This window comes from Mus musculus, chromosome 3 (genome assembly GCF_000001635.26).
Source record: "Mus musculus strain C57BL/6J chromosome 3, GRCm38.p6 C57BL/6J".
NCBI classification, from domain to species: Eukaryota; Metazoa; Chordata; class Mammalia; order Rodentia; family Muridae; genus Mus; species Mus musculus.
In genome coordinates, this window is record NC_000069.6 from 78,892,272 (window position 1) to 78,964,360 (window position 72,089).

Consider the following 72,089-nt stretch of genomic DNA (forward strand, 5'->3'; position numbering starts at 1 on the left):
GACATCCTTCAGATACTTGGTGGCTTTGCAGATATGCATATCCTTGATGGCATGGGCAGTTTTCCGGGTGTTCTTAAAGTGAGCACGAAGGTTTGTACTTCTTGATTTGCATGATTTTGTGGAGTTTTCTGGGTCAAGAGAATAGCGAACCATCTCGGCAGGTGACCTCTCACTGCTTACAGGAAGAGCGAGATGGTCATTCTTTAAACTCTTAATCTTTGCATGCCTGCCAACACAGACCAGTGAGGGGCAGAAGTTAGATAAAGGGGCCTCTACTTGCTCAGAGTTACTCAGCTGCAAATCAACTGGAGAAGCCATGTTTCCTAGCATCCAGGCAGCTCATGACTCTCCCTTAAAATAACAGCTGAGAAACTCACCACAGCCACCACTAAGTCCAGCCTTCACAGTCACCTTTACTCACACTTGCATCTTGCATCAGGCAACAATTTTGCCCCACCAGGAAAAAAAAAATCCAGATTTTGAACTGGGGAAAACTTACAAAAGAACAAAGTTGGTTTTGGGAGAACATCTTAGGTCAACTTGAGACCTAAGCACTCTAAACAGCTTATTTCTCAAGGCAAACTAGACCCTCATCCTCTAGGCACCTCAACACCAGCACAAGCCCCCTTCCAGTCGGGGGTCACTGCATTTGTGCAACTGTCATTACACAATTAACATTGAGCAGCCAAGTGTCAAATGATGCCTCAGGCATGCTCTGCACAGGTATGTTATTCTTCACCTGTTGCAATGTGGGAGCCAGGCAGCCTCGTCTTACTGACCAATGATTCCTGTCCATACATTGACTCTCTTATCTACTGGTCTCTTAAACTATGAAGTCCACAGTGACCAGGTGATAGCTAGAGTGGAAAATGTGAGTTTTTCTGTGTCTTCTGATGAAAAGGATCAGTATGGAAAATTACAGAAGCTGGGAGAACAAAGAACCTTTGTTTGCAGCTGGACATGGTGCATGCCTACAATGCAAGCAGTTGGGAAGGAGGCAGGAGGACAGAGTGCTCAAAGGCAGTCTAGGCTACATGGTTAGATCCTTTAGTTAGACTAAACACTGTAACTACAAAACCACAACCTGTCTGAGGTCCTGGGTATAAAAGAATGGGCTTAGAGAGGAATTTAGGGGAGAGTTCTTCAGGAACTTTTAGCACAATAGAGAAGAATCTGGCCTCTCAGAGTCCACTGGAGAGAAAAGGGTGGAACACGGGACAAAAAAGGAGTAACAGTGGAGGGGGATTAAGTATATGGGCAATGGGCCAAAGAATTTTGTAAAATGTTGTGGCCATTGAGAAATCCCAAGGTGGTGAGATAGCTCAAATAAGTCTGTAGAACATTTCTGAAATTTGTTTTAAGACTGTTGGCTGTGTGACATAATCTCTCCCCTGTGGTCCACCCAACTTTCATTAAATGTTCTGTGAAAAGGGAGAGGAAAAGATAGAGAGAGCTATGGTTTAATAGAATCAGTAGGCTACAGTTACCATGTGGTATTTGACACAACCCAACACAATAGGCTCACGTCTTGCTAAGACCAAAGCCAAGTCAGCACAGGTGAGATATAAAAGGGTGGGAAAGACGGATGACCTGCAGCAGGTAAGTCCCTTTGAAAGCAACACTCTCCTCTAACAAAAGAGGGTTTTATTCAAGGGGCCCAGGTGAGTTCATATAGGGGTTGGCCATTTCTAAGTGTGTTGACCTAAGGGTCCATTCCTGAGCATGTTCAATCTAAGGTCGTGGAGCCCACATTTGAAAGATGAAAGTAAAAACCAGGAATGCACACTCAATTTGCAACATGAAGTTTGAGCTGAAACAAAAGGAAAAGCCACCATGATGAGTTGTTCTTAACAAGTCTTCCTCTGAAGATGCTGCTCTACTTCGTGGCTAATCGTGACCAAACCTTATGCTATGAGGACTTCATCCTCAAGCTGGCACCTGAGCTGAGTGTTTAAAGATCCGTTCCATATCATATATCTTTGACAAGGATATTATGTATGGTGTGGGATGTTAAAGAACAATTCAGTCCCATGGTCATGAGCCTATTTGTCTCCTTCATTGTAAAACGGATCCTTCAGTCTGAGGTGATATAATACAAGCTACATGTTGGCGGATCACTGTATAAGTTCTCAGATGGCGAGGTCCTACAAACAAGAGAAATCAAGTCCACGTTTTGAAGCTTACACAGCTCCAGCATCATCTTGGCACTGTAATGGTTTGGTTTCAACGTGAAACCTTTAAATGACCAGCTAAAATTTTCTCCACTTTTCTGTTTTTCAAGAACCAAATGGTTCTTACAGAAACTTTTACAACATGGCTTGTAGGAGTGTAAACTAGTCCAGTCACTATGAAAATCAGTATGGTGATTCCTCAAAATATTAAAACTACTGTATGATCCAGGTATAACATAAGTGTGATCAAAGTCAACGTATAATAGAGAAACTTACACATTGCAGCTTATGGGGTACTATTCACAGTGCCCACGTCAGGAAAAGCCTAGCTGTCCATCAAAGAATAAAGAAAAGGTGGCATGTAATAAGGAATTATTCAGCAATAAATAAAAATGGTGTTGTGCCATTTGGAGGAACTGAAACTCATTGTGTTACGTGAAATAAACCAGACTTAACAAATAGTCACGGTTTTCTCTCATCTGTGGAATTGGGCATTGGAGGGGTAAATAGATGTAAAAGCATGTGGGACTATGAGGAGTATAGACAAGGAAAGAGGAGAGAAGGGATAAAAAAGGGTAATAGAGCAGGTGAATGTGAGCAAAGACATTGTGAGCATGGACAAACATGCTGTGATACTCATCACTTTGGACGATTAATCTATACAAGTCTGAAAGAAAAAAGAGTTCCTCGTTCTTTGGTCTTCTCTTCCTAAATTCATCTCGAATGTGCCTGCCTTTGGGGATTCAAATGTTTTAGTCTACCTACCTCATCCCCCTAGCCTAGAAGAAAACAGGCTGCCTTCAGCCAATGTTTTGGGATTCCTCAGAAAGGGAGAGAAGAGTGGTTACTTGGGGCTCCGTTTTTCTACTTCCTCCCTCACGGTGTCCAGGCGCTGCTGCACACCGAACAGAGAAGGATGAAGTGGTGTGGAGCAAGCAGAACCATGCCACCAGACAGAAGAACTGGTGAGGTCGAAGCAGATTCAAAAGCCCCAGTCAATCTTGCAATTGAAAACAGTAGGCATTAGAATCAGCTCCTGGCCAGACTACCTGTCCTGAAACGGTAACCATGGCACCCCACTAAAAGGACCATGACAACCGGTCATAGTATAAACACCTAGAGTTCTCTGTGCTAATGAGGTATTTAGATAGGCCCCGAGTGTTCAGCCAATGAGCTTCCTTTCCTGGGCATGCCTGCAAAAAGTATCTAATCGCTATTTCACCCTGAGTAGTATGTGTGCATTCTCATCTGCCATGAATAAAACACTTTGGATAAGCAAGGACCGACTCATCTCAGTCTCCTCATGTTGAGGGTCGGGGGAGGCCTTCGTTGTAAAGAGCTGTGTCTAGATCTCCCAGAGAAGGCCTCTCTCCCAGCCCCTCTGTACTTTGGCACTCACTCAGAGGCAAACAGTATTCTACCTCTTCCTTGGTTCAGCACTGGCCTGTGGACCCTCATTCCCAACTTCTCACAGTCCCCAGTGGCAACGGGGTACACAGAAGGATAGGAACCACCGTTCTCAACTCTTTGTGTTTCCCAGCCAGTGTCTAGGAGATTGAGAACCACACTACCCATCCCAGATCTGTTTCTCATCCGAAAGAACACGGACTGGGACCCTTATAGTAGATTACATTCTGCCTTCCCTAAGTGAACTTCCGGCAGTGTCCTAGTCCCCAGTGGTGAGGCAGACACACAGCCTAATATCCCTGCATTTTGCCTTCCCTGGGGGACATGTGGGCATCCCAATATCCCAGTGGTGAGGCAGAAACTGAGGCCAACACAGCGGAACCGAGTTCCAAGGTTCATGTCTTCCCTTGGTGTGTCTGGACTCCGGTACACACCAGGTGAGGAAGCACAGAGTCCCTCTGGAGATTTTTGTGTTACAGTTCTTCATTGCTAAAACTCTTTTAGACAATGTTCAATGAAATGGCTCTCTCAGGGGGGCTCTTCCAGTGCCTAACAAATATAGAGGTGGATGCTCTCAGCCAACCATTGGACTGAGCACAGGGTCCCCAATGAAAGAGCTAGAGAAAGGACCCAAAGAGCTGAAGGGGTATGCAGCCCCATAGGAGGAACAACAATATAAACCACCATCCAAAGAGTACACATGGAGGGACCCATGGCTCCAGCTGCATATATAGCAGAGGATGCCCTTGTCAGTCATCAATAGGAGGAGAGGCCCTTGGTTCTGTGAAGGCTCTATGCCTCAATGTAGGGTAGTGGATGGGTTAGTGAGCAGGGGGAGGGGGAAGAGATAGGGGGTTTTCAGAGGGGAAACCAGGAAAGGGGATAGATAACATTTGAAATATAAATAAAGAAAATATCTAATGAAAAAAAAAAAAGACAAGACTCTCTCGGATGGTATTTAACAAAACAGCTTCTGTACATACACTTTATTCAGGGTGAACCGAGGGTTGGGTAGTTTGGGGAAGGGGGTAGGAATATCCAGGGTAGGAAAAGGTCATTGGCTGAAGGCTTAGGCACTGAGATGCCTTACTAAGAAGGGGATGGCATTCCAGGAATCTCGGGTGCTTGCTGAACAGTTTTCTTATTGGGAGAAAAGAAGCTGAAAAGACGTTAGTTCTACTAATTGCCCCTGGCACCAAGTCCCTTATGAGCCCCATCAATTGGGCTGAAAGGTTCTGTCTTAGTCAGGGTTTCTATTCCTGCATAAAACATCATGACCAAGAAGCAAGTTGGGGAGAAAAGGATTTATTCAGCTTACACCTCCAAACTGCTGTTCATAACTACAGGAAGTCAGGACTGGAACTCAAGCAGGTCAGGAAGCAAGAGCTGATGCAGAAGCCATGGAGGGATGTTCTTAACTGGCTTGCCTCCCCTGGCTTGCTCAGCCTGCTCTCTTATAGAACCCAGGACTACCAGCCCAGGGATGGCACCACCCACAAGGGGCCCTTCCCACTTGATTACTAATTGAGAAAATGCCCCACAGCTGGATCTCATGGAGGCACTTCTCCAAATGAAGCTCCTTTGTTGATGCTAATTCCAGCCTATGTCAAGTTGACATACAAAACCAGCCAGTACAATTGACCCCTTGTCAACTTGACACACAAACACATCACTATTAAGCCTCAACCCTTACTTTCTTATTCATCCCCAAGATCTAAATAACTTTAAAAGTCCCACAGTCTGCAAACCCTTATATACTAAAATTTCAATCCCTTTAAAATATCCAGATCTCTTTTAAAATCCAAAATCTTTTTACAATTACAAGTCTCTTAACTGTGGGTTCCACTAAAATACTCTTTTTCCTTAAAGAGGGGGAAATATCAGGGCATAGTCACAATCAAAAGCAAAATCAGGTTCCAACAGTCCAATGTCTGGGATCCAACTCAAGATCTTCCGGGCTCATCTAAGGGCTTGGGGTCACTTCTTCAGCCCTGCCCTTTGTGGCACACACCTTGTATTCTAGGCTCTAGCTGCCTGTACTCCACTGCTGCTGCTGTTCTTGGTGGTCATCTCATGGTACTGGCATCTCCAAAACACGGCTGGCATCCGCTGTAACTAGGCTTCACCAATAGCCTCTCATGGGCTCTCTTCATGGTGCCAAGCCTCAACTTCTTTGCATGACCCCTTCAGTCCTGGGCCATCAATTGCAACTGAGGCTGCACCTTCACCAATGGCCTTCCATGGCCTCTCACAGTGCAGAGCCTCAGCTGCTCTCCATGACCCCTTAGTGCCCTCAAAACCAGTACCTCCTGGGTGACTCTTATACATTACCAAGTCCCACTGCAACACAAGGTACAACCTTGGCTATCTCTGGAATACAGCCTCTTTGTGCTTTCAGGAAACACTTTCCAGAAGATTTCACCTCAATGATGCTGGTCTTTTCTTAATCACTGCTAATTTCTTAGCTCCAGCTAACTAGCATCAATAGTCCCAGTAATGCAAAAGTTTCACTCTAGTAGTTCTGGTATCTTGTTAATCACAGCTCATTCTTCACTCCCAGCTAACCAGAACTACAGAATCTTCACAATCAAAATAGCAATGGCCCTGATAACAGTCTTTCATCTTCCCTCTGAAATTACATAAGCCAGGTCTCCATCTTCTGCACCGTTCTCAAAATTATCTTCCAAGCTCCTACACAACATCCGACAGAGCTCTTAACACCGAATGGATCTTCTACCCCAAAGTTCCAAAGTCCTTCCACAGTCCTCCCCAAAACACGGTCAGTTTATCACAGGAAGGCCCCACTATGCTGGTACCAATTTCTGTATTAATCAGGGTTCTCTAGAGTCACAGAACCTACGGGTAGTCTCTATATAGTAAAGGAATTTATTGATGACTTAGAGTCTGCAGTCCAACTCCCAACAATGGTCAGTAGCAACTGTGAATGGAAGTCCAAGGGTCTAGCAGTTGTTCAGTCCCACATGGCAAGCAGGCGAAGAAGAGAAAGCGTTCCTTCTTCCAATGTCTTTATGTAGTCTCCAGCAGAAGGTATAGCCCAGATTAAAGGTGTATGCCATCACATCTTTAATCCCATATGACCTTGAACTTGGAGATCTCCCTGTCTTAATCTTCTGGAATCCATGGCCACTATGCCTCAAGATCTCCATACCAAAATCCAGGTCAGAAACTTCTATCTCCCAGCCTCCAGATTAGGGTTACTGGTGAGCCTTCCAATTCTGGATTGTAATTCATTCCAGATATAGGCAAGTTGACAACCAGGAATAGCCACTACAGGTTCTTTAACTTATACCCTTTATTACTGCAACTATGGTTACAGTCGGATCTGGGGTGTCCACACCCCGACCATGACAACACACTGATGCTATTGGAAAGTAGAACTTCTCTTAAGAAGTAAAGCCTAGAGTGAAGTCTTTAAGTTATGTGAGGACATGTTCTCAAAGGAGCTAACTGGGACCCAACTCCTACTGTCCTTTTGCCGAAACCTTTAGGTGAGTGATTTTGTCATGTGTTTCCTGCTGTGCAGGCCCAAAACAATATGGGACAGTCTTGTCTGGGCTGAAACCCCTGAAGCAAAGGAAAGTGTCTTCTTTGTAAGTTGATTGGCTCATGTATTTGTTATAGTGCAGAGAGCTGACTAACACAAGCATCAACTCCTCTGCTTGAAATAGCAACAAGCTGAGAGAGATCAGATGTCTGCGAAGCTTTGGGGAGGGATGGAAGTGTTATGGTCAGCACCGCACCATCCAGCAAAATAAAATAAAAACCATAGCAACACTCTCATGAATTCTTGACTTCCTCTTTAGAGCTAGGATTTCCCCCAAGCCAGTCCCCAGCCACCTCCTAATTACTGTTTTAGTCACAAAGGTATTTTGGTCCTTTTTCTCATTCTTAGGCTTCCCAAGCCTTCTTCTAAAGCCTGTTTCTTATAGCCAAATGTCTCATCTATTCCAAAGGGGGGAGAGGGGGAGAATCCGCCACATTCTCAGGATTCAGTAGAGTCTAGTGTCCGCTGGGATTTAAATTACAAATTGCTTCCATTATATATACAGAGCAGTCGGGTACAATAGACTCTTAAGGGGCTTTCTGTCTCTAAAGGTTTCCACTCTCTGTTAAGACTTTCCATACCCGTGGGAAGGTTGAACAATAGCCATATCTAAACCATGTGACTTCCCTCAACCTCCCTCACAGTTGACAGGTCCTCAAGGGAATCCCTGATCCAAGTTGGAACAATCTGATTTCCTGTCCCAGGAACATGAATCAGGAGCTTGACACTAGAGTCTGCAATTAGAATCACGTTATGGCTTGCATCTGAACTCCTGCCACATGGGTCCCTGGCGGTGTGTCTTCCAACCTCCCCAGCACTAGAATGTCCGACTCTTCTCCGTACTCAGACAATACTCAACTCCTTTCACTGCTGAAGCTAGGAAGCTCCAGTACATTTTACTTAAAACGTCCATAGTGAAGAGAGACTTTGGGAGACGTCACAAAGAAAGCCATGCAGATTCTCAGGGCAGGACACTTAACAACTTCTTCATAATGCCCAGGTTAGTGTGTGTCCTCTGACCAAGGAGCTAGCCAGCCATGGTTGCCAGAAAATGAAACAACTGTTAATTCTCTTATATCTGGATGGATTCATTTTATATGGCAATCCAGGGAACACTGAATAGGAAAATCACAGACACGAAGGCTTGAAGTTACTTTAAGGGCACCAGCAATGAATTCCAGGACTAGGTCATCATTGCAGAACAGCTGTGGATGGATCCTAGATCCTAGAACTCCTACACAACCATAATCTGGATTAAGAAGTTGGGGTAGCTGTCTCTTGTGAGACTATGCCGGGGCCTAGCAAACACAGAAGTGGATGCTCACAGTCAGCTATTGGATGGATCACAGGGCTCCCAATGGAGGAGCTAGAGAAAGTACCCAAGGAGCTAAAGAGATCTGCAACCCTATAGGTGGAACAACAATATGAACTACCCAGTACCCCCCAGAGCTCGTGTCTCTAGCTGCATATGTATCAGAAGATGGCCTAGTCGGCCATCAGTGGTAAGAGAGGCCCATTGGTCCTGTAAACTTTATCTGCCTCAGTACAAGGCCAAGAAGTGGGAGTGGGTGGGTGGGGGGAGCGTGGGGGGTACTTTTGGGTTAGCATTGGAAATGTAAATGAAATAAATACCTAATTAAAAAAAAAAAGAAGTTGGGGTAGAAGGTTGCCTAAAAGTTGTTTTCCATATATATATATATCCCATTTCCCAGATGCTGCCATTTCCAGGAATAACAATGGCGTGCTGCTGCCTGACAGATGTGACCTATTGCAGAGGAAGCCAGCTGTGTGAAGAGGCTGCTTCCTCTGCCATTCCCCCCTCCCGCGCTCTTGAACTCCAAAGTGAAACGCATAAATAATGTGGTCTTAACATTTAAAGACACACTCTTCTTCTGACTCCAGAAGGTGATGAGCAGTCTACCCGCTTGGCTTTCCTTTTATTATTTGCACTAAAAATTAAATCTAAAGTGGAAAGCCCCCTGCCTCTATTCTGCAGCTTGGTGAAAACAGGATAAAATACAGCTGCAGATTCTCTCAGCCCAGCCATGGCGTCTTCCTCCCTCCTTATCAGCACTTCTACACTCCGCTCCGAAGAGTCCACTTCTCTTCTTTATCTCTATAGGAATCAGAAGGCAATAGTTCAAATTGCAGAGAGGCTCCAGGATTAAAGATCGTCTTCCATTTTGTAGCCAAGAAGCCTTTGTTTTGTTTTATTTCTTTAATGAGAGACTGGACAAAGCAAAGCGGTTGGGGGGAGCTGGAATCACAGCACTACTTAAGCTGTGATATCTAATTTCAAACTTTGCCCTTAACAGCTCATTACGTCAGCTGTCATCTCTTTTTTTTCTACTGAAAATTGATCCCATTGTTCTTGTCCCAGTGAAAAGGCCCAATCTCAGGCATTTCAATTGGCCTCAGCTCAAGAAGAAAAGATCCTTTTTTTAAAGTGAAAATCATGACTTTTTGCCAATTCAAATCACATTACTCATTTTTCCCTTCCAGGCCAGGTAAGACCGCCAGGCTCTGCCCTCTTCGGGGCTCATGAACACTGCTGAGAAGCCTGGCAGCCTGCCAGTTCACTGACAATGTGCCAGCCAGTGTGACCTGTGAGTTGATGGGGAGACCTCAGAAACCTACTCAGACAGGTCTGCAGTCATCCACAGCATTCAGAGCCCTCCTTCCCAGTTCCATGCAGTGTCCCAAAGGGGTGCGTTGGCAATTGACTGGATCTTTGGCATCATTACCAGCCATTAAAGAGAAACTCTGCTATTTTATCAGCAGCCTGCAAGCAGAAGCAGATGCAATCTTATTTGTAAAATGAGGCATTCAGAAGGGTTCAAAGGAGACCAGTGTAGCTGGAGCACTGTTCCTAGAGGTCTGTGGAAGTAGAGTTGCATAGCTGGCACACAGGGGCTGCAGAGATTCCTTCTTTTCCTCCAATAATGACCCCTGCCCCTAGTCAAGCCCCATGTCTCATTAGTGTCCAGGCAAACCCTTGGGTTCCAGTACGAACTTCTATATTCTTAGCAGGTAAAGGAGCAAGGACTCAAAGAAGGAAAAAAAAGGTCATTTCAGTTAGTATCAATGCAGACATGCAGTAGGAAGGCTAATGATGGGGAAAATACAGTGGGGTTTGCTGTTGTATTCTTTCATACCCTTGTAATTGTGAAACTAATTCCAAATAAAATGTTATCTACAACAGCATCATAGTCAAAGCATGTCATAAACGGAACTAGTTGTGCATGCCTTACAATTCCAGCATTCAGAAACTTAAGGAAGGAAGACTAGTCTTGAATGGGAAGCCAGCCTGAGTTACACACACACATACACAGAGAGAGAGAGAGAGACAGAGAGAGACAGAGACAGAGACAGAGACAGAGACAGAGACAGAGACAGAGAGACACAGAAAGGTAATGAACTTTGAAGTCACCAAAATCTAACAATGTTGATATTTGTAGAGGTCAGGAGATCACTGCAGAAAAAATAGAATATGAAATATTCAAAGGCTGAACTAATGGGAAAAATCCCCCTAGCATTAATGCATATAAGTAGATTAGAGGTTTTACTATACAAATGTATTCCCTTCCTTGGTTTATGAGTCAAGCTTGAACACAACAGTCACAGAGAAATTGTCACTGTGTTCTGTCTGCAAGTCTTGAGGCTTATCCATATATTTCCAAACACTTTCTGTGTCAGTCAGAAAGAGCCTTCAGAGAGTCCTCAATCTTTGCATTAGCATCGGGCAAACACAACCTAGGGATGAGTTCAAACACAGTAAGGATAAAACATGGCCTTGAGACAGATTAAAACGAGCCAAGTCTTTGCAACATCAGACTGAGGTGGCAAAGTTTAATCAATAATGATAATGAGTTCCTTATCAAGAAAATTATTCACAAAGATGAAGGAGGAGGGGGAGCTGTCACTAAGTGAAGGGGAAAAGAGCTCTGTGTCTAGCTGGTGGTACATAACAGATTACCCAGATGGAATCTATAGCGCTTCCTTGGGAGACACAAAGAGACGAAGATTAGCATCACAATTGTTAAATTAAATAGGAAAGAAAGCCCTTGCCTTTCTTTCTCCCCATACAATATGACTCTGGCATGGGTGAAATATTTTTCTCAATATTCAAAGTTCTTTCAGTTCTTCAAAACTCACTTTTATATCACTAATCCTTTCTGAAGATTTTTGCCAACTAAATAAATCTAGGCAACGCAGCACAGGTGCACAAGAGAGAGGCTGGCCATTTTTCAAACTGCAAACGACCCCTTTGGGACATGATAGGATTTGTTGCTTCCCATAGCAGAACTCAGGGTAGAGTCTTTTGGGAAAATGTTTTCAAATAGGAAATATTTGAGACAATTTGGGAGTTCATTTTTAGTCTGCCCCTGGGATAAATATGTCCTAAAATTCAAAAGCTCCGGCCCCCAAGTAGCGTGCATGTAGAAGAAATCTACACACTTTTGTAATTCTTCTCTTAGCCGTACCAGAGATACAATGGATAAAATAATAATTTTATTGTCATATTAAATTCATTAACTAGATTAAGTAACTGCCATCCAAAAGGAAACAAAGTGCCCAGTCAGACGGAATGGGCCATCCAGAAACCCATGGCTTCTACAGGAGCTCAGCATAAACAGCACACTTTTAGAGGCTGGGTTTGAATTGGACTCCACTGCCTCCTGGTTGTACGAGCTTGGGCGAGCTACCAAGCACCTCTGCCTTGGCTTTCTTAAGTGTCAAAAGCAGCAGCAAATGCCTGGCTTGGATCCTGAAGGGTCCAGTGCTCATGTGTTGAAGGCTCAGCCTACCAAGTAAACAGAAAAGCAAACTTGAGGTTTATTCTGGACCCACAGTTTAAGGGTTCAGCCCATCATGGTTGGGAAGTCATGGCCAAGGTAGTTGGCCACATTGTACCCACAAGCAGGAAGCAGAGTGTTATAAATATTTGTACTCAGCTCTCATTATCTTTGTTGTATTCACTCCAGAACACTAGCAATGTATAGATCTCCCTACATGAGTTAAATTAATCTAGATGACCCTTTACAGGCATATCCCGAGGTTAACCTAGTCTACATCGTTCCTCACAGGCTTGTCCAGAGGCTGCTCTACTGTCTGATTTTAGATCCCATTAGTCAACAATCTTAGTCAACACAGACCTGAGCCCTCTACTCTCCCCGTTTTGCCCCTTGACTATGAAGTTAACAAATCTGCTGCTCTCCACAATCCCAATATGATACCTCTCCACAGGCCAAACAATGGAGCCATCTGATCATGGCCTGAACATCCAAAACCATAAACCAGAACAAAACCTTTCTCTGTTGATCATCCTGGGTGTTTCTTTGTAGTGATGGAAAACTAATGATAGCTCAATGAATTATAAGATTCATTAATCTAAATTATGTAAGGCTCCTAGAATCAGGTTCAGCATATGGCAGTACATAATTATTAGCCATGATTAGAAGAGTCTTAAATTAAACCCTTTCTAATTTGAATAATTAGATGAGGTTATTAAAGACACTCCCAATTTAGCTGTTTTTAGCGCCACGAAGAACTGGTTTCAAGTTCTTCCTCCATCTTTAATCCTTTCCAATCTGAAACAACATCAGTCAATAAGAAGCTTCCTCTCAGAGGCCTGACTGGGGCCGAGATATCGTAATGTGAAGTCACCGGCACACAGTTCACATGAGAGGAAAGCCTGATTTGGATCATTCTGGTAGCAGTTTAAATGATGTGAAGTACTGACTCTTTTCTACAGGGGGGGGGGGCAAAGAACATGAAGGTAAAACAGAAGTTGGAATAACCCTAAGTATTTGTCAAGAACAGCCAGTTGGGAGGTGTTGTCAGGAAGAATGGCAGAAGAGCCTGGAAAGAAGCAAGCTTAAGCAGAGAATTCAAAGGTGCAGTCTGAGATGTGTCTGCTTGAAAATTCTGATTCACTATCTGAGTACAGAATTTGGTCGACAGTTGGATATGTCAGTCCAAAACATCAAGGCAGGGGCTGGGGTCAAAATATAAATTGAAGAGATCAATATTTAACATTCTTCCAATATTCCATGAGAGACAGCTCAAAAAGAAAAGAGAGTAAAGGACTAGGCACTGACACAATCCATCCAAATTTTAGAGATCCAGCAGAAAGTTGCACAAAGAAACTGAAAGATACAAGCAAGGAAGTAGACAATACACCAAGAGTGTGGTGTCATGGAAACCAGACCAAGACTGCTTCCAGAAGCAGCTATATTCTGGCTTTGGGGATTAGGCCAGGGGTCTGTCTTCAATACAAAAATAACATTGTTCTTCATCCTAATTTGAAACTTCCTATCTTCTACGTAATTCAAACTCTATTTCAGAAGTGAATGAGACCTGTAATCACAGGAGGAGAAAGAGGAAGGGAGAGAAGGAAGGAAAACCATGTGGCTGTATGTAACCAGTCTCCCTTTTGTATGCCAAGGATAGACTATCATCCCACTAAGGAAGGTTTTGTAATTAGTACCAATGCAAAAAACATTTATGGAAGCCAGCCTAGCAGCCCAAAGCCACTGTGGGATAGGACTAATGTAAAGAAGAAGTAATAACATGAACCCCAAATCTCCCTGCTGCTGCTGCAGCAGCAGCTTTCAGATCCATTTCGGAGTTGAGGGCAGCCAGTAGCTTCGAAGATTTGTTTGAATCAGGCTGAGCTAAAACAACCTGTCTAGTTTGCATTTCCAGTGTGATATTTCCTTGGGAAATCAAATTTGCTTAGAAATATAAAGGCTGGATGGCATTTGGCATCTGAGGAAGTGGCTTGCAGGGGCAGGACATTGAGGCACATGTAATCTACTGCAGATGTCAGAGCCCCAAAGACTGGGTTAGTGATGGCTGTTCATTCCTGGCTCCCCGAGTTTGTCTACCGTCCCTGAAGTGTGACCCCTGATATGATCTGCTTTGTCGTATAACTGTGTTTTCACCTGAAAACCTATCCCAAGTCCCTGGTTCTGTCGAACTGAAAGAGAGTTAGCAGACTGTGTAGGTACACCACTGTCCATGGCATTAATGTCACTGTCCATCAAGGCATTGACCACATTTACTTAGCATGGGTATTGCACCTACATTCATGTTTATTGGCCATTCCTCCCAAGATCCTCAGGGGTAGGGGCTCCCTGCCGTCTGCAAGGTTCAGTAAGGTGGAACAACTTGCTGGGAGCTTTACAATGCGAAGAGAGGCTGTGCCAGAGCTCCCTGGTGCTGTCTAGCCCGAGAGACATAGAGTTCCATTTTGAACAATCCATCAACAGAAGGCCGTGGAGCTGAACATGAGCCAGGAAGTTCATACTGCAACTAAAGGAACAAATTCAGCCACCACCACCACCCATTTCCAATATATTTCCCAAGCTGATCTCTCCCTATACATAAGGCTATGGATACAGTGCAAAGAATACATGGGGCAGTGCCCAGTAACCGAGGGAGAATGAGAACCCCCTGCCCCACCCTGACATTCTCAACACCACCCTGCACCTCAGAGAGCAAAGCCATGTGAGCGTGTTTCTTCCTCTTGTCAAACAAGAGCTCAGTCTATTTAAATGTCCCTCATCACCCCACCCCCACAATCACACACTCTGTAGCCAATACCACATCATGTCTCTAATTTAGATTGTTTATATCCCTGTATCTTTGAAAACCCTCATCAATTTGGTTTTCTTCTCACTTAATTTCTCCTGCTCCGCACATATGGCAAGCTGTGCTTCTTGAAGTATTGTTTTCCCCAGGACACATTTTATTCCCTTAGCTCTTGAATAGTACCAATAGGATTTATTATCAAGCAAGTGCATCTTGGACTCATTCAAGTAGGATTAGAACCAATCCAGCTTAATAGCAAGTCTGTCTCGCAAGGCAGCCCTAGTTTAATAGCAGGAGCTGGGAGACAAAGAGTTCCAGTCCTCGTTTCAGTGCTCCCTGGCTATGTGATCCTGAATCACCGAACATCTCTGAGCCACAGCTGGCTGGCTCAGCAACAGATCAGGATAACAGTAACATATCTCATGGTATAGCCATGGTATACAGAGAACATGTCACAGGTGACGTACTCAACAAGGGGAAGGAAATACTGTTTTAACAGATTCCTTATATGTCATGAATTTCAGTTTCCTGTAAAAGCCAAATTAAAATGTGACCTAAGAGGATCAGCCAGAGTGACAAATGTAAACTGCCTCTTGTTTTGATGACCGCTCTTCAATGGCGATGACTGCGGCAGACTGTTTTATAAGCATTTGTCTCTTCTGACAGGAGCATTCCAGGGACCCTCCACAGCATCACATGAGAAAACTAAGGCCCCTTCTCAATTATCTAAGATGACACATTGTCATAATCTATTCTCAAGACTGTCTCCTTTCTCACCTCACTAGAACGCCATGGTTTTTTGAGTTCCTTAAAGAAATGCCTTTGAAGTGAGAGCTCAGGAAAGTGAGCAGCCAATGTGCTGAATGGATAATAGAGTAACAATGGACAGTTAATTGATATGTACCACGCACCAAGCACTGTTCTCTAGATTTACATATATTAAGTTCTTTAATTAAAAGATCATAGCATCTGCAGTGCTGGTCATAGCTCTGTCCCTGCTGGCAACCACAGTCCGTAGACAGGTGACTACGGAGCATGTGACCTGTGGTTCTCATTCAAGATGAAGATTTGGACCAGAGCCCTAGAACATAAGCATCGATGCCCCTCGCTCTGCGTGGTCTGCCTCCAGCATCTTATCCTGAGGGAAGAGTTCTCTCCCAGGAGATACGTTGTATTTGCAAAGCCACAGGAAAAGGAGTTTACATCTTGGAGAAAGTGAGAGGGAGCAGGTCTGCCTGAGGCCAAATCACCAAAGCAAAAGGCTCAGATTGGTTGTGATACTTCCCAGTGTACCTCCATCTTGGCCCTGCAGACCCATTCCCATCCCTTCAACTGCACCCACATACACACACACACACACACACACACACACACACACACACACACACCAAAGAAATCAATCATGCACACTCTCACATGCACACAGGGAGAGAAGTATGGTTCTGACTCCTTGTGGCATAAATTTTGGATCAGCTTCATTAGGCTAACCATCTGGGTCATTTCAATTCTGTTTCTAGCCCTGACATAATTACAGCCTCAAAATCAGCCATTCTCCACCTCCATCCCTTCCCACCCCAGCTGCACCAGCAGGAAAGTCTGCAGAGAATACAATTCATGCTTAGGGAACATCACATGGTCTCTGTTGCTGAGAGCATAAGAAAGCCTATCCTGCTGAGGACTATGAATCCCTTCAAACTGCATCTCCTTCCTGCCTCCATCTCTGCTGTCTCTGAACTCTCTGTGGTGACTAAGCTCATAATTGGGACAGAATCCAACAGATAAAATATGACTCTGTAATTCCATCTGCATCCATCCAAATTGTACTGGAACGGCTGCTGGGCCTTTGGCCTCCTGCTAACAGCTTACTTTTATTTATGCTGAAGGAAACGATGATGGCTTGGGTTAATATAGTCAATTGCAGGCCCTAATAATTCCCAAGCTTACAAAGGGTAAGTGGCTAATGTATATAGAAATACAGTTATTGGAAGAGACTGTCTATTAAAGTCCTTGAATTGCTGAGTTTTTTTTAACTGTGGGATCTAAATGGTTGCAGGAAATAGAGGGAAAGCCTATGGATTCATCAGCCAATCGATTTACCCCATGTAAAAGTTGTCTTTAAAGACTAAAAAAGAAAAGGCACTAACATTATAAATAAAAAGTCTGTTTTATTGATTTTGTTTGCTGAGCTGATCTCTTAAATATCTCTGCCTCCTCCTTATGTCTAATTTATTTATTCATCGGGCAACATTTATAATGTTTACCACCATCCACTAAAATATGAAACTGTCAGCAAACTAACCACAATCCCTGCCCTCATGGAGCTCATGGCCAACTAGAGGCATGGTGCAGAAAGGTTCTCTATAGCAACCATGCAAAAAGAGAAGTGCAAGGTACCAAGACAGTGCATAGAGCAATGGGGTCATCCCAGTGACTCCTAAAGTGAGTCATCAGAAACACATAAAGAAACACTTACCAAGTTAAAAGTCAGCCCAAGAGTCATGGGTAGGAGGAAGCCTATATTCCAGGCAGGGAAAGTATGAATGAGCAATACCCATGAGGCTGCAGAGATCAAGTCTCCTTCTAAGCAGTAGAGGCACTATTCTACAGCTGAGTTTTGCAGTATAAAGGAGCCAAAAGTGGGAACGTGGCTAGATCAGTAAGGAGCCGACCACAGTCTTTACCCCAAAATTTAAGTCCACTTTCCTAAAGCAAAGAAGGCCCATATATAGGCTTCACTGGTAGAAAAATTATTCTTTGAGCTATGTGAAAGAAGAAAATTGGCTAGCCGGGCGTGGTGGCACACGCCTTTAATCCCAGCACTTGGGAGGCAGAGGCAGGCTGTTTTCTGAGTTCAAGGCCAGCCTGGTCTACAAAGTGAGTTCCAGGACAGCCAGGGCTATACAGAGAAACCCTGTCTCGAAAAACCAAAAAAAAAGAAGAAGAAGAAGGAGGAGGAGGAGGAGGAGGAGGAGGAGGAGGAGAAAGGAGGAGGAGGAGGAAGAGGAAGAAAATTGGATGGACACACATTGAAAGTACCTAGTAAAATCCAAGACAAAGTCTGAGAATTCTTGAAAAATGAAGACTTGGCACATGCAGGTTACTTTTTGCCCTAATGTGCTCAAACAACTCAGTTTCAACAGAATAGTGCTGGAAAATTCTAGGCTGAGTAGTTTTAGTGAGTCTCCCTGTTGGCGACTATGGTGGCCATCTATCTGTCCCTAAGATGCACAGCTACACTAAGGACAAACCACTACCAAGTCATTTGGGAAGTCAGCACAACCTGGAACTTGAACACAATAACTTTTCATGCTTACAAAAACCACTAGCAGCCAACATCGTTAACTGAACCAAGCTCGAGCTTCCAAGGAACATTCCTGAAGAATCCTAACAGACATCGGACAAATTATCTAATGGTCCTACATCCCACAATACAGGGTATTAAGTCTATTCAATGCACACACACACACACACACACACACACACACACAATCTCTTCCACTTCACTAAAATGGACATCTTTCTCAGCTGCCAGCACTTCCTCCTTAAAGGAGAATTCATAGATGGCAATCCAGTTCTTCGTAGGCATCAGCATCTGTGGCTGCAGAGTCTAAGGTGGAGGATAGAAAGAAGGGGCCTTTGTGCAGGCTTTGAACCATGACAAACCTATGGGTGACTTCTCTGCTTCACCTGCTGTCCACATCTGTATGGAATGCCACACAGGGGGTAATTTACAAAGAGTTCTACCTCTTATCATTCTCAAGTCTGGATTGTCCAGGATCGGTAGACTGCTTGTCTGGTCAGGGCCTAGTTACTGAACCAAAGCATGGTGGAGGGCATGACATGGCAAAAGTAGTCACTTTATACAACACATCACTCCTGTGAGAGTCAATACAATCCCATAATAATAGCATTAAGCCACTCCTGAGAGCAAGTGTGCATATCTCAAAAGTGTCATTCAGATTTCAACATGAACTTTGGAGAGGACATTCAAACCATAGCACACTGATCACACTAGCTCACTGATCACATAAAGATATGCTCAGAGGCTAACAAAATGAGAGCAACCTCAACACAGGCAATGATGGGGAAGATGTTGTCCATCCAATAAGTTACATAGGCCGTGGCTAAGGACCAGGAGAAGAAGACTCTATGAAGAATATTTTAATGTGGTATGTGCACAAAGGAGTATCACTTTGGCATCAAAAAGGATGAAATCTTTTCTGTTATTTACAGCAATGTGGATAAACTATATGGCATTACATAGCACAGAAAGAGGGCAGAAAAACAAGCTAAGTGCTAGGTATCACACCAGCGATCTCAGCACTTAGGTATAAGGCTCAAGATGGATTTCAAGTCCATGGACAGCCTGGGGTACATAGTGAATTCTAGGACAATTGACAAACATAGTGAGACCCTGTTTAACAAAACAATGCAAAAGAGAGTATTGTGTGTTCTTGCCTATTGTGGAAATTAGAAATTCTATAAATAGAAAGTAGAATAAATTTTGCTAGAGACTCCAGACTCAATGGGAAGAAAAAGATGAGGAAACGTAGAAAATGAATACCAACCTATAGGTAGATGGGGAGCTGGCTCTCATGTAGTTAGAGTGGACTACACACAGCAGGGAACAACTTATTATGTACTCCGAAGTAGCGAGAAAAGTTTGAAGTTTTCTTTCTTTCTTTCTTTCTTTCTTTCTTTCTTTCTTTCTTCCTTTCTTTCTTTCTCTTTTTTTGTTTGTTTTTTTGTTTGTTTGTTTTTCAAGACAGGGTTTCTCTGTGTAGCCCTGGCTGTCTTGGAACTCACTCTGTAGACCAGGCTGGCCTCGAACTCAGAAATCCTCCTGCCTCTGCCTCCTAAGTGCTGGGATTAAAGGCGCCATCACTGCCCAGCAAAGTTTTCTAATACATAGAAATGATAACAGATGCGGTGGCTCACCTGCAATCCCAGCACTTGGGAAGCTGAGGCCAGAGGAAGCAGCAGGCCAGCTTAGACTGCACAGTGAAACTCCTGACTTCAAAAACTGGGGGAGAAAGACTAGAAAGCTAGCTCAGTTGTTAAACACACACACAAGTTAGCTCAGCTGTTATACACACACACACACACACACACACACACACACACACATATACACACACACTGCTCTTGCAAAGGACCTGAGTTCAATTCCCAGAACCCCCTTTGAACAGCTCACAAACAGCCATAATTCCAGCTCCAGGGGTTCTAATGCCCTTTTCTGGACTCTGTGACCGCCTACACTCACGTGGGCAAATAGCCGCATGCATATACATGTAATTTTAAATGAAATAAATCATTTTCAGGGCTAGAGAGAGATGGCTCAGCTGTTAAGAACACTGACTGCACTTCCAGAGGTCCTGAGTTCAATTCCCAGCAACCACATGGTGGCTCACAACCGTCTATAATGGTATCCAAATGCACTCTTCTGGTGTGTCTGGAAGACACAATATACTCATATACATAAAATAAATAATTTTTAAAAATCATAATGCTTCAGGCTAGATTGGTAGCCTGGTGGTTAAGTGGTTTCTTAAAATGCAAAATTTTTGGGTTTATTCAGTTCTCTGCACCAGCGGGGGCAATATAAATGAGAATACTTGAGAAGATTGAAAGCATAAGCCCTCTGATTTTTATTGGATTAATACACATTGTATACATAGATCACATTTTAATATCATATCTTTTTAATAAGAATAAATAATACATCAGCTGATATCTTAAAAATTTATACTTTTAAATAAAGACTCGGCCATAGTGTCAGCTGGCTTTTGCTCACAGTGAGAAATACCCGATGCAATAAACCTTTCAGGAAGCATGGATGGAGCTGAGACAGCGGCTCAGAGTATGTGCTACTCAAGAATGAAGCCTTGAGTTCAGCTCCTCAGTGCTCAAACAAAGCTGGGCGTGGCAGCATGCGGTTACCCAGCTCTGGGGAGGGCAGAAGCAGCCAGAACCCATGACTGACAGCTAGCCAATCTAACTTAGCCAATGAGCTTCAGATTCACTGAGCAGACTCACCAAAAAAACAAAGTAGAAAACAATAGAGGAAGGCAGCCAGAGTCAACTCTGGCTTTCATACACACATATTTGGGCATGAATGTGCACACATACCATTTAAAAATATGAAGTCAGTTAAAAATCAGCTTGCTTCATTTCAGCTCACTCTTCCGGAGGTTGTTTTGATCCGGTGGCTGTGAGTTTTGGAGTCTGCAGTGAGGCAGCACACCACAGTGGGAGCACTAGACAACAGATATCCTCCCTCCATGACCAGGGAACAAAGAGACAAAAGAGCTGGAGTCCCTCCATTCCCTTCAAAGGCATGGTCCCAATGGTCTAAGACTTGCAGCTATGGGTCCACCTTCTAAAGGACCTCTCACTTCCCGGTAATACCTCAGGCAGGGAAGCAAGTCTTCAACTCAAAGGCCTGAGAGAAAATAGTCGACCTCCAAACTGCAACAACTGCCAGTGTCGCTGCCATCTCAGTCTCCTTTGAACTTGAGATATTTTGGTGCATTTCAAAGCCAACCAATATCATCAGCAGAATAGCCTTTTCCCAGGAAAGATTACAAGCCCGCTGTGAAAGGAACAGAACAATGAAGTGAGGAGTGTTTGTTCTGCCTGAGAGCATCCCTGGCATGGACTCCTGACTTCCACGGCTGTTCTCCACCTTTCCTGGACTCTTCTACCCAAGCACCTTCAGCGTTCCTTCTCCTTCAGCCTGTGAGAGAAAGGAGGCTGCCTGATTATAGGCTCCAGCACTGTCACTGACCACGTTATACACGGTAGCAGCCCAACTGTGAGGGTTGCTCGCTGCTAAATGCTGAACTCTGATCCAGGCCTCTTCCTCTTATGGTAGAACTGAGTTGATTGGAGTGGATCAGAGCAACAGTTTCAAATACTTCACAAAGGCTCCTTAACAACAGGGCAGAGCAGGGCCAAACTAACCCAGTCTTTGGGGAAGAGTAGTGTGGTAGGATTTAGAGCATTGCTCCCCATCTTGAAGGGTATTCAGATCAGCACCAAATTATATATATTGTAATATATATATATATATATATGTATAATTTTCTGAGGGCTCTGGAGCAGAGCAGAAGTTAAGGGTAAGTTTAAAACAATACATTGAAGAGTGACCTTCAAGTTTCATTACACAAACATTTTATCATGCACACAGTTGAATCTCACTCTTGTTCACCTTATAACGTAACAAGGTTTGAAACTTTTCAACAGTGCTGCAAAAGTAAAGAATGACTCCTCAGACTAACCTAAGCATTGCTTTCTATCTTGGCCATATTAAGAAGAATGCCATCAAGTGGTGGCATGTAAAAATTATATGCAAATAGACTTTCCCAGTTATGAAATTTGGGGATAATGCCGTCTGGTTGTTTTTTTTTTAAGTTCATCATCATTTGTGGTGTCTCATCAGCTTCTAGTTGGGCTGGATAGTTCTAAGCTGGTCTGTTCTCTGTGGCCAGCTGGTGCTTTCGGTAGTCAGGAGCCTCAAGGTCAGGCCTTCTGTCTATGCAGATGACGGGGTCTGAGGAGTCTTAGCTAGAGACTTTCTCCTGGACCAGGCTTGCCCAGGCTTCTTCACACACCAGTCTCAGTTCCAAAGGAGAGAAAGAACAAAAGCATCTCTCTGTGTTACGTGCTCAGCCTTGTCTGTATTTGAAATTGTGTCCTCTGATCCATGCCAAGAACTTTGAGTCCCTGATTTTTTTTCTAAACATAAAGAAATTTACACTTATTATTTTAAATTTTGAAAAATAGAACTGTGAGAAAGATCTCATTGTGCTAAACTCAAGGTGTTGATGGACCTGTATCTGTTTTGAGGGCTGGAGGGGGTCATCTGCTCCTGTGCTTTTCCTAGTACCCAGATGCTTGCTGGGTTTCTTCTACCCTTTTCTTTTCTCTCCCTACTATTACTTTTAGGTTAGTGTATGAAGCAATCGTTTCACTCCGCTGTATTCCTGACTTTGACTCTCCCTCTGCCTTTGTCCCACACATCTTCCACACAGGTCTGCCAGTAGCAAGCCTTGCCTAGCAGTAGGCATGGGAAGAAGTCCACAACTTCTGAGGCCGCCAGTGCTTAAGAATAGTGGTATCACCCTGACATAGCTGTCTCTTGTGAGACTATGCCAATGCCTGGCAAATACAGAAGTGGATGCTTACTGTCATCTATCTGATAGAACACAGGGCCCCTAATGAAGGAGCTAGAGAAAGTACTCAAGAGCTAAAGGGGTCTGCAACCCTATAGGAGGAACAACAATATGAACTAACCAGCATCCCCCAGAGCTTGGGTCTCTAGTTGCATATGTAGCAGAGGATGGCCTAGTTGGCCAGCAATGGGAGGAGAGGCCCTTGGTCTTGCAAAGACCATATGCCCCAGTACAGGGGAATACCAGGGCCAGGAAACAGGAGTGGGTAGGTTGGGGAGCAGGGCGGGGGGGGGGGGAGGGAATAGGAGGCTCTGGGGATAGCATTTGAAATGTAAATGAAGAAAATATCTAATAAAAAATGCCATAAAAAAAGAATAGTGTTATCTTCATTTCCCTCAAGTACCACAAACTAGAACAAAGTGAACACTAATGAATTATCCCATGGTTCTGAAAGTCCAAAGGTCCAAAATTAAAAGATTGGAATTGGAAAGGACCTTTTCCCTTGTCAACTTAAGGCTGAAAGGCAAAGAGAAGTCACTGAGAACAAGAGATGTTCGCAGTCTCAAGTCCTTTCACCTTCACTATCGTTCATTCAAAAGGATGGAGTCACCAAGACCCAACCTTTTCCCATTAGGCTCCTCCTCCCAGCACCATAGCATCGGGAGACACAATCAAATTATCACTGTAGGTGTCACATCTCTGGACTGCAAAAGGGCCTAGGTCCCTATTTTGTTTGAATGATTTCTCTATTTCGAATAAAAATTGTTTCTAAGCTGGTCTTGAGATATGTGTGTACCATCAAGGACCAAGCTCCACCCTCCCATCCCTCCCATTCTCATACAGCCCTCCTCCTCTGTGAGCAGGAACTGTCTTCTGCTGTTCAATGGCTTAAGTGCCTTAATCATTCTTCTAAGCACTGGCTCGATGACTTTCAAATGAAGCCTAAAAGAAGATCTAATTTGCCTTGGATCTGTAGAAGGTCTAAGAGTCAAGCTCAGATCTGTAATTCTGTGACTCATAACAAAGTCAAAGAGGAACTATTCCTAGAGATTTTCTCTTCATTAGAAGCTGCTGGATAATGGGAAAGATTAATGTGGAAATTTTCAAAATAAGTTAATCGCTCCCTCTACCTTGGCATACATTCAAATTGAGCTTAACCACATTAATATTTAATATAATCTACATGCAATTTATTACAAAAGTAGATTGTGTTCACTTGCAAAATTTGAGAAAAGATATTCCAAAGGATCTTTTTTTAATCCCATAAAACAATCTGAGTAACTTTGAGTTGACATTGTACGCATCCTTGGCTTGAACTGCTTACATATAATATTCTAAGAGTCCCTTGGAAAGAAAACAAAAATGTTAACTCAGTCACCACTTTGCACGAGGTTTAATTCTATTTTCCAGCTTGTTCAAAATACTCTCTTGGGATAGCTGAGTCATTTTAAAATTTATAGTTAACTGGTCATAAGAAGGCAATGACTAGCATATTATGCTTATAGTTATACATCTAAATTTGCTTAAATATGAGTATTCATAAAAAATAGAGAATTAGCTGGGAATTTAATGGTACATTCTCAAACTAGGGGGGAGCATAAAAAAGCTTATCATTTCAGGTTGCAAAGCACTGTGGGCATAGGGTTATTTGCAAGTCAATAGTCGTGTGAGCTTGGGCCCTCACTTTCTCTAGGCACTAAACTGAAAATTACAGAAACATGTTTGCCTTCTGATGCATACTCTCACTAGGGTTGTTGTTTTGTTTTATTTTTTTCTCACCATACAGTTGCATAGGTTTTGTCTGATTATAAGGACTCAATGGAGAATATCACTTCTTAGAAGTGAAGGAAAATACCCATGAATTAAGAATTTCTGAAAATATAGATGTCAACTAAAACCTAGGAATTTAGGAATAAGGATGAACGAGCTCAAGCTAGTCACCACCCTCTGCCTGGGCACCACAGGCAGAGCATGGAGGAAGGATTGAAAATGATACCATAGGCTCTCTGCTCCTCCTTGTTCCAGAGACAGCCGCATCTTCTTGTGCAGTACCAGCCTCGTCCCATAGACAAAATGGTGAAGGTCGGTGTGAACGGATTTGGCCGTATTGGGCGCCTGGTCACCAGGGCTGCCATCTGCAGTGGCAAAGTGGAGGTTGTTGCCATCAACGACCCCTTCATTGACCTCAACTACATGGTCTACATGTTCCAGTATGACTCCACCCACGACAAATTCAACGGCACAGTCAAGGCCAAGAATGGGAAGCTTGTCATCAACGGGAAGCCCATCACCATCTTCCAGGAGCGAGACCCCACTAACATCAAATGGGGTGAGGCCGGTGCTGAGTATGTCGTGGAGTCTACTGGTGTCTTCACCACCATGGAGAAGGCCCGGGCCCACTTGAAGGGTGGAGCCAAAAGGGTCATCATCTCCGCCCCTTCTGCCGATGCCCCCATGTTTGTGATGGGTGTGAACCACGAGAAATATGACAACTCACTCAAGATTGTCAGCAATGCATCCTGCACCACCAACTGCTTAGCCCCCCTGGCCAAGGTCATCCATGACAACTTTGGCATTGTGGAAGGGCTCATGACCACGGTCCATGCCATCACTGCCACCCAGAAGACTGTGGATGGCCCCTCTGGAAAGCTGTGGCGTGATGGTCATGGGGCTGCCCAGAACATCATCCCTGCATCCACTGGTGCTGCCAAGGCTGTGGGCAAGGTCATCCCAGAGCTGAACGGGAAGCTCACTGGCATGGCCTTCCATGTTCCTACCCCCAATGTGTCTGTCGTGGATCTGACGTGCTGCCTGGAGAAACCTGCCAAGTATGATGACACCAAGAAGGTGGTGAAGCAGGCATCTGAGGGCCCACTGAAGGGCATCTTGGGCTACACTGAGGACCAGGTTGTCTCCTGCGACTTCAACAGCAACTCCCACTCTTCCACCTTCGATGCCGGGGCTGGCATTGCTCTCAATGACAACTTTGTCAAGCTCATTTCCTGGTATGACAATGAATACGGCTACAGCAACAGGGTGGTAGACCTCATGGCCTACATGGCCTCCAAGGAGTAAGAAACCCTGGACCACCCACCCCAGCAAGGACACTGAGCAAGAGAGAGGCCCTCGGTTGCTGAGGAGTCCCTATCCCAACTCGGCCCCCAACACTGAGCATCTCCCTCACAATTTCCATCCCAGACCCCCATAATAACAGGAGGGGCCTAGGGAGCCCTCCCTACTCTCTTGAATACCATCAATAAAGTTCGCTGCACCCAAAAAAAAAAAAAAAAGAAAAGAAAATGATACCATAGCTTTAAGTAGTAGTAGTAATAGTAGTAGTAGTTGCTGCAGTAGCAATGTCCTCTGTGATCTTTGAGCGTTGTAAACAAATAAAAGACCTGAAGAATTTGAAAAGACTATTATAATTTCACATCAGATTCTTTCAAAGCATCAGTGCAGAGACCACCATGCAGAGAACTATGTCTCCTTGACAGAAAGACATGGTGCATACTCACAAACAGACTTGTAGCCTTTTTCTCCAGAAACCATAAGGCAAAACCTTTCCAGCGAAGGCTGAGGAAGGGAGAAAGAGGAGTCCGGTTCCCATCGCAGCAAAGTCTGAAGATAGCACATGGATGGCTAGATGATGGAGACGCCAGGAAAACATCTCCAGCATGATAAGGTTTGAGAACGTGGGATTCTGTTTTGTTCTCGTCTGGCCTGAAAGGTAGACAACGAGCAGGGATTACAAATTGGTGTTCAGGAACCCAGGCTCTTTTGTTCTGTGTGACATTTCCTTTGGTGATCCTTAAAAAGATGTATGTCTGCATGATTGAGGCCTTTAGGGACATTGGGTGTGCATGTTTGATGAGGAATGGGCAGGGCATGACAGTATCCTCCCTAATGCTGGCTTCTAGCTTTAGCAGCAATGTCTGCTCTCATGGCCCCCTTAACACAGTGATTCGGGAATCCCAAGACAGCTGACAGAGGTGCTTGGTTTTTACTACAGACACTGAAAAGGGAGCTTCGGTTAGCTGTAAAAAGAATGGAAGAGATTAGTCGAAAAGCCACCAAATGAACCTTTTCTGTGTGTTTTAGAAGGTATTTTGCAACAGTCTTTGAAAACTAAGAAGTCAAAAATCATGTTTAATCTTCTGTACTTGAGCATAAGAAGAAGAAAAAAAAGTCTGTAAGCTGTTTTACGGGACTCCAGATTTAGATCAATAGCACCCAACTTCAAAAAAAGAAAAGAAACAGAGGCGGTCTGTGGCTCACTCTCTCAGCATCATCTCTCAGCCTCTATGCAGCCTCTGTGACTCCATTATTCATGTCCTAAAGGAAGCAGGACCCGGGTGCAGGCTGGGGTTTCCTCCTTTCACCCAGCAAAGACCACGAACTGTGGGAAGTGAAGCGTGGTTTTTCTAGGGTCTGAGTTTAAGTAGAGTTCTGTGTGTACTTCCGCTCTGTTTCCTGCCTGAGAAAAATGTTACGCCTCCTCTTTGTTTCCTGGTGGCGAGTGACCCCTGCTGGTCAGGCGGAGATGTTACTGTACGTCTAATTCTGTCTTGGTCAACAATTAATTCCGGTTATCAAGCGGTTGCTGTTGTTCGCAGGAACACCTTTACTTGATTGAGATGGCTTACACTAAAACCCCTTTTGCGTTCATGTTTTATTGCATTTAAACCCATATTTAAAAGAAAAACATTCTCTCTGTAAAATGATTAAACCCAGAGCCAAGGAAAACATCGTTTTGCTCCAGTCTATGCTCACAAGCGTTGATTCAGTGGGTTCATACTTATAGAGACGATGATAATTTTTATATTTTCTTGAAAAATACTAGCTGGCAATAAACATGGGCTTTGCACGTTTTGAAAGCCAGCTGGCAGCAGAAAACAACATTTGCTTAACTCCTCGGCTGAATGCTCTCATTGATGGAACATACATAGCTACCCAACCATGGCACAAAGCAATCTATGGCTCACACAGCCAGAAAGCCTTTTAAATAAAGTTAGAAACATCCCACCGTCTCAGGAATCAGCATCCTGTCTTTGCACTGATCCCTCTGTAAAAGAACCAGCATTTATCCATTGAATAACTCTTTTTTTTTTTTCCAGTAGATGTGCTCTGAGAAAGGCTTGAAATTATGTAAGGAAGCTAGTAGCCGGGTAATAACTCAGAAATGGGAGGAAACTGTCTCTTCTAAGCTGCAACAATATTAAATCTATATATTTTGAGCCTCTTACCTGTCCCTGTGTATTAAATAATTTATTCTGTTTTCTTTGCTGAGTTCCACCCATGTCGCATCCATGATCCCAATTGTATAGACAAAACTACAGTCTCTCCTCCACCACTGCTCCCCTCAGTAGCTCACAACAAGCAAAAGTGAGACTTGGGAAAGACCACGATGGGTATCTCTGAGGATTTTACAGCCGTTGGCTTTAGCAATGCAGGATTGGCAGCCTTGGGTTCAGCCAAGCAGTGGAAGTCTTTAGGAGACACTGTGGAAGGTACAGTTTCAAATATCTCTGAAATGAGGGCTGGGATATGGCTCACTGACAGAGATATCTGAAAGCATGTGCAAAGCCTTGGGTTCAATTGCCAGTATAGAGAAAAAAATCCACAGTGATAACATAGAAAGAATACAGAGGAAGGAAAGAAAAGGACTGCGCTGTATATATGCTTTCAAAATGTTTCGTATACAGAAAATACCAATAGATAATGCCTGTACCTTTATATGAACTGAGGAAGCACCCTGATCACTGAAAAGTTGGTAAAATTTAAATGAGGCAGAATGAGACAGCACCGGCTACTTTGTAATTTTACAGTTAAATTTAAGGCATTTATTGAATTATCTCCCTCTCTTTAGATGTTGTGAACCAAGCTATTATTTATTCTATTTATTCATACTTTCCCTTGAAAAGCCAATCCTCCCTAGACCCTGAAATATTTTTTTGAGTATGTGTATTTTTCAACTCTGAATTCCCATCTCTGTTTGCCTTCATCTTCCTAGCAGTGAAATGCCTCAAACTGAATACAATATCCTGGGCTTTTGAAAGGGGTCTCCGTGAATTGCTTAATAGTGAAGACCTTGCCTGGGTTTTGAAAATTGGGCTGTTGGATAACAGTAAACTCTCAGCCTTATCCATTTAAAGTCATATCACAACTGTCCTTTTTTACATTCTGAGATGCATCTTCCCCTTGCAAAGTCTTTCAACTGGACATAGTTCTTGTAATACCTCGACCCTTGCGATAAACTAATTGCATTGCATTCTTTCTCCTTATCTGTGTATTTTCTCTTAAAGCCTGAGTATACATGAATTCTTTTTCTTTTAATATTTTTCTTTCTCCTAGTTTCCAATGTTACAGTGACTCTTAGACCTTGGATACAATATTTGCAAATCCATAATGACTTCTTACTTTTTGGCCCCTTTCAGCAATGTTTTCTTTGCAAAGAGCTCAAAGCTACTAACAGAAGCTAAGGTCACTCTTGAAGTACATCTCTGGCTCTACCTGAAGAATAAAGGGAGAATGGAAATGGAAACATGTTTTTAAGAATCCTAAAGATACCAAGCACTGATTGAAGCAGCACATCAGAAGATTTTTTTCATTCTTTCAGTGAAGTGGGGTGGCCCTTTGGCTACGTTCCTTTTCTATCCAACTTGAAATTTTAAAGTTTCTCCAAGTTCACAAGGCGTAAATTGCCTAAATATTGTAGAATTTGTCTTACTAAAAATATTTTTTTAATCCTTGGCTCAGTTGCTCTGTTTCCCAATTCCTTCCTTGGGGGAATCAGTAAAGTTTGCTTAATAACCCACATCTCAGCTACATACTTGACTGGGTCTCGATATCTGCTAAGCTTCACTGCTATTTTTAAATCTTTGGCTTTTTCTCTCTTCTGATCAAAGGACAGATATTTCCTAATCTTAATGTTAGTCATGCTCTGCATAGTGTGGACCATAAAGATTTTGTTTTCGATGGAAAGCCATTGCATGGTTAACAAGAGCCTGACTGTTCCTTCTTCTTGTGCGATGCCAGTGGAAACAAACTGCAGGGTCCTAGATAACCCACACACATCTCGCACTTTCAGATTCTGAGAGGAGCACACAACTCTGAGTACCTCCCACAGATGATGTCATGGCTGGGTGACCGTGTCCACAGCATCCTTAAGGCCTATGAATTCCATATCCTGGGGCTGGGGAGATGGCTCAGTGGTTAAGAGCACTGACTGCTCTTCCAGAGTTCCTGTGTTCAATTCCCAGCAACCACATGGGGACTCACAACCATCTGTAATGAGATCCAATGCCCTCTTCTGACATGTTTGAAGACAGCTATAGTGTGCTCATATACATAAAATAAATAAATTTGGGGAATAGAATGGTAGATTTCTCAACAGGACTGGAGCTTCACTTCACAGATAGAGGGCTGAGTGTCAATATAGAAGTGAAAGATCTCATCAACAATCAAAAGAGCTGGTGGGTAGCATAGCTACAACACCCGTTTCTGAGTTCCTGGGCCTTTGAATGTAATAGTAGGTCAAAGAAAGTCTGAAGCTTTCAAAAACTATGAAGTAAATATCATTATAGCATTTCTTTTTTTTTTTTAGTGAAAATCATTTTTTTTAATTACGTATTTTCTTCAATTACATTTCCAATGCTATCCCAAAAGTCCCCCACACCCCCCCCCACTCCCCTACCCACTCATTCCCATTTTTTGGCCCTGGCGTTCCCCTGTACTGGGGCATATAAAGTTTGCCTGACCAATGGGCCTCTCTTTCCAGTGATGGCCGACTAGGCCATCTTTTGATACATATGCAGCTAGAGTCAAGAGCTCCGGGGTACTTCAAAGAAGAAGAAACTGTCACGAAGAGATTAAGAACTTGCCCTAGAGATCTGTATCGTGTAGGAAAGGCAGCACAGCACAGGGTCTGAAGCTCAAGCTTCCAGCCCAAATATTCATTCACTCTTGGTCTCTCTGCCCTCTCCTTGGTGCATACCTAGCAACCAGCTCCACATCATCAAAACAGGAGCCTGTTCTAGCAGATGCACAGATTGCCTCGAGACTGTCTGGGCATGCTCTCCACTGCTGAGCCACACATCCTGGGTTCCAAACTTGTCCTCACATTGCAAATATGCATGCTATCACTGCATATTTAACGACAGAGCCAAGGTAGACTCTATCTGAGCATGTATTTCTGCATGAGAAGAAAGATAAACTCCCTGTCTTGCCCTCAGGGAAACAACAGCTGAACCAGGAGGTGAAGGCAGATTTTTGAAAATCACTTCACTTTCTCTGCTTTGCTCTCATAAGAGGCTGTAAGTTCCCTTCTCTTCCCTGGTGGGATTTGTGCATTTCTCAGTCTGAGATGCAAAGTAAACATCTTTGCATTTAACGTATTTGTTCTGTTTCCCATGTGCCTGTAGTTGCCTTTTGCTTCTCAAAAGCCTCTGAGATTAAGACATCATGGCCAGCACCTGAGTTGAGGCATGCAGCAAGCTCAAGCTGCAATTCTGCCAATTTGTGCCTGCCTTTCTCTGGGTTGTCTTGACCTCTCAGTGGCTCCCCCACAAACAGGGCACAGGACCACTAGGGCACTGAGAAGAATAGTTCTTTTGTCATCCTATGGGAGCACAAGAAAACTGAGTCAGTCCACAGTAGCCAGAGAGGATCACAGAAGCCCTTAACACCAGGCTTATACACGCCATCACCTTAGACTTTCATTACATCAGACACTACAGCTCCAGGGACACATCACAGCAGAGAAATCAGATTTTATGATTGGCCCATTGCCTTAATGAGTTTTCCTTAATATTGTCTTTTCCTAAAACTGTCCCATCATATACAGGAGCCCCTGATGCGTATAGTGTGTCCTGGTCCTGAAAAGTCTGAAGAGATCTGAGGTGAATTTGAAGTCGTTTGAGGAGATACATGGCACAGACAACACAAGGGACATTAAAGGAAGCAGATGTCACAAGGTCAATTGTCAGCCTCTGCATGCCTACCAGAGAAGTCAGAACGAGTTCTGAGGTTTTCTTTCCAAAGAGCCGCGGAAAAATCCCCCTTGGTTTTTTTTTTAAGAGAACAGGGCATAGTTAAAAAGTAAAAAAAACATCACCCGTCATGTATGTTGCAGAGTTTGGAATACTGAGTAAAATCCAAATAAAGATAGCTCTATAATATAATGAATGACTAGCTCTCTAAAATTCATATATTAAAAGTGTGCTGTCACTGCAATAAAATGCTAGAAACACACTAACTTAAGGAGACAAGTAGTTCTATTTCGCCCACATTTGGAGGTTCAAAATCTAAAGGGCGTACCCAAGCAGTGCTCATTGAGAACTACATCCTCTGTGCTCCAGAAAATTCAGGGCGTCATCTCAGGAAAACGGTCTTCCAAGGGCACACTCCCTCAATCCCTATGGTCTAAGACAGTGGTTTTTATCCTTCCTAACGCTGTACCCCTTTAATACAGCTCCTCATGTTGTGGTGACTCCAACCATAAAATTATTTTTGGTGCCACTTCATAACTGTAACATTGCTACCGTTATGAATCATAACGCAGACAGACACACACATGTGCGTGTGCATGTGCGTGTGTGTGCGTGCGAGTGTGTGTGTGTGTGTGTGTGTGTGTGTGTGTGTGTGTGTGTGTGTGAAATGACCCTTTCACAGGGGTTGCCTAAATCCTTTGGAAAACACATACATATTCCAAAGGATTTAGGCAACCCCTGTGAAAGGATCATTTGACACACACACACCCAAAGGGGTTATAATCCACAGGTTGAAAACCACTAGTCTAAGCCCCTTGATTGTTCCACAGTAGTTCCCAGTACTTTTCCCTGGAAACCAAGCCTCCAATTATACAAACACCCTGCAGGACACAGATAACTATCCAGACCATAATGCCCAATGTGATGTCACTGGGAGATCTGGCCTTTGGTACTTAATAGGTCAGGATGCCAAAGCCCTTATGAATGGAATGCACAGCCTCATTACAATGCCCTCAAAGATCTCTCCCTCCCCTGAAGTGGAAATCTATAGTTTTTAGGGGGTCTTGGTGATGTGATGTGATGTTTTGCTAAAGCAGATACAGGTGAGATGTTTTGCTGAAGCAGACACGTGAAAGGATACATGATGATTAGAATGAATATAAATATGACCTCAGAAAGTGTGATGAAGTTCTTGCATCAGCTCACCTTGCTCCATTTTCTAGTCTTTACTGACGTTGCTCTCGCACTGGCTTACTTTGCACCAAATTGCTGATATTCACTTGCTATGACTTCATAGAGAGTGACTCACACACACACACACACACACACACACACACACACACACACACACACACAAACTTCTCATAATATCCCAGCAGCTTCTTGTCACTTCCTCAGACTCGTACAGAATGGTGGAACCTCTCAGTCTCTTCTGGATGGAGCCACAGCTACTGAATCGTGTTTGATGTTTTGGACTGGACTGCTGATATCCTGACAACAAAGATTGAAATCTCCTCAAATAACTGTTTCTAAACAGGTCCACAACCTCCACTTCCTATTAACCTTTCTTTCCCCCTATCTGTGTTGATAGGCTAGAAGAGAGGTTGAAGTGTGAAAGAACCAAATTAAAGTAGGTTTTGAAAACCCTGAGCCTACACTCCCCTTCCTTTATAAAGCTACGGTAGAAGGTGCTATTGCTGATCCAGGGAGCTTTGCCTGATCCAGGAAACTTGCTCAGGTCAAACCTGAGTGTCTTGACCTTGGACTTCCCTGCCTCCCTTACCTGTGGGAACTAAACTTCTGTAGTTTACCAGCCAGCCAGCCTGGGTTCCAGAATCATGCACTTCCTAATAAAAGGCTTCAAAGAGAAAGAATAAGGAAATGTGCTTTTCACACAGTATGTGCCATATCTTCCTTGTCATTGCGCTACAGATTTGAATAATGGTGTCCAAGGTTGTGGACTGTCTATTTCTTTATCTTGTCAGTTGATCATTTATTATTAATTTGCATGTTTTAGTATTGGTGCCAGGGCCCCAACACCATGACCAAAACCAACTTAGGAAAGAAACGGTTTATTTCATGTTATACCTTACTGACATCACTGAGAGAAGTCAGAGCAGAAACCCGAGGCAGGAACAGAAACAAACCGTGAGGAACACTGTTTATTGGCTTGTTCTCTACTGGTGTGTTGTCTTGCTTTCTTATAACAACCGAGACTACCCAGCCAGGAGTGGTACCTCCCACAGTGGGCTGGGCCCTCATAAATAATTTATTGAATTAAGAAAATACCCACACACAGACACTTGCCTACAGGCTAAGGTGATGGAAGCAACTCCTTATCTGAGTGTCTCTCTTTCAAGATGACTTTAGCTTCTTTCAAGCTGACAACTGCCTAACCTGCACAGTGCCTATAATGCTACCCTCAAAGGAAGATAACAAACACCAGCCTAGGCTGCATAGCAAGAACTTTTCTCAAAGAGACAAAAACTTCTGTGCTATAGAGAAACACAGAAGATGTTTGCCTTCATCTGAGCAAATCATTCTCTTACCCTTAAAATAATACCTAGATAATTTAATTAAGCATAACTCATGCCAAACAAGCTTCCATACCATTTCCAAGTATGAATTCACAGGACTGGAATTCTACAACTTCCCACTGCTGCATAATAGATTCCTTAAAGCACTATAGTTCAAAAGCATGACCATGTTTTTCCCGTTATCTGAAATTGAGCTGAGATTAGTATGGCTGTAAATGACTCAAGGTGTCACCAGAGGCCTCGGTGCCTATACATGGACCTCTCATCAGGGTTTCATCAGGGTTCCGTGGCATGACATCTAATTGAGTTTGACTGGTGTTGGTTCCAGGACCCCAACTGCTAGTTTTCTTGAAATCTCAGAGATGTAACCATCATGCATTGCAGGATAAATCTGCAGTACTGTGGTAGGGATGCTCTGTGACAAGGTGACAAGGCCCAGCCAGGATATTAGCTGTGACTGTGTGATGCTTCATAGCGATGCATGCACATGAAAATCAGGTACTGCAGTTAAGCCTAAGCTTTCTTAGCACATAGATGTTAGCATCTGTGTGCCTGCCTTAACTGAGAAATCCAAGCTAGAGTTATGGCTTGGTCATGGAAGTTACTTATTGGCAATCTTGCTATTTCCTTCTCAAAAGTGAGTCACAAATCTGTTTTTATTCATGGTAGGGGAAGAAATAGCTGACTGTACCCCTTCTTAAGAAAGACCTAGAAAGAATTTGAGGACATGGGTTAAAGCCTCCATGGCTTCTGTCCCTACTTCTTTGGTGTCTGTTCATTACATACTATATGGAATAGATATTGTATCGAGTAAACATTAAGGTGTTATTTATATTCTCATACTTTAAATGTTCTATAAATATATGGTTTTCAATTCCTTGTTACTGATTCATTTCTCCAACTTTCCATGAACTTTCTCCACTTCACTCAGAGAGTATGGAGCAAATATATCTCTGGGTAATCTGGAGTCCTATCACATAGCACCATGACTCCTGAAATGGCACCCATAAAGTCAATTTTAATTCAATTGTATGTAGCTAAGTAAAATATTTTATGAGATACTAGATCAAACATCTGTTCTATTTCTTCGGACTACCACTTTAGTAATTGAATTATTTACAGAAAAGGCAATCAAATTAGTTTCTCATAATTATCGACTTTTTATTGTTCATATTTCATGTTCCTTGCACCACCTAAATGAGAATGGCTCTTTTTCTACAAAGCCTTTGTTCCATTATTTTACTAGAAGCTAAAGCAATCTTATTTACTCAAGCAATCTAACTGGCAATTGAAGCCCATTTCTTGGAAACAATGACAAACAGAATGTTTATTTTGTTGTCCCGGAGCTGACGGTAGATTTCTCTTCTGGTTTATTGATTTGTGCTGCTGAGAAACAATGGCATGAACTTGCAAGAAATGTTAGTTTAAGCAAGCCAAGACTCCACCAAGCAAAAACCGTGCAGTACTTAGAAACCATCACTTCCTGCTTTCTGGGCCATAAACTGTGTTAACAGAAGGCTAAATCAGGCAACTGCATGTATCTCCTTGACTCGAAGAATCTATGTCAGTGAACTCCCAGATCGGCATTTTATTTACTCACACAAACATTTACTACACGTGCATGTGTGGTGCATCCATAGCTGGATTGAGACCTTAAGCTTTCTAAGTTCTGGAAGGGCTATGATCTTCACACCACTTTATCAAAATAAAATGAGTATCAACGTCCAATGTAGCAAAGCAAACCCCTACTGACCTGACCTTCCTACACCTGCTAAGCAAGGGGAAAATGAAATAAAATAAAGACTGAAGGCAATAGAGAGGACACAGTCCCTGAGGGAAGAATTACAGGAACTTACCCCTACCTGGAACACATTCCAACATTTATAGCTTTTAATTTGAGGTGCATGAGAGTGGGGCAAGATGAGATCACTACACTCTGAGAGAAACTCATTTATTTATGGCCAGTGTTCATAACAAGCATAGACACTGGAAAGGAAGACAGACACAAAAAGAGAACAAGAGAGGAAGAACGTTTTATGGAATGATGTGGTCATCGTGTCTCCCTTATGGCCATACCTAAGTTCTAACCCTTCCATGTTGTGATGTGGAGGCGAAGTCTTTAAGAGTTGTGGCCTATTATAAAGTAACAAAATAAATGGGGGGAGAAAGCAGAGGTGCTGCACTCAAAACAGCCTGACACAGTTCTCCTTAGAAACCCAGTCAAGTTCCATGACAGTGAGTTTACATGAAATAGAATCAAAGTGGAAGCAGCTCTAAACATCATGAGTTTCTGCAATAGTCAGATTTCTATCAATGTGGCAAAGTCAGCTTAACAGAGAAAGGATTTATTTTGAACCACAGTTTCAGAGGCTCCATTCTGTATGCACTTGCTCTGCTGCTCCTGGACCTACCAAAGGCAGAACGTTGTGACGGAGGGTGGAGCAGAGTAATACTTCTCCCTTCACAGCAGCATGGAAGCAGAGAGAGGGGAGGGAACAGGAGCCAAGGATGCCCTCCAAAGGCATGCCCCTGAGAACCTACCTTCTCCAGTGACACCTTACCTCAAAAGGGTTGCGTCACCTCCCACTACAGGCTCCAGCCTATAATATGTGTACCTCTGGAGTATATGCCAAGCCAAAGTCGCAACAGCTGCCACCAGAGAGAGTTGTCAGTACAAGCCCAGATACATAAACTGCCTGATACAGCTCTCCCAACAGGAACACATCTGAGTCATGACTGTGCCAGGTAGCATTCATGAACCCCAAAAGACCAAAAAGAGCCGTTTCTGATGTAATCACATTAGGGTCTCTTTATTACGAACTCAAGTTTGGACTTACTTACCGATGACCCACAGAACAGTTTGGGGAAGCAGCCCAGAACTCTCATTGGGACAAGGTTTTATAGAAAATGGATATAAGTGAGAAGGTGTCCAGCCTGGCAAACATCTAATTGAATGACTATTGTAAGCCTACAGGTGTGTGCTCTGAAGCAAGACAGTATACAATTGCAAGTGGTCTGAAAGTACATCTGAAACAATTAGACTAATCTTTGATTAGCTGTTGCTAGGATGCAGCTAGGGAGTAACTCTTAACAAGGACAAGCTATGACGTCCTTCCTGGTACTTGTGTGTAGCCAGGGTTCAGCTTTGTGCCAAGTTCTTAGGCCTTGTCCCAAGATAAAATAAAATAAGTTTGCCTCTCACGAATCTATATAAAATATTAACCATATCTAGGATAATGTTCAAAACTAAGCAATATCCATAGGAATACATTCCTAACAGAAAAGATGACTGACCATGGAGTCACTAGTAAGGTGACTGAGTATGGCAATGAGCAGGCAAGGACCGTAAAACAACTGAAATAATTATGCTCAGTAAAGCAAATGACATGTAATTTCAGCACTGAAATGCAAGCGATAGAAAGAGGTAGATGGCTAAGTATGGTGGCATACATACTCTGTAATCTGTGTATTCAAGAGACTGAGGCTAGAGGATTAGGAGTTCAAGGCCAGCCTAGGCTGTATAGCAAGATCCTGACTCAGAAGACAGGATAGCAGGATATACGACAGAGAAGCCTGTGTCCAGACAGCTAAGAAGCAGAGAGAAGGAGAAGCTGCTGAGCAAGCAGAGGGAAGCCAAGCCTGGATTAAGGATTTAACAACAGAAACTCCAACAAACACAATGCAAGGAACTGTATTTTAAATGCTGCAAGACAAACACGTTCCTCCAAGAAGTCTGTACCTAGTGAGAAGATTCTTCAAATGTGATCGTGAAATAAGGATATCTTTTTACAACGTGTTAAGAGAACTGGATGCCAAAGGAACATCACTAGAAGGAATGGTTCACAGTTTCGCATGGTCTGAAGGAGGATACTTCATTTTCAGATTGGAACTTGGGTCACCTAGAAACAGGCAAAAGCATCAAAGGTGGCGGTGGTCTGGAAATTAAAAAGGACTGTGCTCATACATGCCTGTGTAGCAGAACAAAAAATAAAACAAAATTTAACTGTAAAGATGCAGAATACTATCATCCTAGAAAAGTCTTCTAGGCCTCCTTTGTCCACTCTCCAGGAAGAAGCTGGTGTCCTGGGATTTCTCAGCCACAGAGAAGTTAAGCTGGTTATAGACGGGAGAAGATTGATGGAGAAATTAGAAACCTTTAGAAGAAGAAGGCTCAGGGCTCAGGAGAGTTCTACCTTAGCAAATTGACAATTAGTGCGGCCACAGCAGCAGAACTGCAAGATCCAGTGGGCCAGGCATTTCTGACAGGGGACATGACTTGAAGATCTTCTCACTGAGCCTTGCTAAACTGACCAGGGCAACAGCTGCCGGCACAATAAAGCGACTGCAGCTTCTCCTATGCTTAAGGTGACTTAAAGTGTGCTGACGAAGTTGTCATGCCTGCAAACAAGGAAAGCTGAAAATGGATTAATACCTCTCCCTGCCTGCGCATGCTCAGCCTAGTCTACCTTAGAAGCACTCAGGATACATTGGTCAGGCAAACTCATCCAACACAGACCCTCTATTTTGTGATGAAAGAGGGGGGAAATATACTACAGCCCTTTCCTCCCAATTGAAACGTTTCCCTTCTGAAGGGAGGAGAGAGGCTCATAAGGGTCATAAGCTAGCTTAGAAAGTCTCAAGATTTACAAGGCCCCCTGTAGGGTTACATAAGCAGTAAACCACCACGGAGGAGAGAAGAGAAGACACCTTCAGTTGGATTTGTGCAGGATGCTCCAGGGATCCACCTCACATGAGTCACCATCCAATCAGGGTGGGTTTGGAGTGATGCAGCTGCCTGTGGGTCACCAGTGCTCTTGTAAGGAGCCCGGTAGCTGGTCCACTAAACTAGTCTTGAGTGGTAATAATAATTTCTTTAGAATGTCATTAGTGACCTATCTGCAGTGAGTAGGTGGTTATCTCCACCTTCCCAGGAATAGTCACACAACAGGTAGATTTCTCCCTGTGATGTGTCGAACTCCTGTATCTAAGAAACGTTGGCAACATGATCGCCTGCAGAGTCCTGGGTAACTTCCCCTCATGATCTTGTGGCTAGCTGTTAAGAAGTAGCTCACAGCCACAGCCCAGCACCACGAAGAGTATTGTGCTGGGTCAAAGAAAGCAATACAGCGGCAGAATGCTTACACAAAGTCAATGGGGCCCTGACTTTAAAAATACCACCACTCCCATGAAGGGAAGAGAAGAGAGAGGAGAAAGGGAGGAAGAGATTTGCAGCCGCCCAGCAGCCTGGGAAAAGATCAAAATTCAGATTTTGTAATGTAATTTTTACTAGGCATATATCAGTTTTGCAGTTAGTTTTAAGGCAGACCATCGTTAAATTAGGCACAATCTGGACAATAAAATAATGCTAGAACCGTTGTTTACTCTTAAAAGCAAAATGCCATTAGCGCTAGATTCTAAAGACAGAGTAGCAAACACCACAGAAGGACTAAGGTAACATAAGCAGGGCAACGCAGCTCACTCATCTCTCCTGCTCAGAACTAAAATGGACGGTGATCATGCCATGAACAATGGTTTTGACCAGGTTCAAGTTTACCTACTTTTCAAATGACCAGAAAAATCAATTGCCTAAACCCTCATATCTGGATTAAACCACTAGATTTTCTCATGCTTACACAGTGCCACTAATGTGGCCCATGACACAGTGCTGAGAATTTGGAAGAGCAGACCAGTGTGCACTGTATGAACACAGAGCCCTTTGGAAGAAGTGAAGGTTACCAAAAGTCCCTCCCCAGATCTGTATCCCATACATGCTAAGAAACAAAATCAAGGCCCAACACTGCTGTTTGTAACTGCTATGAACCATTGGAAACCCTCAGATCATCCAGAAACAGTGATACAAAGTGCTTTGTTCGCTATTTTGATGGCTATTCTTGCTTGTCAGCTTGACTACATCCGAAATTAACTAACACCCAAAAACAGAAGGCACAACTAGGAAGGATGTTTGCTTAATTTAAGCAAACATTTCTGGTCTGGATCTTTGAAGTAAAGAGACATACCTTAAATCCAGATCTTCTGAACTGGGAAAAGACATGCCTGTAATCCAGATCGAATCTAGCCCACACCTGCTGCTGGAAGCCTATATAAGGATGTAGAAGAAGGAAGCTTCTGCATGTGCCTGCTTGCTCTCACCTTGATAACAGTCCATTCCTTCACTGGCATTAGAGTCCACTTCTTCAAGATTCCAGTGCATACCAAAGAGACCTCCAGTCTCATGGACCGAGCAACTACTAGATTCTTGAACCTTCCATTCACAGCCAGCTATTGTTGGATTACCTGGACCACAGCCTGGCAAGCATACTAATAAATCCTCTTTCTATATATGTATAGAGATTCATTCTATAACTCTGTTACTCTAGAGAACCATGACTAATACAGCGATGTTTTTAGGCTTGCATAGAAACTTTTGAAAGGAGGTTATGGTAAAAACTAGAATCTGCCTCTAGGTGGAGACACACGCTGTGTCCTCCCTTCAGAGTTAAATTCATGGCAACAGGACCTTCAAATTTTCGGCAAAATTACAGAACATGTATATTTTGTATGGGCTGCTTTTTTTAACTGCCACAACAAAGAGGAATGGATAACTGGGAAAACAGATTCAATAGCTAGTGTCTCCAGGGTCCTTTGTAATTCATTTTACCACTATGTAAAACACAGTATGACCGTGCTTTCTCTCTGGATAACTGGATAACTAGAGTACTTAACCAGAGAACCAACCTCTGCATGCACAGTTTCTGTGTTTGTTTCTCTACTGCTCAGCCTCAGGCCACTAAAATTGACAGGTGCCCTCTCCAACACTGTAAGAGCAAGAGGATGCTTGCCAGCTGTCATTCACCTCACCTCAGCTTGTCCTTCGGCTTTTAGCGTGTGTCTGGTGGCTTGTTAAAGAAGACCTAAGCCCATGTGTTAATTGCTTTTCAATTTCCAGATAAGAGTCCTGGCTCTACTCTGTTGACTCACGGAGTGCATGGTACATGCACAGCTGCCCAGGGCATGCGTATCAAGATCATAGGCTGCATAAGTAATGGCCAGTTCTTCAATCCTGGTCTTGGTTTCCTCCCCAGTGAGCAAAAGTTCAGACCAAAAGTGAAATTGAAATCCCTTTAGGTACATAACAGTCTGTCTGAAAAGATTATTGTCTGAAGACAATTCTTTATACAGAATTAACTCCTAATAAATAGTTTCCAGCCAACCATATTAAGTTTAGAGAACAGTTACAATTCTACAAAGGTATACTGGCCCCAAAGAGCTTGAAATAGCAGTCAAAAGGGCACAAATTCTCCTGCTCTACCAAGGTCATAGTAAATGATAAAGGGGTGGGGGAGTAGAAAGGCCTGTCTTGGACATCACACAAAATTTGAAAAGGAAAGTTATTCTAAGTCTTTGACCCAAGAATCAATGACACAAATGGCCATGGACTATCATGACACCCAGAAATGGCTTCATGGTTTATCACATGAACCCCATGCTCTGAAATTCAATTCTTAAATGATTCAATTCTTAAATGGCTCACAACTTCTTTCTGCACTAGGCACCACAAATTATGCAGTATATTTTATTGTCATATGGCCTTTTTACCAAACATTGTTAGATGAAACTAACAAGTGAAGATCAAGCTGAAGTGACTGAAGGTCAGTTAGAAGACATTAGATTCTCTCTTCACCCTCAGTCACTTTGCAAGCCCGAGCTATTCAGCACATTTGAAAATTATGTACTCTGACCTTCCAATGAGCATCTGCTGCAATTTTAAATGTGAAATTGAACAACACCAAAAGAGATGTGCATGCCTTATCCTTATGCCCCCTCAAATATGCCCTTTATATAACAGAATTACAAGAAGGAATATGTACAGTGTGAGTTCATTGAGGGATACTGGTAAGGACAGTGGCTTGTTCCATAGAAAAATGATAAAAGTCCTCCAACACACAGGAAAAACAAATAAAGGTAGAGTGACATCCCCAAGCAAGAATCTCTTGCCCACTGTCTTAGTTAGGCTTTTGTTGCTGTGAAGAGACACTATGATTAAGGCATAGCAACATATAATTGAAGCTGGCTTACAGTTTCAGAGGTTCACTCCATTATCATCATGGTGGGAAGCATGGCAGCATTCAGGCAGACCTGTTGGTGGTGAAGGAGCTGAGAGTTCTACATCTTGATTCAAAGGCAGCCAGAAGGGGACTGTCTTCCACACACTGGGTGGAGCCTGAACATAGGACCTCAAAGCCCACCCCCACAATAATTCATTCACTCAAACAAGGCCACACCTATACCACAACCATACCTAATATCATTATTTCCTATGGGCCAAACATATTTAAACCACCACACCCACCTACTGGCAGAACCAGCCAAGAGTTCCATGACACAGGGACGAGCAAGGGTACAAGACTGCAAAGTCCACTTGTGTGTCTCCTAGAACAGTCATGAAAACAGCCTTAACAAACATGAGACTTACCTTGCATCCACAGAGGGGGTCGCCGTTGTGCAAAGCTGTACCAGTTTTTTCTAACTGAGCACTTGGTGCTTGCAATGGTGAATCTAAGAAAAAACAGGGACAGCTAATGACTCCTGGGGAAGGAGCCCAGTGTGGAGCAAGTATTGGGAGATGGAAATCCCATCTACCCTGGAGAATAAACACAAAAGCAAGCCATTTACTCCTTGTGTCTCTGGGACAGACAGTTAAGCCACAACACTATGACATCTGTAGCCACGATACAGAATAGGCTCCACAGTCTCAGGTGATTCAGGAGTTCTCATGACCTCCATTTGCAAACTACATTAAAGTTTGATATATGCTACATGGTATTTTCTCTTAATTAACCTTCTCAATTAAACTTTATGGCAAAACACTTGTCTTTTATCTCAGCCATCCCCAGGGGCACTGAAAAAGAGAAAGTACCACCAGGAATTATTCCATAAAAGCAATTACCTAGAGGAACTCGTGAAATAAATGTCCTGATTCAGGTGTTAGGTATCCTATTAACTGCATTTGAAAAATTCCAGTGCAAACAGAGTTAGTCTATCCTCTGATAGAACAGCAGCTCTGCAGAAGTCATTTCAATGCCAAATGGCTGCCGGCCTGCCACATGGAAAGTGAGATGTTAATCCTGCTGTTAGACCTGAGCATCAGCCACTCCTAGAAGAGCTGAAAAGTGTGGTGCACACCCAGCAACATTAGCATCCCTTGGGCACTTGCTAGCAGGGCAAATTCTCAAGCTTCACTCAAGACTACATCATCATAAACTACAGGTACCGCCTGGCAACTTGGGATATTATTTTGGTACATGCTGAACTTTGAGAAATACTAAATTGGCTATCTATCGTTCTCTTTTTAGGATTTATTTATGTTTACTTTCTGAGTGTGTTGCTTGCAGGTGTATATACTCACTGTGTGCATGTCCAGTGCTCACAGAGGCCCTAAGGAACTGGACCCTCTGGAACTGGAGTTCAAGATGCTTGGGAATGCCAGTGAGTCCTGGGAACCAAACTGGGTTCCCTACAAAACTGGAAGTGCCTTTAAACCATGGTGCCATCTCACCAACCCATCTCCAGTTTTCTTTGAAAGTTTTCTCTATATCATTATCAGTAAGATATATATCAAGAGCTTAATCTGGGGAGAAAAAAAAAAGATGGCTCAGAAAAGAAAGGTGATTGCTGCTAAGCTAACCAGAGTTTGATACACAAAATGTACGTGGGAGGGGAAAAGAATCTACTCATTGAAATTGTCCTCTGATCTCCACTCATACACCATGGCATATATAGTCACACATAAGCAAATAAATACATAAATAAATAATTAAAAAATTAAAAAGCTTGAGTCAACCAGACGTAGGGATATGCACCTATAATTCAAAAGGCTAAGGTTGAATTCCAAAGCAGCCTGGTCTACATACCAAGTTCCAGGCCAGCCTGAGACATATAATATGTCTTTTTCAAAAGGGGGTACTCCAGATACTTATAATAAACTGTGATCCATCTAATCATCATAACACCATAGGAAGTAAACTCTTCTTACTGAAAAATGGGGAAACTGAGTACAAGTCGGATAACTGTGATGGGAATGCCCTCCAAGAAAACATTCTAAAACCATTCCAGCAGTTGGCTCCCTCAAGATCTTCTTTAGCCTCAAAGCAAGTCATGGCAAGCAAGATGGCTCAGAGGGCAAAGGCAAACCTGGCGACCTGAGCTTGATTTGATACTGAAAACACACATAAAGGTAGAGGGAAAGGACTGACCTCACAAAGTTGTCCCCTGATCTCCATATGCCTGCCCTGACATGCATGCTCGATCCCAACTCCACCCTACTTTCCCTCCTACCCCTACCTTCACACACAAGAGTATAAACACAGACACTTCAGGGCTACCTATAGATTGGCCAAGACTTTCAAGCCTGGGCCACACTTTAGTTCTCTGCCTGCCCAGTCCTGATTGATTGCTTCGTCTTCCTTTATGCTGATCTTCCAGTGTTGTATGTGTCATTGGCTCTCATTGTCTACTTCCAGAAAACCCACTTTACAGTGGTAGCTTCTAAAGTCAGAGACCAGTCATTGGTGAAGCCAGGACTCAGAACATATATTCTCCAAGGGCTTTGGTACCTTGACTATGGTACTGTGTTCCTTCTGTCCCCCATGTGAACCTGGAGAATCACAGAGAAGCATTTGGGAGGGAGAGATTAGAAATAAGTTATTTCTGGAAAAGAGGACACTAGCTGGAGTGCTGGTTGCCCCTGGTTAGGAACTGCACTGACTGATTAGAGACCTGACCCTTAGTAACCTGCTAATGTTCTGAAACCTCACAGCTAAAGGAGAGTATTCATATATTCTAATCCCTGGGGATGGGGTCTTTAGGTTAATCATGATTTCAGTGGAGATCATTTGGCACAGAGCCCAGTTTCAAATAATCTATTTCTAAATCCAAACAAATTAATAGCTTGTGGCAGCTTAACAAAGAGTCTATAGGGGGGGAAAGAAAAGCAAAAATTGTCATGATAAATGCTTTTTAAAAGCACTTCCCAAGCAACCCTTCCCAAATCAGGGTAATGCCAATTATAAAGGTTCTGAAACTAGAATTCCCTGAGACATGCTAAATCTTAATTCCCCACACAGTATGGCTAGGAAAGTTATCTCATCCCTCCTTCCAGGAAACCTGCAGTTCAGGTGAGATCTTGTGCTTACAGTTAGGATTGTTAGTGTGCATGGCTACTGATCTGTAATGGGGAAAGTATGTGATGAGTACCAATGGCTCTTCAGGCTGGTAAAGGTGGTAGGTGGCCTTCAGGCCAGACGACTTGGCAGGCCCGCATTCTCAGTATTGGGACTCCAGAGGTTTTATTGATACAAGTCATGAGAATGCCAGAGACCATGGGCCACAGACGGAGAAACTCAACCACTTAGAGAGTCCATCTTGCAGCCAGGTTCTTCAGTGCTATGAATGACATTTCCCGGTGAGGAATTAGACAATGAGTCCATTTCAAGATGCATCTGAGCCCCAGAACAACTCTACAGCCATTCCTCTCCTCAAGGAAGAAAGACATGATTCCAACATGAGACCAAGATCAAGGCTGGAAATTATGTAATGCCCCATATTCTGCATAAGAAGGAAACACTGTAAGACCAAAGAAATGCCACTCAGCCCCTCGAGTTGCCCTTTCACATTTTAGATTATTTTTATATTTGTGTGTGTGTGTGTGTGTGTGTGTGTGTGTGTGTGTAAGAGAGAATGTCAAAGAAAACTTGCTGGAGTCAGTTCTTTCTACCATCTGGGTTCCAGAGGCTGAATTCAAGTCATCAAGCTTCAAGCATGGTGGAAAGTGCCTCTACTACTGAACCATCTCCCTAGCCTGCAGTAGGAACTTCTGATTTCTTTGGAAAGACAGTTATGTCAAATGATGTTTTGCTGGGGAACATACATTGAAAGAATATTTTGATGAAGCAGACACAGGTGAAGGATGTTTTGCTCTAGCAAACAGGTGAAAGGATGCATGATGTTTAGAAGTAATCCAAATATGACCACACAGATGGTGAGAGCTCTAGCATTTGCTCACCTTGCTCCTTTTGCTGACAGCATACATGTACTGGTTCACCTTACATTTCTTTACTTAGCTTTGCTTGTGGTCACTTCATAGAGAGAAACTCACCAAAGAACTTCTCAGGAGGTTCCTGTGTCTTCTTGCGGCTTCCTCGGACTTGGGCCAGTTGGTGGACCTTGTGGTTTCTTCTGGATTGAACTGCCATTGCTGATTCATGTGTGCTGTCTGCCAAGTGGACTGGACTGCAGCTGCTTATTCGTGTTTGGTGTTTGCTACTGGACTTGACTGAGAACAACAAAGCTTGGAATCGCCCAAAAGAACTATTTTAAACAGGTCCACTTCCCCCATATCCTAATAACCTTTCTTTTCCATCACCTCAGGTCGGTGGTGGGCTAGAGAGGAGGTTGAACCCTTATTAAAGAAGGTTGGAAAAATTATGCCTATGCAGCCCTATTCTCCCTCTTTTCTTCTTTTCCTTTCTTGATATGATGGGTAATAAAAGAGGGTGATTTTATGAAAAGAAAAAAACATAGGCAATGGCATTATTTCTAAAACTCTAATAATATTAGCTATCATTCATAGGGAACTTAATCTATGCCAGACTCAGGATAAATGTGTTATAGACCTGTATTTTATTTGTGACAATCCTATGAGAAGAGTTTTGTTGTCCTTTTATAGACATTGAACATCACTTACCCAGTAACTGCCAAAGCCAAGACTCAACCCCAGTCTCTCAAAGTGTGTCCTCCCACCCACCTTCCTTCCGTCTTGTCTTCTTAGCAATAGAGCTAGGCCATCCTTTACATAGGCTTCATGGGTCACTCTTTTTTCAGATTATTGTTTATGTGTGTGCGCACGCACATGTGCAGGTTCATATGAGAGAGAGAGAGAGTGTGTGTGTGTGTATGTGTGTGTGTGTGTGTGTGTGTATGTCTATGGAATGTTCTGGTAATTGTAGTATTGGATAAGTATCAAATCACAAAGACTATGGTCATATAGGAACTTGAATAAAATCACAACTTCTAAAAGACAGAAAGGAGACAGCAATCCTGGCAAAGAATGACTCGTGTGCTGCAGGAAAACGTCTACCTCTCAGAGCCTTGCTCTCCAGAGGGGAATCCTAAGAGGGGGGGCAGGCAGGAGACAGTGCTGTGGAAGAGCGTAGCTTTGCACTCAGTGCAGGAGTAGAGGCTATAAAATAAACACAGCTACTTAAAAAGAAAAGAAACATGACCACACAGGGTAACTGGTCTCCCAAAAGGAGTGACCTTGCTGGGAAAGGAGAGAGAAGAGTAATACAAACATTGAAAGAAAAATGTCAAGAAGAATCAGGGCAAACACTCTGAATCAGAGGACTGTCTTCAAAGCAGGACATTTCTGAAGAATGTCCTCATGGATCCGCCTTGTGAAAGCTCGGTGCAGTGTGATCCTAAGACAAAAGGTCAAGTAATTCTCACTTAGCGGATCTAGGGACAGTCTAAAAGTGGAGATTGTTTTTAAGCCCCCAGGTTAGTGATGTTCAGTGAAGACAATATGTCAGAGAAGACTCTATTTTCATCACACAATACCAATTGTGAGAGAGAGAGAGAATTTAGAGAAAGTGTACCAGTTCTCAGAGGGGGGGGGGCACACTTGGAAAATAGTTGATTTTATAAGGTGAGTTGCTGGGAAGATATAATACCATACAAGGAATTTCTCCAGATAATGGTGAATTTTTAAGTACACTTCTGCTGTGAAGTAATGGAGAAGAGAAACGAATCCATGCCACAAAACCAGAGGAGTCCGTAGCTCTATCTCATCCACATTGTTTCTCTTCTGTTCCCAGAGAGTCTTCAGAACTGCTCTGGTATCCAGGAAGACAAAGACAGAGAATAAGTTAACAGCTCAAACTCAAATGCGGCTTCTGAAGAGACTAAGGCAGGACACTCGTGGGTGGCGTAGGGGCATGCTCTATCACAGAGGAGAAAAGAGACAGTGGGGCAATCTCCCCAGAGCCAGCCCCAACTAGAAGCCAGGTGCAGTGGCACAGGCCTGTAAGGCCAGCCCTAGAGAGCGTGAGAAGAAGAGTGAGTTCAAGGCTACTGAGGGCCATGTAAATCTCATCTATCCTAAGTTTTATGCCTAGCAGTTGCCTCTCTAAACTGCCTGTGTCACCCTAAAAGGACATGAACTTGAACCTATACTCCTCGAGTGCGTGCCCAAGGCAACATCAGTTTCGTTCAGGAAGGATTTGCAGAGTATCAGCTGAGAATCGGGTATGAGACGAATGGAAGAACAAGTTCAACACTGACCCTGAAGACATTTACAGTGTCGTGGAGAACCTAAGACAGATGTCCAATAATGGTGCTACTTAAGATAGAGTTAGGAAGAAAATTCATTTTTGGTTTTTTTTTTTTTTTTTTTGGAGACAGGGTTTCTCTGTGTAGCCCTGGCTGTCCTAGAACTCACTTTGTACTGGAAAGAACCCAGATGCCCCTCAACAGAGGAATGGATACAGAAAATGTGGTACATCTACACAATGGAGTACTACTCAGCTATTAAAAAGAATGAATTTATGAAATTCCTAGCCAAATGGATGGACCTGGAGGGCATCATCCTGAGTGAGGTAACACATTCACAAAGGAACTCACACAATATGTACTCACTGATAAGTGGATATTAGCCCCAAACCTAGGATTCCCAAGATATAAGATACAATTTGCTAAACACATGAAACTCAAGAAGAATGAAGACTGAAGTGTGGACACTATGCCCCTCCTTAGAATTGGGAACAAAACACCCATGGAAGGAGTTACAGAGACAAAGTTTGGAGCTGAGATGAAAGGATGGACCATGTAGAGACTGCCATATTCAGGGATCCACCCCATAATCAGCATCCAAACGCTGACACCATTGCATACACTAGCAAGATTTTATCGAAAGGACCCAGATGTAGCTGTGTCTTGTGAGACTATGCCGGGGCCTAGCAAACACAGAAGTGGATGCTCACAGTCAGCTAATGGATGGATCACAGGGCTCCCAATGGAGGAGCTAGAGAAAGAACCCAAGGAGCTAAAGGGATCTGCAACCCTATAGGTGGAACAACATTATGAACTAACCAGTACCCCGGAGCTCTTGACTCTAGCTGCATATGTATCAAAAGATGGCCTAGTCGGCCATCACTGGAAAGAGAGGCCCATTGGACACACAAACTTTATATGCCCCAGTACAGGGGAACGCCAGGGCCAAAAAGGGGGAGTGGGTGGGTAGGGGAGTGGGGGTGGGTGGGTATGGGGGACTTTTGGTATAGCATTGGAAATGTAAATGAGCTAAATACCTAATAAAAAATGGAAAAAAAAACTCACTTTGTAGACCAGGCTGGCCTTGAACTCAGAAATCCAACAATTCAGATTAAAAACAAAAACAAAAACAAAAAAAACTACTTCTAGCTGTACAAATACATGCAAAGTTGAGAGAAGCAAAAACAGAATAAAACACCAAAAAAACAAAAAAAAACAATCTATTAAGGGATTAATTCAAAAAGAAATGGAGAGAAGACAGGGGAGAGGGGAGGGGAGGGGAGACGAGGAGAAGTCAAAGAAATGGAGATAGAGCCGGCTGTCTTAGAACCCCTGACCTGATGAATTAACAAGAAAGGGAGCCCTATTTTTAAATGATGAGCCACAATACATGAAAGAGTATTATTTTTGTCTTTCTGGGGCAGGACAAGAGAAAGCAAGGAAAAGCTTCCGGACCAACCCTGGGCGTAGCTGGCTACTGAACCGGAACTCTAGGCACGACCCACCTCTCCTTGCAAGGAAATGGCAGCATGGACAGAACTCTGCTTCCAGTTGCCAGCGACAAGGATTGCTCAGAGGTCACAAAGGCCTCCCGTGCGATCAACAGCCTGCCCTTGGGAGCGCCTATCACCACGCACCCATATCCACGGACTCCGCACTTGCAGGCTCAAATAGCCTTGGATAGAAAAATAAGGGCCGATGACTGCATCTCTACTGAATTCATCCAGTCTGTTTATCACCGTTATTCTCTACGTGGTTTCTAAGTCTGGCAAGTATGTACCTAGAATAAATTGCACTGCGTATGATGTGCCATCTGGAGTTCAGTTAAAACAGGGGAGAGGACTGAATGGACATGCGCAGTTTGTCATTCGGTTAGTGCTTTTGGTCACCGTCACAAAATACGGGACAGAGGAACACCTTAAAACATGGACAGGTTTTCTTGAGCCCATGGTTTCAGGTGTTTCGGTTTGTTGTCATAGTTCCCCTGCTGAGGGGCTGACGTAAGACAGAGCATCGTGTGGAAGCATGAAGCAGAAGCCTGTTCATATCATGGTGGTCAGGAAACAGAGAGAGGCATAGAGTAACTCAGGAAAAGATAGATCCCCTAGTTACATACCCCCAGAGTCCTCATGAACTTGCTAATGTTTCCAGCACCTCCAACGTAGCACCTCAAGTTGGGGCCCAAGCCTTGAACTCATGAACGTTTTAGAGGAAAATAATTTCCAAACCACGGGTCATTTCATAGAAAAGGTGTCAGGGTCTGAGGGATTTTCTTTTTCTTTTTCTTCTTTTGTTTTTTTTTTTGTTTTGTTTTGTTTTGTTTGTTTGTTTGTTTGTTTGTTTTTTTGAGACAGGGTTTCTCTGTGTAGCCCTGGCTGTCCTGGAACTCACTCGGTAGACCAGGCTGGCCTCGAACTCAGAAATCCTCCTGCTTCTGCCTCCCAAGTTCTGGGATTAAAGGCGTGTGCCACCACTGTCTGGCTTTTTGTTTGTTTGTTTGTTTGTTTGTTTTTGTTTTTGTTTTTGGCACCTGCTGAACATTCTGGAACTAGCTTCCTAAGGACACCAGGTGCCATTCAAGAAACCAGCCTGTTCTGTACATCAGGGCCATATTGGAAAGGAGGCAAGACAGAGGGGTGAGGTGAGAATCTGTACAACTGGAGCAGCCAAGCAGAGGAGAGGTTTCAAGGCTCCCCACTACTCTTCTCTATGGCTGGGAAATCCACAGGGCCTCTCCGGATCCTGAACTCCTGGCCTATTGAAAGAAGAGAAACGCTTGGGATGTTTCCCCAGGCTGCCACTGTGCAAACATGTAATTTAACATGACTGCCCTAGAAGGAGCTGTGATGTGTGCTTCAATAGGGAAACAACAAGACGAAAGATTACAAGTAGTGCCAGAAAGCCAATTTCTATCATAGCGTCGTTAACTCTGCACAGAGCTTCTGTTCTGATTATATTTCAGAATCTTTAGGAAGCTTTTGATAGGCACCGGCCATACAACAACCATTATTGACTAAAGATGGGCCTCATGCCTCCCTTTCAGAAAACATGATGCTTTAATTGTAAAATGATTCCTGATGAGAGGTGTTTAGCGTGGTGAGCTGTGTGACCACACTCAGACACCGGTCAAGCCTTACAGGCTCGGCTACTTGTCATTCATAGAGCATTGCAGGATCCCAGGCAGAGGGGGAGGTAAGAAAACCTCCGGTGAACCACCACACTGATACGGACTCTTCCTTTTCTGTCTGGTGGGGAAAACAGGTAAGAAAGCATATTCAGATTGCCGGCAGCAGCCTGAAGAACGATTCCCATCCATGCTAAGCACTCTGCCTAAGCATCCGGTTCAGACCACAGCAGGAAGAACTGAGAAGTGTTCTGTCAGACCTGGTTAAATAAAGACCCGAGGGGTGAGGGGTTAGCTAAGCCCAAAGCGAGAGAAATAGCAGGGAAGAGGCGGGGGGTATCCTTTTCTGTATTTTTCTGTAAGAGCTCACTGAAGTCTAAGAGGGAGTCTGCAAGGTGAAGGGTAACTCAGGCAGGGAGTGGACTGTGTGGGCCTCTTACAGAAGTGCGCTGTAGAGGTCCAGAGCTCCTGCCTGACCTGAGCATCCCGGACTCTGCACCCCGCCCACCAACACCAGCAGTGAAGTCACGTGGTCTTTGGGATGTTGCTGTTACTCTTTTTTTTTCTTTTTTTTTTTTTTTCTTTTTTTGTTCTCTTTCTTTTCTTTTTTTTTTTTCATTTATTTTTAAAACATCATTTTCAGCGTCAAGGAAGATGGCTTTCAGTGGGTAAAAGCACGTGGTGCCTAAGCCTGCAGACCCGAGTTCAATCCCTGGAGAACATATAAAGATGGAAGAAGAGAACAGACATCACAAAGTTGAACTCTGACCTCTATATGCTTGTCATGCAATGCACAGTCACATACATCATGTGTACGGGCATCATCATCACCACCATCATCTATAAAAAATACATACATACACACACACATACACACATACATACATACATACATACATACATACATACATACTACATTAATAAGGGGTTGGAGAGAAAGCTCAGCAGTTAAGAGAATTTTCCCAGGAAGAGGACCAAGGTTTGGTTCCCATCACCCACATGGTTGCTCACCCTCTGTAAGTTCAGTTGCAATGGATATGATGCCCTCTTCTGTCACTTGAGGGAACAGGCACACACATGAAAGCTCACAGACATACCTGAAAAAAAAAAAATACTACTCCATATAAAACTTAACTAAATACAAATAAATATTTTAAAATAAATAAAAAAATAAATCATCCTGAAAATAATTATTAGTGGCCAAGAAGAAAACTGACCTCAGCCTCTTTACATCAATTGCTTAAATATTACGTAATGCAGACATCAGAAGCCCTGTCTTCTACAGCCCCCCTCCTGGCTCTCCCTCTTTAACTTAGTCAGGGTGTCTATTGCTGCGACAGAACACCATGATCAAAGAGCAAGTTGGAGAGGGAAGGGTTTATTTAGCTTACACTTCAGCATCACTGTTCATCACGGAGGGAAACCATGGCAGGAACTCAGACAGGGCAGGAACCTGGAGGCAGGAGCTGATGCAGAAAGCATGGAGAGGTGCTGCTTACTGGCTTTCTTCCTGTGGTTTGCTCAGCCTGCTTTATTTTATTTTTAATTTTATTTTAATTTTTATTTATTTTTATCATTTTGTTTTATTTTATTGGTTTTCCAAGACAGGTTGGGTTTTTTTTTTTCTTCTATGTAGCCCTGGTTGTCCTGGAACTCACTATGTAGACCAAGCTACCCTCAAACCCAGAGATCTGCCTGCCTCTGCCTCCCCAAGCACCAGGATCAAAGGCAGCACCACCACTGCCCAGCTTCAGCCTGCTGCCCTAGAGAACCCAGAACACCAGCCCAAGGCTAGAACTGCCCACACTGAGCCCACACTGAGCCCACTGAGCCCACACTGAGCCCACTGAGCCCACACTGAGCCCACACTGAGCCCACACTGAGCCCACACTGAGCCCACTGAGCCCACACTGAGCCCACACTGAGCCCACACTGAGCCCACACTGAGCCCACTGAGCCCACACTGAGCCCACACTGAGCCCACTGAGCCCACACTGAGCCCACACTGAGCCCACACTGAGCCCACTGAGCCCACACTGAGCCCACACTGAGCCCACACTGAGCCCACACTGAGCCCACACTGAGCCCACTGAGCCCACACTGAGCCCACTGAGCCCACACTGAACCCACTGAGCCCACACTGAGCCCACTGAGCCCACACTGAGCCCACTGAGCCCACACTGAGCCCACACTGAGCCCACACTGAGCCCACACTGAGCCCACTGAGCCCACACTGAGCCCACACTGAGCCCACACTGAGCCCACACTGAGCCCACACTGAGCCCACTGAGCCCACACTGAGCCCACTGAGCCCACACTGAACCCACTGAGCCCACACTGAGCCCACACTGAGCCCACACTGAGCCCACTGAGCCCACACTGAGCCCACTGAGCCCACACTGAGCCCACACTGAGCCCACTGAGCCCACACTGAGCCAACTGAGCCCACACTGAGCCTACACTGAGCCCACACTGAGCCCACACTGAGCCCACACTGAGCCCACTGAGCCCACACTGAGCCCACACTGAGCCCACACTGAGCCCACTGAGCCCACACTGAGCCCACACTGAGCCCACACTGAGCCCACTGAGCCCACACTGAGCCCACACTGAGCCTCCCCCTCCCACCCCGTTGATCACTAATGAAGAAAATGCCCTACAGCCGGATCTCACGTAAGCATTTTCTCAATTGAAGTTCCCTCCTTGCAGATAACTCTAGCCCATGTCAAGTTGACATCAGTCAGCCAGGACACTCTTGATTCCACAAACGTCATGCTCTTCTTAGTTTGCTGGGCAATTTTTTTTTCCCCACTCAACTTCTCATTGTTTGCTCAAACTTTTTTTTTTAAATAAATGACTTTTCGCATCACTTTTCAAGTGTCAAAAATTCCCTGCTAGTATATTCCCAAGATGAATAAATAATATTGCTTATTTCCAAGAAGAAATAGAAGCTACCATAGCACAATTCAATCAAAAAACTGTTTCTGTAATCAGGAGATCTCTTCTGGGGTGGGCGGGAGGGGAGGGGCTTCAAATGAAAAACCACTTGACAAGTTCAGAACTGACAGAAGGAGACTTACTCAGATGGACAACAAAGATTACCGCAAGCAACCAGGGAAGCCAGCAATCAAATGCTGCAACAGACCCATTTCCTCGGCAACAAAACGTTGGTTGCACGGATAAAACATTCACACCACACATCGTCATCAAGATATTCAAGTTCATGTTTCAGAACTAAACAACTGATACCTTGTGGTTCGTTGACGAGGAAGGAACAATTTTAAATACCTTGGACCAGAGGATAGGCTCAGTGACTCACAGGCCACAAAGGCAAAGGACCCGAGTTGAATCCCGAGGCTCCACTGGAACAGAGGGGTAACTCCTGCAAGTCATCCTCTGACCTCCACACACTGGCCATGGCACACACTGTGTGCACAGTACCCACACACAAAAAAAGACATGCAATGAGATTTCTTTCGGGAATACTTTAGTGGAATTAGTGACGGCACCTGTCACCCTTGCCTTGTAAAGCACAACACCTGTGGAAAAGGACACAAAATGCCATGAGAAACTTACAGTGTTACAAGCTTTGGAAGTAGACCACATGGGCGCCATACTAAAGGGTGATTTAGCTCAAAAAAGTGAGAAAAAAGACACATTGAGGAAAATGGTCCAGCCTGTAAAATGACGAAGGATGAAGATTTGCTGTCTGCTATTACTGGGGAAAACTGACTGAAGAACAGGTCTAACATCTTCAAAAATTATTAGATTAAGCCAGGGGTAGACCAGCATACCTATAGTCCTGCACTTAGGACCCTGACTCAAGAGTATCATAAGTCTCAGTCCATCAAAGCCAATGTAGACATGCCCCCAAAATATTATTATTATTATTAATGTTAAGTAAACGGGCATCTCAAGCAAATAAATTGGTTGTTGACAAACTAGTTTTACTACAGCTAAGCACCTGAGCATACAATGTCTTACACTCTCCTTCAAATATTTCTTCGAAGTATCCTTTTAAATTTCTATTGTCCAAAAATAGCGAAATTGTCCAGCAGCCCCCTCAATCCTCCAGCCTCACTGGTTGTTATAGTAACCAACTAACGCCATCTTTAAAGCGTTCAGTGATGAGAAGGATGGTTCTTGCAGATAGCTGTTGTTTCCCTTTGGAGATAGAAGGACTTCCGTTGAGTTCACAAAGAGGGCATGGACGGAACTAAAATAACAGCACTTCTGTTCACAAAGGAAATACCTGCAGTTGCGAAGAGGTACCACAAGAGGGAGACTATAAGCCACGAACAAGGTTAGCTAGGAAAAACTAAAACAGTTTCTAAAAAGAATTGGAAAGAAAAGCGTTCATTAACAACATATTTTTGAAACATAAATATTTTATTTGTAATTTAATAATTGGTATATACAGATAATACACAAAGAGCAAAAGGAAATACTTGTTTTCCCACAGCCGGCTTAAGAAATGACATAAGACCCAGGCACGACGGCAGAGGCCTGTCATCTCAGCACATAGGAGGCTGACGCAGGAAAATTACAAGTTTCAAAACAGTCTGTGACACAAACTGAAAATTTGTCTGGCACAGGAAAAAAATCATCAGTTTGGTTTTGAATAAAAATGGTCTCCCCCACCCCCACCCCCACCCCCCACCCTCCAGTCTCAGGCGCCATAGTCGATGGTATTGAGGAAGTTTAGGAGGAGGTGTACCCCTGTGTCGCTCACTGGGGGCGGAGTTTGAAAGTTAAAATACTCAGGCCATTCCCAGTGCACTCTCTCTACTTCAAGATGTACGCCCTTGCTTTAGCTCCAGCCACCACATGTGCTGCTTGCTGCCACGATTACCTACCACGAAGGGTCTTATATCCCTCTGGAACCATAAGCCAAACAAACCCTTCATTCTATAAATTGCTTCAGTCGCGGTGTTCTATCACAGCAATAGAAGAAAAACTCACATAGTTAGGGAAATGGCTCAGTGGGCAAAGCCCCTGCTATGCAAGGGTGAGTTCAAGTGCCTAGAACTCGTGAAAAACGCAGTGCCATGGCGTCTCAGAAATCAGGAATCTGTAATTCCAGTGTTCCTATGGGGATAGGGGAAGCTCAATGCCCTTGTCCTGATATGCCAAGACAGGAGAGATCCTCAGAGTGTGCAGGCCAGCTCGCCTAGCATCTCCAGTACAGCAGCAAGCAACAAAAGTAGCCTGTCTCAAACAAAGCGAAGGCAAGGACCCACACTCAAGGCAGACTTCTGATCTCCACAGTGCGCACTCACATACACACACACACACACACACAGACACACACACACACACACACACACACACGCACGCACGCATCCCAGCAACACATACAGAAAGAAAGTTCACAAAGAGGGCATGGACAGAACTAACATAACAGCACTTCTGTTCACAAAGGAAATACCTGCAGTTGCGAAGAGGTATCACAAGAGGGAGACTATAAGCCACAAACAAGGATAGCTAGGAAAACCTAAAACGTTAAGAAAGAAAGAAAGAAAGAAAGAAAGAAAGAGAGAGAGAGAGAGAGAGAGAGAGAGAGAGAGAGAGAGAGAGAGGGAAAGAAAGAAAGAACGAGAGAGGGGGGAGGGAGGAGGAGGGAGAGGAGGAGGAGGAGGAGGAGGGAGGGAGGGAGGGAGGGAGGGAGGGAGGGAGGGAGGGAGGGAGGGAAGGAGGGAGGGAAAGAAAAGAGGGAAAGAAAAAAAAAGAGGGAAAGAAAGAGGGAAAGGTTGACGGAAGGATGATTGGGAGTGGTTTGGACGTAGCTCATTGGTAACGTACTTCTCTACGCTCACAGCTTTGGATCAATTTCCAGGCACTGAAACACAGATACTCTTCCATTAGAGATGGAAGAGCATCCAGGCTGCATACCCTAGTGTTAACTTTCCACCACTCCAGCTGGCACAACACCTGAAGTAAGCGACTTAAAAGGGGAAAGGCCTATGTGGTGTCATGTATAAGAGTGTCTCACACAGGCAGATATTTGAAAGCTTAGTTACCAGGAAATGGCACTATTTGAAAGCACTGGAGGGGTCAGGGTACAACAAGGCCTTGTTGGACTAGCTGTGGCCTCACAGAAGGAAGTGTATCAGCAGAAATAGGCTTTGAGGCTTCAAAGCCCGTGCCAATCCCAGAGTCCCTCTCCTCTCTCCTATCCCAAGGATCATGACATAGCTCTCAGCTATTGCTCGAGAGTCTGCCTACTGCCATGATCCATACCAGGATGATAATGGATGACAACGCTCTGAAACTGTAAGCAAGCCCCCTGTTAAATGCTTTCTTTATGTAAGAGCCGTCTCAGCTATGGTGTCTTTTCATGGCAATAGGATAATGACTAAGACAGTACTTTGCCTCGGCTTCAGACGTCCCATCCACTGAGTACTTGAGGAGCAAGTACATGGGTACTTGCTTTGGAGCATGGTGACAGGGCCACAACCAACAGCCTGTGGCATGCAGGAAAGGGCACGTCAGGCAGGACTATACCTAGAACAGGACCATGCCAGGCCATCAGCAGAGCCCAGCATGGCTTCCTCCAGCTTAACCCTAGAGCAGTAAAGTAGAAGCCAAGTAAGCAAGCAGACAAGGTTCTCAGGGACCTCTCTGGGTGCACTAAGAAGCTGTACCCTTCTGCCAGTAATGCAGGTCTTGGTGCTAGAGAAAAACCACAGTAGGTGTCAGGGGCCACACACAGCCTGGGCACCGCTGACTGTCCATAGCCCTGGATACTGCTATTGGCTGCTGCTCCTTTTAGCTGAGGCTACCCACAACAACTGTGGACTTTGGGTCAGTCCCTGCCTCAGTTAGGGTTATTATTGCTACAATGAAACACCATGGTCAAAAAGTTGGGGGGGGGGCTTATTCAGCTTACACAGCTGTATCACAATATTGACTGAGACATGGTAGAACCTCAAAGACATGGGTCCTATTAGGAAGTGATCATCTATGAGGAGCCATCTTGGAAGGGATTAATACCCATCTGTCCCAATCGGATTGATTATCCATGGAGTGGGCTTTTATAACCATTTGCTTTCTGACTCGTGGTCTCTTCCAAATGAAGCCATTTTTCCTTTACTTTCCCGCCATGAGTTAATTGTCATGAGGCCTTCACAACCCTCTATCACTTCCAGAAATGTGGAGCGAATGATTTTTCCTATAAAGAGAAGAAACCTTAGTGTTTTATAATATAATAATATTTTATAATAGCAGCAAAGAATCTACAACTACACTGTACCTTCACTATTGGTCCTCCAATAGGCTCTATTCATCTTGCTGTCTGCTTCCTTTCTGATGTAGATGACTGGTGTTTATGTTTTCTGTCATATTTTCCCATGCTAGGGACAGAACCCAAAGCTCTGTACAATGCCCAGAAAGTACTCTGCCACCAAGCTGTGTATCCAGGCCTTTTCCTACGTTTTTATCTTGTTGCCGACCTTGTTAAAGACTTGTTAATCTTGTTTGAGTTTTTCCAAAGGCCCATCTCTGCTGACCTGACCTTCTCTGCTGTTCCCTAGCAGAAGGATTTCTGTTGTTTCTCGATTGCTGAGACTTTTCACCATCATGGATGGTGCATTTCCTCCGATGCTTTTTCTGCACCTATGCACATTGTCCTGGGGATTGGATTTTATCTTTTACTGCATTAATGCAGCAAATTGACACATTTAAATTTTTAATAAGTGTGGTGGTTTGAATGAGTGGTCCCCATAGGCTTATAGATTTGAATGCTAAGTCATGAGGGAGTGGCACTATTGAGCAGGATTAGGAGGTGTGGCCTTGTTAGAGGAAGTTAAGGTCTTGCTGGAGAAAGTATATCAGTGGGGGTGTGCTTTGGGGTTTCAAAAACCCAATTCAGACCCAGTGTCTCATTCTGCCTGCTGCCTTCAGATCTTGATGCAGAACTCTCAGCTACTTCTCCACACCATGTCTGCCTGCATGCCACCATGCTCTCTGCCATAATGATAATGGACGAATACTCTGAAACTGTAAGCAAGCCTCCTATAAAATGCTTTCTTTCTTAAAAGTTGGCATGAACACACAATAGTACACAGCAATAGAACAGTGGGTAGCACAGAAGTTGGGACCAGGGACCAGGATATCGCTGTGATAAGTCTGAGCATGCTATCTGATGGAGGAATATAGAGGACTTTGGGATGCTGGACTAGAAAACTGGTTGGACACTTTAAGTGGGGCTTAATGAACCATCCTAGTAAGAGCATAGAAGACAGTGCTGAGGGAGATTTGAACTGTGTGGGCTGAGCTCACGAAGTTTCAGAGGGGAAATGGCCTAGAGACCACTCTTGTGATGTTTTGGCAAAGAATGTGTCTGCTTTCTGCTTTTGTCCAAAATAAATAAATAAATAAAATAAAATCTCCAAGAGGCTGAAGAGTTTTGGATTGGCAGCATTGGCAGGGGGGATTTACAGACAAGCTGGTATTGACTGTGTTGTGTGGTTATTCGTAGCCACGCTTATGTAGATCTGTAGTGAAAAACAGTGCACTGAGCAAGGAAAAATACCAATGTCCAGCCAAGGAGAGAAGCAACACTGAAGATGTAAAGTTGGAGCCAAGTCAAGCGCTCCAGGAGATAAACATGTGTTTTTAAAGCCTGATACTAAATGGAATAAAGGAAGAAGAAACCTCGGGGCAAGATCCCACCCAGCTAAGCTTCCAGCTTGTGAAATAGGATTAAAGAAAAGCTTAAGGGTTGAAGGAAACCATCAGCAAGAACAGGCTGATGCCCCAGGGAGCAGCAGAACTTGACAGCTTCAGCCGCATGGTCCTGGCTTTAGAGCCGAGGATATAAAAAGGGGGTTATAGAGTGTCCCTTTGTGGCTAAGGTCAGCTACTGAGAGCAGGCACTTCATGAAGCTGTGAAGATGAAGCCTGGATTATGTTTGAGACCCCAAGATGTTGGAGATAGCAGAATTGCCAAGAAAAGTTGTAGACTGTGTGTGGAACCAGCTCAAGAGAGAGAAGTGTGCTGCCGTCAACGAAGATGAAAGGAGTTTGTAGATCTGAGGAGCGTGTTGGCATCTGACACGGAGATGCAGAATTGGGAGTTTGTCCTGATGATTTTAGATCCAGTACTTCCTCACCATACTCCTTCCCTCCTTTTTGGAACGGTAATGGATATCCTGTGACACTGGGTATTGAAATTAAGTGATTTGCTTTTTCATTTTGATTTTACAGGGGGTTACAGTTAAGAGATCGCCTTGAGTCTCTGAAGAGACTTTCAACTTTGGACTTTTAAACAGTGTTGAGACTGTAATTGACTAGGGGACTTTTGAAGTTGGATTAAATGCAATTTTGAATTGTGAAACAGCTATGAACTTGTAATAGAATAGGGCTGAGTAATAGAATGTAGTAGCTTGAGTAATAATGGCCCTTATAAGCTCATATATTTGAATGTTCATAAAGGAAGGGCACTGCTTGATAAGGATTAGGTGTGACCTTGTTGAAGCAGGTAGAGTCTTGGGAAAATGTGTCGTTTGGGGAGGGAGGTGGGCTCTGAGGTTTCCCAACCCAGGCCCAGGGTTCTCTTCTTGTTGCCTGTGGATCCAGATGTAGAACTCTCAGCTACTTCTTTAGCACCATGTCTGCCTACATGATCCCATCATGATGATAATGGACTAAACCTCTGAAGCTGAGTTGCTGTGGTCATGGTGTCGATTCCCAGCAATAAAACAGTGATGAGGACAGTAGGAGAATATACATTCCAATTTCCAAGTCAGCTGAACAACTGGCCTTTCCCATCAGCAACACACAGAGTCTGCCAGTCTCTTCACATCCTCTCCAGCACATGCTATTCCCTGCTTCTTTCCTCACTGTCCCGACAGATGCGCAGTGAGTGGTACCCAGTGCTTTTCTGAAGCATGAAATGAACCATTAGTGATTTGAGCTTCTTTTCACATGCTTATTGCCTATTGGTTCTTCTTTGGAAAGAGGCTTTTTTTGTTCATTTTTATCATTATCATTATTTCCACTGACAATTCATGATACACTTAATGTGATATTCTAATATATATGCAGTGTGGAATAATAAATCAAAATCACATATACCATCTCACCTTGTGTGTGTGTGTGTGTGTGTGTGTGTGTGTGTGTGTGTGTGTGTGTGTGTGTAGAGAGAGAGGGAGAGAGAGAAGGAGAGAGAGAGAGAGAGAGAGAGAGAGAGAGAGAGAGAGAGATCCTTGTAAACTATGCTCTTAGCCACAATATACAATGCAAGCCAGGCATGGTGGCACACACCTATAAATCCCAGTACTTCAGAGATTAACATGAAAGGACAAGAGTTCAGGGCTAGTGTGGGCTACATAGTAAGGTCCTAACTCAAAAGAAATGAAAAGGGGAAACTTCTAATACATTATTTGCTGTAGTTACCTTGTTATGCAGGATGCCTTCCTCCTGACTACCTAAAGTTTGTACTCTTTGGTCAGCATCTCCTCAATGTGTCCTTCCCTGTCCTCTTTGCATCTGGTATCTCGTTGTGGTAGTTTGAATAAAAATGGTTTCCATAGGCTCTTAAATTTGAATGCTTAAGCATTCAAGTGACACTACTTGAGAAAGATTAGAAGGCACAAGCGTTGTTGGGGAAGGTGCGGTCTCGTTGGAGAAAGTAAGTCACTAGAAGTGGGCTTTGAAGTTTTAAAAGCCCAAGTACCCCCTCCCCCCCCCCACTCCGCCGCCTTCCTACTGCCTTTGGACATAGATGTTAACTCTCAACTACTTCTCCAGCATGATGTTTGCTTCATGCCACCATGTTTCCCACCTTGATGATAATGATCTAGACCTCTAAAATCATAAGCAAGCCCGAATTAAATGCTTTCTTCCATAAAAGTTACCAGGGTCATGGTGTCTCTTCACAGCAATATAATGGTGACCAAGACACCCCCTTCTTAATCTCTACTGAGTTAACTTTCCTTAGATGCCACCAATAAGTCCAATCATGCTAGATTTGTCTTTTGGTGTATGGCTCGCCTGTCATAACTTCCAGATTAATTTATATCACTGAGATGATGAGATTTGTTCCTTTAGCAACTGGATAGTATCTCATCATTTTTACACACATCCCCCCCCCCTCAGCTTGCTAATGTTTATGTCTTATCTGTCCTCCAAAGATTAGTCCTAGGACACCTTTACTAAGAAGTGGTAGAACCTTTAAGAAGTATGGCACAACGGGAAGACTTTTGGTCATTAGCAGTGTGCCCTTGAAGGAGATAGTCAGGACCCAGCCCCTTTTCTTGTTCCCTTTTGCTTTTTAGCCAAGAAGTAAGCAGTTTGGCTACATCTTCTCCACCACTGCCAACTGTCTCCTCCTCCAGAGACTAGGACTGGAAGCTCCAACACCGAGATCCAAAAGAAACCTCTTCTCTTGGAGAGGTGCCTACCTCAGGCAGTGCAGAGCCCTGGAAAGCTCACCCCGTCTTCCCTTAGCAGACACTTGCACTGGCTCGCTGTCTCCGTGTTACTCTGAGGATTCATTTCAGCATACGGATGTTAAAGCCTTCGGCTTTTCCCCTACAAGTGAGATTGCTGGATCAAGTGGTGGTATTATTTTTAGCTTTTTGAGGACGCTCCATACTGTGTTCCAAATTACTCTACTAACTTACATTCTCACCAACAGCTGTCGATGGTGTCTTCTCTTCTTCTTCACATTCTTACCAACAATCAAAGAAAACACAAACAAACAAACAAACAAACAAACACTGCTGTTCACTGTCCTAGCAGGTATCAGGCGGTATCTCATTGTGGCTTTTACGTACATATTCCTAATATACACATGGCATTAAGTGCTTTTTTATGAACCTGATTGATGTTTCTTGTATCTTTTTTTTTCAAGAACTCTCTATTCCTATCCCTTTCCAACTTTTAATTAAATTATTTTCTTGCAGTTTGGATTCTTTAGACATTTTGAATACTAATCACTTATGAGATGTATAGCTTACAACTATCTTCTCACACTCCTTGTCTCTTCACCTTATGACTTATTTACTATATGAGCTTTCCAGCTTGATACAATACAATGGTCGGCTCTACACTGCCTAGATCAATGGCACAGTTCCACTCTATCTTAGTTACGGTTTCTATTGGAAAACACCATGACCAAAAGCAACTTGGGAGGAAAGGGTTTATTTTACCTTACAGCTTGTAATTCATCATCCAGGAATATCTGGGCAGGAATCTGGAGTCAGGAGCTGATGCAGAGAAATGGGAAATGCCGCCCACTGGATTGCTCCTATGGTTTGCTCAGCCTGAGTTTTTTTATAACACCCAGGACCACCAGCCCAGAGGTAGCACCACCCACAATGGACAGCGTTCTTCCACATTGTCACTGATTTTCAAATGTCCTACAGACAGCCTGTCTTCTAGTTTTTGTGGTTTCAAATCTATATTGATATTTTAATTATTCTGAGTTAATTTTTGTTAGCAGCATAAAGATCCTACTTCATCCTTCTACATACAGTTCCCCAGTTTCCCAATCCCGCCCTTACTGAAGAGACTCATTCCATCTAACTACTTCAAAGGTCCTCGGAGGGTGGCACTGATCTATGTGTCTGTCTGTATGACGGCAGCACTCAGTCTTCATTACACAGACTTCATATTTTGAAACCAATGAGCATGAAATCGCCAGCTTTGTTCTTTTTGTTCAAAAACAAAACAACTCTGGCCCTTTTGGGACTCCATACAAGTTTTGGTATTGTTTTTCTTATGTCTAGGAGACGATGTTGGGATTTTAATAGATTGTGTTGAATTTGTAGATCACTCTGGGTAGGCAATATCCGTCCTTTAAAGCTGTGGACATAGAATAACTCTCTTATTTTCTCATTGGTGCCTTATGACCTCGGACACAAAGTTCTGACTAACTTTATCCCTAAACATTTCACTAATTTATTTACTTGTTTATTTTGCTATTATTAACGGAGATATTTTTCTTTCCTTCTCAGCTTATTATCAATGAATAAAAATTCCACTGATTTTTGTACCCTACAAATTTCCTGGGTTAGGTAATTTATGTTTTCCAGTTTTTTCATGGGGACTTCTACACATAAGATTGTGCCCTCATTAAACAACTTAACTTCCTCCTTTCCTTTTTACCTTTCATCTCTTTCCTAATTGGTCTACCTAGAACTTTTAGTACTGTTTTGAGAAGGGGGACAGTGGGCATCTTCACTTTGTCCCTTTTCTTAGTTCCTATAAGGCTGTTTAGGGCTTGTTGCTGAGCTGGGGGAGGTCTTTATATATTCCTAGTTCTCAATGCCGATAAGAATTCTGTTTGCAAATCCTGTCTTCCACCCATGATTACCTTGATACTCTGTTTATAATATTTTCTGGTGTGCATACATTTTCAATTTTAAGCCCAATTTACCTTACATCTTCTTCCATAATCATTCATAATTCCCCTGTCATGTTCTGGAAGTCACTGCTAAAACCAGCATCAAGGAATGAGCATATTGGTTGTACTGTGGTGAGCAGAACTCAAAGCCAATGGCAAAGGCTTTATCCCCATGGCTTTTTCCTAACTGTTTTATAGTTTCAAATTTTTGTCTCTGACTCATTACAACTTAATTTTTATATGTGATATAAAATAAAGGTTCATCTTTATGTGTGGATCTGTAACTATTTTCTCAACATCACTGTCATGGTTTGTATATGCTTGGCCCAGGGAGTGGCACTATTTGGAGGTGTGACCTCATTGGAGTAGGTGTGACCCTGTGGGTGTGGGCTTTAAGACCCTCATCCCAGCTTCCTAAAGCCAGTCTTCTCCTGTTTGCCTTTGTAACAAGACGTAGAACTCTCTGATCCACCTGTGTCAAGCCTGCCTGGACACTGCCATACTCCAGCCCTGATAATAATGGACTGAATCTCTGAACCTGTAAGCCAGCCCCAATTAAATGTTGTCCTTATAAGAGTTGCCTTGAACATGGTGTCTGTTCATAGCACTAAAACCCTAAGGCAATCACTTATTGAAAAGGTTGGGTTTTACACACTTACTAAGACTTTGACATGTTTTCTTAAGGCCCTGGTACTTTTGTTCCACTGTGATAAATTACAAGCAAGCTCCCTGCCCTTGCTTGCATGTCTTTACTCTGAAATTGCTAGTAGTGAATAAGGAAGCTGTTTTGACCTTCAAATGTCTCAAATTTGTGAACTTGGGTGGGTTATGCAGCTTTTTGGGACTCAGTTTTCTCATCTTGTAAATGGATAAGTGGCACCCATCTTGTATTTAGAGAATCACATTACAGAGTACATAATTAGTTGGGCTCAGTTCCTGACATTATCAGCTCCCATATGCTCAAGAAGCAATGAACCCCAGCCCTGCCCAGGCAGGGCCATAAGACAATCATACACTACAGAGCCTCCTTCTTGGACACAGGGAAATGCAACTGTAAAGACCAGGGATTAGTTTATATACTGCAGAAAAAAAATGTTTCTACAACCTTGCCCCTGACTTGTCTCATAGAAACTTAGTGTGACTCGCCCTCTCCCTGTCCCTTCAGCTCCTAAGTGACCCTGCATCAGTCCCAGAATGTATGAGAGGTTTGTTTGTTTGGGTTGGGGGGGAGTGGTGTTTGTTGTTTGTTTGTTTGTTTGTTTTGTTATCATTACTTGTACTCCACACCATCAAACAGCTTCCTGTTCATTGAGCCTTCGCTGTTTCACAAATACTAAACTCCAGAAACCAATGTCCTCTTGTGCATCTCAAGAACAGGCCTGGACACATGGTCTTGTAGATGGGGGGAACAACCCAGCATCCCTGGAGTCAACTTTATTTAAGGCAATTCAGACATTGCTGAGGCAGGGCAATGTCTCCTGTTGAACACTAGAGGGTAGTCTTTACCTTTCTGTGCAAAGTGCTTAGCCAGCAACCATGGATTTTCAAACCTGACATCACAGAGAAACACCATGCACATGCATGCCAAATCTACATCACTTACACAACAATTCTACACAACTAACATATATTTATATGTATCTGTGTGCAAGAAACAAACAATACCCATTAATACAAGCAAGCACAGAGATGTACAAACACACACATAGCCAAAGACATAAAAGTAAACACATTCTACAGACACTTAACTCACATCTGTACTCTGGGATGCTGTTTTTTACAACAAGGGACTGGAAGTCTGAGAGCTCATATATTCTGCATCATAATAGATCATAAAGTCAAGCCTCAAGTAAGACCGCATTGTTACAGAAACCATTATTACAGAAAAGCAAAATTATTACTTATCTTTATCCTAGCCATCTGAAGAGTACAACCAGCAAGCATGACTAATGCCAACATTAACAGACCAATAAATACATACTGGTTTTGCCAATGCAGTGTGAATTAAAGAGATGGTAGCAAATGAAACTCTAGTTTACACTTGAGCCCACTAAAAACAAAATTATATTTTCTTAACCAATGTTGTATAGCAGTGTCCTCTGAGGAAAAAACCCTACATCTTGGAGGAAAGCTTCTTAAGATATGAGATGCTTTCAAGGGAGAGAAACATTCTGTCCTGCAGATAAGCTTCTTGATCCAAGAAGTAAATAAGGTAAAGACTTCCAGGAAGTTCCTGAAACTGAACAGATTCACTGGCAGGTCTCTCATAAGCAGTAAGGATTGTTGAGAGACACTCTCGGAGAACCTGAGCTGCCTGGAAAGAGGCTCAGATCAGTTTATCTGCCTAAAAGAGACACTCCCCAGCCTGTTGAGCTGCCTGTAAGATGATCAGTGTTCCCCAGGTTTCTAGCTTTTGTGAGTGGTCACTCATGCTGGGCTGGGCTAGATGCAGCTTTGTTTACATCATTTCTGCTCCTATAAATAACCCTTTACCCATATTCCTATAACTAACATAAATAAAACCCACTGGCTCACCAAGCTGGACTTTGGTAGTATCCATATTTTGATATATCATCTGTTCCTTACCCATCATCAGTTCATGTCTCCCAGGAAAAGTGATATACAAAAACCAAAAATAATTTATGAGTACTTGAATGCAGATGGGGAAAGAAGACAGAACATTTTGCCTGTCCAGAGAATTGTCCAGAACACTTCTTTTAGGAACCCATCCACTTAGAATCCTCCTGCCTCTGCCTCTTCAGCGTATCCTATCAGTGGACCATCACAACGAGCAGAAACAAACAGCTCACAGTGGAGGCTCAGGGATATTTTGGAAGAACTAGCAGAGAGATTGTGAGACCAGAGAGTTTTCTCTGAGTGGTGTCTCCTAGGAATGAATGGCAGAAGCTCTGCCCATAAAATCCATCAATATGGCTGCCTAACCCTGAGCTGAACAAGAACCAAATCAACAGATAATGCCAAAGTAGATGGGGAAAGCCCAGAAGACCTCAACCCTACACAAAGTTCTACAGACAACTAAGGACCACTTGGAGTGGGAGAAACAGTCTTCCTCAGAGAGAGCACAATGATTGGTTGTTCAAATCCAAATCGCATTGAAAATGTACACAAATAATACCGAGTAGGATGTGCTTATTTATTTAAGTGAGGAGAGAGAGCTATTAATCAATTAATGGAGAATAGATGCCATGAGTTTGAAAGAGAGCAAGAAGGGGTGTGTGGGAGGGTTTGGAGGGAAGAAAGGGAAGGGAGAAAGATATGATGTAATATAGTTATATTATAATCTCAAAAAATAAAAGATAACATTACAAGCCTGACTTTCACCATAATGGCTGGTGTATAAACCAACCCAATATTCATGACACTTGGCGGTAGGCAGGAGATGTCCCTCTCCTCCCACTAAAGAAAGCAATTTTGATCCGAGACACCTGCGAACATGTTGTGCTACAGGGCAGAGGGGAATTGAGAAGCATGGCTAACATAGCAGTTGTCAGCCTTAAAGGTGGTAGATGACCCTGGAGTGCTGAGACAGGCTTAGGACCATCACAGTGTAACATAATTCAAACCTACAAGGAATAGAATGGAAGGTTTGATCTAGATAAGGATTGTGGTATTGAGCCCCTCTGTATTGGAACAGATCTGCTTAGTAGGGCTTCTCATGCAGACCTTAGACGGGCACAGGGGAGAAGCTAACTGGCAAGGAACATCCAGCACTCATGAAAACCTCAACTTGATTCCTAGTAAGGAAAAACAGTTCTTAGACCCCTTAAGGTCTTGAGCAACAAGGGAAGGAGCCTGGAATCAAAGACTGTCCAGAGAGCAAATGGGGCATGCCACAACACTGCAGCCCCTCACAGCTACTTCTCGATGGGAAAAGGCAGGGTTGTTCTCTGAAAGCTGAAACGAGCCCAAGATCTATCCCTTCGCTTCGTTCCTCATGCACTCATGTGTGCAGTATCGTATCTTGCTATTTTTCGAAATATGTGGAAAGAAGCCAAAGAATATTAAAGAGAATTCTGCAGAGAGGAAATGCAAAAGACTTTTACCCTTGGGGGGAAAAAATCCCTTGTGTGATGCAACCTTCCAAGATGACTCCATATTTCCTACATACATTTCTTGATGTATAGCACCTGAGTGTTGTCCTAGAGAATTCTCCCTAGAGAATGAGAACCAAGATTTGATGGGCTAGCCAGTCCCTTAATTAGGTCACATTGTAACACAGAGGTGGTAGGAAAGCCTGGCCTAGAGGCAGGGCTGTAACCTCTGCAATGGGGAGGCTGAGGAGAAAGACAGAAAGCTTGAGAGCTCAAGAAGAGCCTGGGCTACATAATCAGATGCTGTGTTTTAAACCCAAGTCTGGAAAGGTATGTCAGAGGTCGAGATTTACTGACATGCCCAAGCCTTACTCCCACCCTGCTCTAAACCAGAACCACGGAAGAAAGGATAATTGTTCTGTTGATCACTCTATGTCATTCAGGATTGCAGTTTATCAGACTGAGATAAGAGTCTCCCGTTGTCTTAGAGCACACACACTGCATGCTGTGTGGTACATGATACACATGTCAGTAAACGGTTACTGTTATGAAATATAAGGCAGGCGACAGGCAGGGGTAAGGGGGTACCTCGGAGACCCGTGCCAAGTTGTCCCCCGGAAAAGTCACAGCATGAGGCAGACCTGATATAAGGAGGTCTATTTGGGGAAGGGAGGAAAACGAGGGCCTGGAAAGGGGTTAGAAGCAGACAGAGCCACGATGCAGGGGGTTGGGGGGGAAGGTAGAGAGAGAGAGAGAGAGAGAGAGAGAGAGCGCTGGGGTAGCACTCAGTTCTCTTATATGCTGCCCAGGCCACCTGCACCTGTCAGTGGCACAGATGATGACACACTATTGCTAAGTCCCTGTTACTGAGTCCCTGGGAAGAGTTCAGCCGAATCACCTGCAAGCTAGCAGTTGCACCTTCTATAAGCTAAGACATCCAGAAAGGAGATGGTGACTTTGGTCACACCACTAACTGCAAAGAAGTAGATTCTGCCAACTCTTGAAATAAGCCAGGAAACAGACACTTCATAGCTGAACCTCACAAAGAGAACCCAAAAAGAGAAGCTTCCTCCCTTCCGACCCCAACCCCACTACCTGTTCACCCCAAGCTGAGAACACCACAGCTGGCGTGTGCCCGGGTCTGTGACCCCTAGAAACGGAAGTATTAATATGTGTATTATTAAAACTGTGGCATTAATGAGTCACTCTGAGGTAAAACTGAGTCAAGTACGGCCTGAGCTTCATAGCAAAGTCCTGTCTCTAGAAAACAACAACTACTGACAGCCACAGTAGTTCCTGTGTGGCCATTTGTTACAGCGACCACAGTAAGCTTTACGTTATTCAGGAATGTAACCTAGAGGCCGAGGGAGAAACCATGTGCGCCTTGTCTGCCTGGAAAATTTGAGATTATGCTGTGTGAGCAAGATTACGGAAAACAGGCATCCTCACACATTACAAGAGGCAGTTAAGTCAGTGTGATTCCTATGACAGCTAATTTTTAAATATATATATATATCAAGATTTTAAATCACAGCCCTGTCAGCTATCAAGTCTATTTATAACTTATCTGGAGATACATTCACTAGCAAGAATAGGCTAACACGCACGGAAGCATGGTTTGTAACAATAAAAAATTAGTATAATCACTGCATTAATGAGCAGGACCCTGGCTAGGGGAGTGTGATGGCCATTCTTGGTTGTCAAGCTGACTACATGTACAATACATGTGAAAACCAAGTGCCTGGGCACACCTGTGAGGGATTTTTCTTAATTAAATTATTTGAGGTAGGAAGACACCCCTTTAATCCAAAACTGTGAGGTGGGGAGAGCCACCCTTAATTTGGGTCATACCTTCTGCTGGCAGTGTATATAAAGGACATGGAAGAAGGAAGCTTTTGTTCTTGGCCTGTTTGTTCTAGCTGTCAAGCCCATGCCATCACTGGAATTAGAGCTATTTCTTCAAGATCCTGGTATATATGGAAGACTAACTGAAACACCTAGCCTTTTGGACTAAGCAAATACTGAATTCTTCGACTTTCCATTCGTAGAGAGCGGTAGTTGGATTAACTGGAGTCTAGCCTGTAAGCCGCCCTAACAGATGTCTAACAAATTAATATATACATTTATTCTACCATCAGGACTGTTTCTCTAGAGAACCATGACTAATACAGTAAGTTATAGTCTTTGATAAGCTAGATTCTTTGGAGCCATCAAACATGAAAAAGACTTAAGTATTATCTTAAAGATATTCAAGATATTTTTGTAGACAATGAAAATAATGTCTTGTTTATTTTTTTAATCAATGTGATACTAACCTAGACACACCAAGGAAGAGAGCATTACAACAGAGGGCTCTCCTCCATCTAATTGGCCTGTGGAATGTCTCTGGGCATTTTCTTGATTTCTAATTGATGTAGGAGGGCCCAGGCCACTGTGGTCCTTAGATAGGTGGGTGTGAATTGTATTAGAAAGGGAGATGATCACGCCAGTACACCCATCTCTGCTTCAGTTCCTGCCTCCAGGTTCTTCCCTTGAGTCTCTCTCTGCCTTGCATTCTCTGGACGATGGTTTGGTGAAACAAGCCCACTCCTTCCCAAGTTGCTTTCGGACATGGTGTTTATCACAGCAACAGAGACATGGATAGCAAGCTACCATCTGGGGGCAGAAGCTGAAATATTATCACCAGGGAAGGGGAGTGGATGCCATTTAAGATACTAATGAGAGTATCTGGCTCAGAGATAGAGGCGGTATAGATGCATTGTATACCATGCCCCTAGTGAAGACATGAGAGCAAGGAACA

The 72,089-nt window shown here is 43.5% G+C and overlaps 1 long non-coding RNA gene and 2 pseudogenes across 3 annotated transcripts; 1 reads left to right on the forward strand and 2 right to left on the reverse strand.

Annotated features, from left to right (window-relative positions):
• Gm5277 (predicted gene 5277) overlaps positions 1–196 on the reverse strand; it is a 637-nt pseudogene extending 441 nt beyond the window's left edge.
• Gm10291 (predicted pseudogene 10291) lies at positions 24,969–26,188 on the forward strand (annotated as a pseudogene).
• Gm38542 lies at positions 26,188–44,035 on the reverse strand. Of its 3 annotated transcripts, none has more exons than XR_867360.2 (4): positions 43,844–44,035; positions 42,911–42,993; positions 26,429–26,633; positions 26,188–26,311 (listed from the first exon to the last, which is right to left on the reverse strand). It is a non-coding gene; the product is annotated as a predicted gene, 38542 (long non-coding RNA). The 3 variants fall into 3 exon arrangements; XR_867361.1 differs by lacking the exon at positions 43,844–44,035 and adding an exon at positions 43,385–43,505; XR_867359.1 differs by lacking the exons at positions 42,911–42,993; positions 43,844–44,035 and adding an exon at positions 27,189–27,362.
• Positions 44,036–72,089: the final 28,054 nt, after the last annotated feature.